The following is a 61,900-nucleotide window of genomic DNA, read 5'->3' on the forward strand; positions in this document are numbered from 1 at the left end:
GAAGTAACCTAGCTAGCTGAGGCTGGCTATCGAGGTCGGAATAGTCCTGTCTTACAAAAGTACTACGGAACAAGTTTTTAAAAACATCCAAGCTATATCAAATCCATGATAAAACCTTGGCACGGGTCGTAAATTTCCTGATATAAGAAGATTAAGTCGTCTTACCCGTAGAATAGATGGCCAGCAGTTGTTTTCCAGCGGTTCAGCTGCTTCACCGACACCAGTCGCTTCTGTCCAGTACAATGAATTGCTAACGAGTGCGCGCATAGGGCGGGCGGCAAAGGATAGGGGGAAGGGATGACGAGGACGAGTATGAGCCACGCCTGCGCGGGCACGCTTAAGAAAGGCTTATTTGGCGGTGCATGAATGAGTCATTATGAATAGCGGACCACCCAAACTAAAGATTAAAAGGTGGTTTTATTCTCAGAGTGTGCAGGTGTATCTGCGGTGTAACTCTGTATCGCAACGGGCTGACTACATTAACTGCATACTCACAGATTTGCTATTTAAGAGGGATACAATGCTTGAATTATTTAAATGTTAAAATAAATATTGTTAGCTTTCATTACATTTATTTACAACGACCACCATCACTGGGCCTTTTGCATAATTTTGGTTTTGTATTCAGAACATATATTTCACTGTGGAATAAAGCGACTCAGGGAGACAGCACTTCGTCGGCGTTTGACAGGATCGTTGCTCGATATGTAAGATTGGACGGGAAAATTGCCTCATCTATTGGTGAAAGAGGAGCATTACACTTCTGGTACCCAACAAGTGAGGACGGTTGCAAGATAATGACTTAACCATGAAAATAGTTATGTGCTGTCTGCAATTCAAGATTCTATACAGTTTTGTAAGGCTATCTATAATCACTGTCGTAATAACTGCAATTGTTTCATGAGATTTGTCTAACGTAAAGCATAAATTTGAATGTAAAAATGTTACTGTGTATTACAGACATTGTTGTTTAAGATCTGGTGCAGACGATATTATACTTCTGAATCCAGTAGGCGATTTGTAGGGGGATGCCATCCCCCTCGTAAGTAAAATGACCAAAATGCATTCCCCTTGTTAACCTGCCATCCCCCGGTCACACTCTATATAGTAGTGTGACCATTGTGCCATCCATCCCTTTAAAAAATAACAAATCACCCACTGTCTGAATCCGATACTCCGAGGGTCCTCGGAACCTTAATAAAAGAATCAGGTGCGTGTGTGTAAAACTGGAGCAAATATCTGTTCTTCACAGAGTAGATATCAATGGTAGAAAAGTGGTCGCTGGACCGTGGATTCAGTTTGGTATTACACTCAAAGACGGCTTGTACTTCAGAGAATTACTTAATATAACATGGGAACAAAGTGAAGTAAGTGCCTCACAAGTATCTCTATAATATTTTAGTATATATGCCCATACCTCAGTTATTTTATAGGCTGGTTTAAAATTCTAGCGTGTTTTAGTCAGTTTATGTACACAGAGCCTAGGTTACTAATGGGAGTTTGTCTCTCCAGCATCACCCTTCAGGTAATGGAACAACATGGCAGTGTTCAGTGTTCCTAGTGGATGAATATGCCTCCCCCCCCCTCCCTTCTGTACCTGTTTACTAACCTGATTTGTTGCAGTGCAAGTGTGTATTTTTCCATTGTACATCTGACTCTTTTCTATAAGGATATTGTCTACACAGTAAATAAAACAAGTTAGTGGTGAAATGGGAGTTGATGGGACGTCTGTGATAGACAGCAAGCTATGTATTTGAAAACATCACATTTGTGACTTTACAAAGAAACCAACTGAGATTCACTATTAAATGCTATTACAGTTGCAATCGGAAATATTCAACCCCCTCACCTCAAAAGACATTAGTGATGTGTATCAAAGTTAATGAAAATGTGATAAGAAAGCCTCATTAAACAAAAATGATGACTTATTCTGAGAACATAAATTGACTGAGTTCAAATGAAAAATGTAACTCTTTCCCTTTTCACAAATTTGCATGTGCGCTATTATTCAGCGCTCAGCTTCAGTACTTTGTGGAGCATCCTTTAGCCATTATAACTTCTAATAAGCATCTTTGGTATGTGCTGACAAGCCTCTTACATCTCTCTATTGGAATCTTTGGCCATTCTTCATGTGCAAAAGCCTCTAGCTCATTGATGTTTGACAGCTTCCGTGCTGCAACTGCCTTCTTTAAATCCCACCAAAGATTTTCAGTGGGATTTAAATCCTGGCCACTCCGGGATCTGTTTCTCAACCAAGCTTTGTTTGAGACTTGGAGGTGTGCTTGGGGTTGTTTTCTTGCTGGAGAGTCCAATGATCACCAAGGTTCAATTTCCCAACAGAAGGCATCATGTTCCTCTTTAAAATGACCTGGTACTTCTGGGAATCCATGATGCCAGTTACATGGTCAAGATTGCCAGTTCCTGCAGCAGTAGAACATTCCCACATCATCAATGACCCACCCTCATGCTTGACTGTGGGGATGGTATTCTCCTGATCATAAGCCTTGCCTTTCTCACGCTGAACATACCGCTGGACCATGTGCCCAAACAGTTCAAGTTTAGTGTCACCAGTCCATAGAACTGTCCCCCAAAACTCTGCAGTCCTTTCCAAATTCCTCCTGGCATATTCTAGTCGACCTTTGATGTTCCTGCTGGTCAAGAGTGGAGTGGTCTTGGAGTCTGGCCATGAAGTCCTTGTTTATTCAGTGCTCATCTTATAGTTGCCACGGTAGCACTTGTCCTGGCCTTTGTGGGGTCATCCTCTGGGTGTTTTGCAGTAATGGGAGTTTTTATTAGTTGCCCTGATTAAGCTGCTATGGGCTCTTTATGAAATTTGGGCTTTCTCCCACAGCCAGGCAGGTTTGCAGCTGTGCCATAACTTTAAAACTTCCTTATAATGCTCCCAATGGTGTCTCTTGGAATGTTTAATTTTTGGGAAATCTTCTAATACCCAATACCCTTCAGGTGCAATTTAATAATTTCCTTGCTCAGCTTTGTGAAAGCTCCTTAGTCTTACCCTTAATTGCAACTCACCTTGAACACCTTCATAGGTGGGGTTTATATATGCATCACAGCTGAAGCAAATTATTATAGAGTTCCCAAAGGCTAAATTATGTTTCAATTCCACTTTAGGTAACAAAAACTAGCAGAAGGTTTTAGAAACAGCAATATTATATGGGGGTTGAATAATTGTGATATGGCTATATTAACAAAATATCCTGTTACTCACAAATACTACATCATACATTTTCTTGGTTGATTTGATGTATCACTCAACTGATAAGTCATGCAAAGCAAAATCTAGCTCTTTGAAAAAACTTTCATTGGTAAATCATTACAATCTTTACGGGGATATATTTCCAATTGCAACTGTAACTATCCACTGAATTACCCTGAAAGATTCTGTTCATACTTACCAAATGTTTATTAGTTTGATTTTAGCCCAGATATCTAATTTCATCAAGTTTGGAGCAATAGGATATAGCAAGGCAACTGTAGTTCAGGATTTTCATAAATATTTTAGCCCATAGCGCTAGAACAGGAGCCAATTTAGCACTCATGAAAACTTCCCACGCTGAGCACTCACAGCTGTAATGAATAAGGAGAATAATAAGACAACCACCCTTGTACAGATCTTCATACTGTCTACTTAATGAACAGGCACGGAGCCGCCAGGATCAAGAGGAGTCGTCATTCGGTCTTTTATTTCATACAGAGAGACAGACAATTGAGGAGAAACTCAGGTGAGTAGGCTAAACCTGAGTCACATCATAAAGGTACATCAAACTGACTGTGAACCAGAGGGAAAAAAAAAAAATCACTGGCAAATTAAACCCCACACGAACAAAAGAAAAGCTATTAGAGAAATCCTGCCACCGACTAGGGGACTGAAGAACCTGCACAGACAAATAAGCAGTGTTCGTATGTGCATTTTGTCAAATACAAGCAGAGGTTTTGTCAAAAATCATTTTATAAAAGCTCATTTACACTCTCTCTCTCTCTCATATACATATACAAACACTCATCCCATCACCTAGATATAAAATATGTGAGTTCATGATTTTGAGTGTTTTACTCCCTATCTAAGCAAACACTCAGATGCAAAGAAATTCGATAGAGAGAAGGAGAGGAATGAGAGAGACATGTGTGGAAAAGGTGAAGAAAATGGATTGGATCTGTTGCTGTATTGCTGTCATCATGCCAAACCATTCTCAATGCAAAGCATTTAAAAATGTTCCCCATTCTACCCCTCTCACATATTTGTACACACGAAATGGGGGGGGGGGGGGGGTTATTTATTAGAAAAAAAAGGAGGGGGGGTTGAACACAAAGCCTCCTGGCAAAGTCTCCTCCATTATTTGACCAATCAGTGAGTTACACTGCTCTCACAGCCTCAGAGATGGTCCAAAATTTGCATAAACAATCCACAGCCTTTGGGAAACCAGTCTGTAGATTTTCAACTATCGTGTTCTTTGTGTCAGAGCAAAAATAAAATAAAAAAGAGAGAAACAGTCACAATCTAACTCGGCCTCAGCACAAAAAATATGACCTAGAAAAAACACGGAAACTAGGCTGTTTTCCTGTTAGAGGAAAGTGAAGAAAGTATGGGAGCTACCCATAAGTCTTTGAAAGAGTCTGTGGCCCAAGAAGTCTAAATAAAAGAGAGGTCCTATTGGCCATTTTAACTTTTATTATGAAAGAATATCCCAGCACCTCACACACAATCAGCTGGGATAACACAGAGGAAATAAGACATCTTTCTTTGTACGTTGCAAGATCACTTGATGCCACAACTGCAGAGTCTGGGTGGGTCCAAAACAATTTTTTGTACAACTTCAAAGCAGAGCATATCTGTGTATCAACACGCATCTTGGTGTGTTAAGCTGTATGGGTGATTATTGTGTTATGTACCGGGCCATGTATCAAGTCTGTGTGTGTTTATGTGGAAGTGTAGTACTATGAGGTCATTCTGTCTGTCTGTGTGTCTGGTTAAGTCCTATGATTGTGTCCACAAAGTGAATCTGTATATCAATGTTGAAATGTGTGTGTGTGTGTGTTAAGAGCGAGCTGGAGCGTCCTCAAAGCTTATGATGCTGGACTCCTGTCCCGTGAGATTCTGGGTGGGCTTAGCTGCTGGGGACGGGGCTTCCCGGGCTGGGAGTAATGGAGTGTCAGTTCGCACCTCGTCCTCCTCATCATCTTCCTCATCCTCCATGCTGGGCCAAGCAGACTGGTCTTCCACACGCTTCAGACGTTCGTTCAGGGCTTTTAACGCCAGTTGCCTGCAGACCAATCACACACCAGCATTATTTTAACCCATGTCTTATCATGTCTTTCAAATTCTGTCTTTTGATCTGTTTTAAATAAGGTCCAAACCAGACTTAATCAGAAATTAGTAGACAAAGGGTATACTGGACATTACAAAACATTCCTCAGCCTCCAATTTTCAAATGCCAGTTCCCTGACATATACATCTATTGGGGAGAAACACTCAGGAAGAACCAGCACTAGACCAATCACAATTCAGTTTTGATCAGAATCTATGAAAGAAGGCAGCAGCCAGCAAACCGAGGAGAAGAAATTGGCTGTGCTCCTTTGAGTGGGAATGTAAGGCAGGGCGATCTTCCCTGTAATTCAGCAGAGATCTCTCATATTAATGCACCTATGTAACTGCATTGTAGGAAAAAGTGGTCTCCTTCAATTAGTCAAAAAGTCAATGAAATAGCCACACATTTTAAGGGAAAAACACTTAAGCGGATGTGCTGGAAAGTGTGTGGAGTTATGGAAGTTGTGTTTCTTTTAATGTAGCTTGACAATACTAAACAATGCTCGGTGGAAAATATTTTCCACTCAGTCTGGAAAAAATCCTTCATGAGTCACTGAAAAATTTATGCATGAGCCTCACTATCCTTAGCTGACTTACAAAAATGTTGATATTTGGGCATTCCATTTTGAGAGGAAAAAAAAAATCAGAACCAGGTGGGCTAAATACTGGCTAGAGAAGTTAGCAAGATGGTGATTTCTAAGAAAAGGCACAGAAACCCTCATTACGGATGGTTTCTCTATAAAGTGATTTTCACTCTTCCGGACAGCAACAGGGTGCACTTTACAGCTTTTTTTTATAGTGAGCTATTACCTTGGATTTTGGCTGGCTCTTTGACACAGATAAACTGAGTCTTTCAGTGTGTCTACCTAATAAAATTTCCCTTCAAGTTCAGTTGAGCATGTCCCGTAGATCTTGTACCGGATGGGCATTTGACTCACCTCCTCCTCTCTGCGTCCTGGGGGTCCGTGCCGGGGAGGCTGATGGTGATGGAAGACGGCGCCCCGACGTCGTAACGTTTCACCATCTTCCGACACACCTTCATCTTTACCAGAATCGAGTGTATGAGCCCCGCTCCGAACCCCACAGCCGGCTGCAGTGCCTCCGGGAAGAACGAGGCAAAGGCAAAGTGGTCAGACATGTCCCCTCGCCCGCGGCTATGCCTCTGGTAGAACCGCAGGTAGACCCAACCAGCTAGGGCGCCGTAACCACACGCGGCCAAGGGAGCTGTGCTCTCCAGCAGCCCCGCCAGCCTTAGCACGGCCAGCGCCAAGAGCGCCAACGCGGGCGCTGCCTTCAGACGCACTTGCGGCACACGCAGCACTGTAGTGTCTCCGGTCGTCTGTTTCAGCGCCACCAACACACCTCCCAAAAAGGCAGGCGTGCCGTATATGCGCACGGCAAACAGGTAGTCCAGGTCAAAAGTAGCAGCATAAGTGAGAAGATAGGAGAGGCCAGCAAGGAGCCCCGCAGCCACGTTCACCACAGCGAAGAAAATTAGCAGTTCCAGTGCTCCCCACAGAGGCTCCAGCAGGCGGCCAGCGACCATTACGGTGCCAATGTTTGCAGCCATGCCCCATACGTGCTGCTCCACTACAGAATGAGTCACCAGGGTCCAAATCCAAAAGTTCGGAGGAAAGAGGAAGCCCGGCGTTACGCCGAGTGCGTACGATGTATCCACAGCCCATGAAAGCAGGTAGAGAACGAGCACAGTGGCACAGATGGATTTTACCACTACACTAGTGCTAGCAAGGGCGCTTAAGAAGTGCTGTCGTGCAACAGGTAAGTAACGGTTCATTTTTGTTGGTTTTGACCTTGTGTCAGTCACTTACACTGAAGGAGGACCTAAAAGATGTCCTCTGTGGTCAGCAACAGCACAGATGGTGTTAACAGGGCCAAGTTGAGCCAAAAATAACCACAGACCCAGACATCCAAACAGTGAAGCTTCATCAAAGAGAGAGTCTTATTAACTTTGATAACATCTGTACGAAGCTCATTTAAACTATACTTAACGGGTTAAACCATACACCCGGCAAATACACTGGTTTTAGTCAGCTGAAAGCGCGAGAGACCAGCGACCATGTGAACACTGACGTAAGCAAATAGCACCTAAAATACTTTAAAGTTACTTCTGTTACAACATGCAGCCTATGGCCTTGCTAATAATGACTGCCAAACTACAGATAACAAATAAATGCAAATTGGCCTCGCGAGATGAGCCGAGGACCCAAGGCTAGAGGCTAAGATAAACAGGAAGCAAATTCGTTAACTAAGTCCTTCTGTCCCCGCCGTAAGCAAAACAGTTTCTGAATTTGTGGTAGTAAAATACGTGAGAAGCTTACTTACTGACTAAATAAAACAACTCCTTCTACAGTTGGTCTGTGTCTCGATATTTGCTAATTGCTACATGAGGTAGCCCCAAACATTAGCTCAACACTACTAAAATTCACAGTTAGCGACTTACTTAACTCAAATACTCTGTCAGTTGTTTTCGATCATGCTCGAAAAAAAAATATTGATGCGCTCTCCACTGGTTGTTATTGGAAAGCTACGTAGGACTCTCCTTGCTGACAATCCCCTTGCTTGCGTTAGCTGTACTGCTATCCAAGTTTCTCAGCTAGCTTAGTTAGTTGTCGCGTTCCTTTAAAGATCCTCCACTCTGTCGGAGTATGAGACCTAGACGGAGTTAAGTAGCTTTGTTCAGCTACTCGCTCTCATTTTTAAGAGATGGATAAGCAAAATAAGGTCCAACAATAACAACTCGTTGTGTGGCATATCTTCCTTTTCGGCCTTGTCTCCACAGGATTTAGTGTCGCAACAGGCCTCCAAACAATGTTTTGCTGGACAAGAGATAGCGGAAATTAGATCAAATCCCCCCAAACACTACATTCATAAGCGAATCTAGGACGATGCCAATAATTCTGAATGTAGTTTATTTTCAGTGAACTGATGGTTAAGTGTTTGCTTGCCTGAACTCCGAGGCACTCCCAACAGCAAGGCACCACTTGGAACAAGTGTAAACGCCAGATTTGCAAACGTCACCAAGTACCTGTAAGAAGCGTCACTTCACGGCGCAGAGCGCAGGGATTTTTGGGAAACTGAGTTTGCAGCCGAGAGTGTCATACTTTTAGATGGTTAGCTTACAGATTATAACGTTATCATTGCTCTTGTTGACAAGCCGCATTTTAACTGTTGAATTCAGTCACCATGCTTTGTAATGCAAGTGAACTTAGCTGGGTCCGAAAACTGAGATGTTGCATTTTAATCGTAATTTTTTTTAATGTTATACCATCAAAACATAGCCCAAATGACACTTTTTACGTATGTTATGACAAGGCCATCTCTTAATGCAGCAGCTGATTAAAAATACAAACACGTACACAAAGAAACCTGAAATAAGGTATAGGCCTACTCAAAATCATCATTTTAGATTCAACCTACAAGGTAATGGAAGCGGTGAGTAGCCTACGTCACATTCGTCCAACGTCCCTTTTATGCACAAAAAAAAAAAAAAAAAGAGTACAAACTGGCGAAAAATCCTGATAAATACAGTATGTAAAGATAAAAACTGAAGCTGTTGTGTGGAAGTTGATATGCCTGCATCCCGGAACAAACCATTGGTAGGCCATTACTTTCCTCCGTTTCACGTTTGTCATAAGGTGCTGACGAGCAAGCAGGGTATACTGTTTGTTTTAGAACGATCACTTTGCAAATTCAGAAGCGACGCATAAAAAACTGCTTGAAATTAGCAGGTTGAACAAAGCAAATCTCTGCCGTCAGAGATGTACATGACTGGCAGTACATCGGTTCATTTAGTTGCAGGTTTACACTTCCTAAGAAAGTGTCTATACCTTTAAAGTTTTGTATTCCTTATGTGAATCTCACGATTGAATTTGGCTGTTTGTATTGGGAATGTTTACGAAGCCAGATTATCATGTGTCAAAAACCTTTTGTTGCGTGCAACGGCACAGAAAAAAAGTTATTTGATTTAGTACCCAACATGATGATAAAATCAGGCGCTGCTTTTATGCCTGGTGCAAAATTGCTTTAGTATCTGAATTTTTCAGAACATTTATGCATGCACGATGAAGTAAACTCTACTCAAGTAAATGCGTGGGGAAAGACATAGTTATGTATGTACTTTCATGTACACTAATAGTAAAACACATATGAATAAACACAAATTAATAAATGAGTTCATTTTATATATCTGAAAAAAAAACCCACAAATATAACAAATATATTACAACCAGATTCTCAAAATGTCATATACAAACATCAAAACAGGACAGAAAGCAAAGGACAATAGTCAGAATCAGCCTGAAGTTTAAAATAAGTGTGTTTGTGTTAAAGGTACTCTCATCTCCAAGGTAAGCTGACCTCATACAGGTCCAAAATGCCTTTAGCACAAATACTCACAGACCAAGCCTTATATCTCATGACTACGATACAACACAAACAAGCCAAACAACATTACGTCAGATATGCATTCAATCACTATAACATTCAAGTCATCAACATCATTTTATAAGGGCCACATAACAACAGGCGCGCACACAACACTCTGCAAATTTAGATAACACTGGAATGATTCATTTATGATTTAACACGTGAGGGTTCACCACATGATCATATTCCCTTTTTTTTTTTTTTTGTCAGACTCTTCTGTTTTTCCGTCAGTGATATAAAAAAACAAAAAAACAAACAAACAGTAGAGGCAGCACTGAGCACTGTAGAGCTGTGGGGTGCTGACTTGGCTCTATCGTCAGTGTCTCTCAACTCAGAGCTACATCACGGAGCAGCAGCAGGTTGCAGGGTAGTCGTCGGCATTCACTTGGAATTCATTCCCATACACGAAGAAAACGTGCGACTTCCCCTTCCACATATAGTCCACCTTGGTGATGGGAATCAGTTCTATGGTCTGACGCTGTAAAAAAGGAGAGACATTTCAGTAGACGTTCTGAAGACATTTCTAAGTCATTCCCATGGCAGAGTGATATGTAAAAAAACTAATCATACCCTTCAAAAGAAAGCTATAAGCTATACGCATAAATACGCATAAATATCAGGAAAGCCTGATGGCAGAGAACAAAATTCCTATTTGAAGCCTGTTCTAGGGTTGGGTTCAGGGTTGTGTGTATCCTACCTGTTGTAGGATACGGGAAGTGAGAGAGTATTTCCCTTGGTGCTCTCTGATCAGCTGCTCAGACGCTCGCGCCACGGCGGGATCAGGAAAGCCTGAGAGTGGATACACCTAAAGGAAAAACACACACACACACACACACACATACACGCTTGGTTTTTGAAGTTGAGTATCGAAATGATGATAACAGTGTGGCAGCTTTCACAGAATTTACCAGGTACTGGGCATCCCTGAAAAGCTCTTTCCCGGTCACTTTACTTAAGTTTTCCACCCGCAGACCACTTGATTGCTCCACCACATAACTGTCCTGATTATTAGTCCTACAGCAGGCCAAACAAAACCACACATCAACCACACTGAGCAACACCACACAACAACAACAACTTTACATTGAACCAAACAGGAGGACTGAATACTATTTTATATTAAACCAAATTAGAGGGCTCAGTATTATTTTGCATTAAACCAAACTAGAAGATTGTGTATCATGAGTAAATGAACAATAGGAGCCCATTACTGGATCTGCACTGGATACATGTAGGAGGTACAGTATGTGAATGGTGCAGAATATTGCTTTACGTTTGAAACTTTGCAACTTTCAATGTGTGATCTTATTGCTTAGTAGGACATTGGAGGATTGCTGTACAGATACGTTGTGTGCAAATCAGTGAAATGAAAATACATTGTGTTTTGTGCTTTTGCAATCCATTTGTATAGAAAATATTTCTCAGCATTTGATGATTAGGTAAAATCATTACCATGAATGGTAAACCATCAGAAAATGCATTTAGGGTCTTACCATTTGATCTTGAGGTTTATGAAGACAAGTAACTGTCTCTGCCCCCTACAAGTGTCACACAGCCGTGAGCCTTGGCCACTACAGCGACTGCAGCTGAAAGGTACCACACAGATTGTGCAAAATCAAACAAATATTTGTTACCTTGGTAACAATATAGATACTGACTCAAAAGCAACTAAACCAAGGAACAGAACTGCACTAGTGAATTTTGATTTTATGTGAGCTCTTGCATGATCAGTTCTATTTACAGCTGATTATTCGTGATGAACTAAATATACGGCAGTAGCTGAGCAAAAGCAAAAATATTGAGTTCACGGGTTTTTTTTACAAAGGGAGTAAGATCACTGTAATAGAGAATCTCACCGATGAGGAAAAGAAGTGTCTGCAATAGTGGGTTTGTGGGATGATCTTAACTAAAACTGAGGGCAAAGTTCATGGGACTTACTTCTCACGGCCCCTGCCGTTGCAGTGGCTACAGCGGTCGTCACTGTGGCGATAGCCAGAGCCGTTACACACCCAACAGACTTTCTGCAGGCACCAAAGCGTTCATTTAACAATTCGTGCTGTTAACTTTGTTCGTGTGCAAAGGTAGAAACATTCTTTGGATGTCTGACTTTAAAGCGTTCCTTGTCAAAACCCGACGCTTAAAACTGAGTCTTGTGGGATCTAGCAGAATGTGTTCTGTAGTATTAGGGTCAGAAGAGACAAACACATAACCTCACGCACAAACATATTCGCATAACCGCACGGACGACACGTAGGCATCCCCCTATGCGAATATCTACACATCCTCCCATTCACAGAACCAAACAGTTATTCACACAAAATTGACATGAACTGGGGGGTTAAGTAGAATGCACTTGCTCCAGTCCCAGGTGCGAGCCTGAGGTGCCTGTTATCTATGGCAGACAAGGTCAAAGGCCTTGTGGAGCATAGGTAGATCTTTGCACGAAAAAATTGTTTTTTTTTTTCTAGCCGCAGCTTTCAGTAACATTGTGTGCACAGTAACATCATTGCAGGAGTCCCTTCTCCTCTCCTCTCCTCTTCCTCTCCTGCCTAAATCAAGAAGCCTACAACCAAAATTCATCTCTGGGCCTTTTTATTATTTTACCGACAAACGCAAATGCCCAACAGTGTCAACAGTGCAGAGGATTACTGCCTGTGACATAGATAAGCATTTCATATAAATGCAAAAACAAAACAAAACAAAACAAAAAAAAACTGCTTAAAGGTTTCTTACATTTCCAGCTCCAGCACAGTCCTTACATGGCATCCTTCCCATCCCCAGACAAGCGTGACAGCCCTGGAAACGATGTCACACAATCTAAAATATGAGCACTGCAAGCTTTTACTGCGGGTTCATGTAGAGCAGGGATGGGCAAATCCAGTCCTGGAGGGCCAGTGTCCTGCCGGTTTTTGTTTTCACCTCTTAGCTATCTGTTGATTTTACACTTTGAAAACAGGTGTGCATGCTCTTCAGCCAATCAGAGACTGTATTTAGTTGGTCGACAAGAAAAACAGCAGGCCCATGGCCCTCCAGGACCGGATTTGCCCACCCCTGATGTAGAGAGAGAGAGATAGCTTTATCCTATCACTGTAATTCATGTTTAAATGCATGTGTCTGTGTATTGCCCCAGTAACTTTTTACCTTCACTGAGGAAGTGTAGGGTACTCGTATTTGCTGAGTGTGTTCACTGAAGAAGCTGGGAGGCTGGGCTGCGATGTCCCAAGGGCCGGGAGCCGGCTGTTGGTAAGCGTCAACGGGCTGCCCTGGAAGAAGAGTGCGGAAAGGAACGAGGAGGGACACGCATTAAGTTTCGCGCACTGTCGCCGTACTGCTGATGAACCGTCAACGTGATAACATTTCAATAATTTTATGAGGGTTGAGAAATAACAGTTACCTTTATAGGGCTCGTGGCTCCACTCGGTGGATCGGGACTCTGTGAAAGTCTCCAAACGATACTGTGAGGACAGAGCAACAGTACGATGTGACGATGTCAATCTGTCCGTATCAGTGACGATGACAATGTCTGTCAACACATGTGCTAGATAAAAATGGAATTTTATGTTGGTTTCTGACCCTGTAAGTGTTGTAGGCCGCCATGTTGGTAATGACTCCATTTCGAGCTGGACCAGTACTGTAACAGCACTTGTTTGAAGCAAACATGATAAAGGCCTCACGCGCCGTCTCTTCAGTTATGGATGGGATACTGTAGACACAACGGTGGCATTCGTTATAAGCACAGCACAAACTCTACCTTGCTTACAGTCCTCAAAAACAGCAGGAAAATTTTCCATGAGGTCATCATAGCCCTTCATTCAACAACAATGAATGACATTAATCAAGAGTGTGGATTTCCATGGGAATGAGAAGGAACTCTTACTGCCAGTCTGGGTGGGCAGGCCGGCTCTCTGGGGCTGGCATTGGCACAGTGGGCATAGGAGGAGGAAGGTAGCCATCTGCATCAAGGATAACAGTTATAGAAGGATAACATCTGCATCAAGGATAACACTTAAAGTCAACAGTTACAGAAAGTGAATAACAAAGAAGAAAGATTTTTGCGTTCAAAACACACAGGATTAAATAATAATTCAGTTAATAAGAAAAGCACCTCCTCCGCCGGACACGGTGCCCTCGTAGCCCGGTACAGTGTCGAACATATCAGATGGAGGCGCGGACGGACCGTGGGTGTGTGGAATGGGCGCAGCGGACATTGCTGAAAGAAACCAAACGAACTGGTTAGGGCGGACTTGCTCATAACCTAGCATAGCTGGATTGACAGAGGCACGTATTGCAGCCTACTTTGTTCGTGGTGCAGTTTTAACGCAAACTTGTGAACTTTTGTCTCAAATGTGTGTGTGTGTGTGGATAATGTTCTACTTACATACAAACACTTCAAATAACTGAGTGAATTGAAGTTGTCAAATGGTGGGGAAAAAAAGTAAACACAAAAGAGTTTCGATAACATCTAAGTGCACCACCGTGTTTGTTTTCACAAATTCATACTCAGATAATATGCAACACCTTGTAACAAACTGATATCAAGATTCTGAAAATAAAATGGAATGAACAGTTTCTGCATCACAGAAACATTAACGCCCTAACCAAATTTTCCGATAGACTGCCTTACAGAGATAAAAGATTAAGACAATCTTATTTCTCTTACCTTACTTATGGTGAAGAAAGACTGAAAACACATCAAGGGTAGGACTTGTTCGTGCTCATGTTTGGTCATGACTCTGACTGAATCGACTACCGGTTGTACATACCGCGCGTGTAGGTGGGGACAAGGCACGTCGTTGGGTGGTTGGTAGATTACAATTGATCTATTCATGTTTGCTGAGACAGTTCTTAAATGTGTTGTGGAACAAAGCGAGCTGTAAATACTAAACATAAGGGAGTTTAAACGTAGTCTACATAACTGTAAACGCACAGGAACAGGCGGATCATCTATGGTTCACTACTGGTCTATTGTCTGGCTAACCATATCCTTATAAAAGGCTTTACAAAACCCGTTTTCTCGGTTCCGAGACCTCAAAACCCAGGTGTAGCGCTTAACGAAAGAAATGCGTAAACATGTCTCTCTCTACTTTACCTGGGCCCGCCGCTGCCGTTGGTATGTATCCAGGATTGACCGTGCCATAGGAGGATCCACCGCTATTTAGATTTTAAAAAGTGTACCGTTAGTTAGAATCTTTACACATCAAAACAAGACACAGTCCTTAAATAACCTCTCAGACATAATGGATTCACCTCAGTATCGGTGTCCGCTCCATATCGATCAGAAGGAAGAGAAAATGCTAGATAACTGTGTCTGTGAAGTGCGAAAACTTATCGGTATCCCCCTAAATCATGTGACTAGCGCTACGTTTTAGAAATTATTAACTAGAGATTCTGTTTATCGATAGGACCGTGTGTCATCATGTCATACTAAAACTAAAGATATGAGAAGTTACGTACTTTGACTACAGTCTATGTTTCACGAGTTTATAAAGGAAGTACCCTATAACTTCCTTCATGTCTTGGCCGAAATCCACCATGACCCACAATCAGTGTAATGTTATTTGTTGGTTAGTTGTTAAAGTTTTCAGATTCAATTTTGTTTAAGTTTATAGTTTTCTGCCTATGTTTGCTACTGCGTAATTATCTCACGTGGTCTTATTTCCAAGTTAGAATTGGTTCAATAACGGAAATATTACCTATTAAAACTGAAGAGGCAAGATTCGACTTTTATGCTTATGTCAGGTTTATTTTCACTTCCTATTTTCATGATAATGTAAACAAGTCTAACCAACCCGAGGGGCTGACCTACACAAGATGTGATGACATGTTAGCGTCATTCTCCATTGTGCAGTCTTCGTACTGTAATGCTCTTGAACAGCGCCCTCCAGACTGCCTCAGGAAAACTTCTTCAGGGGTGTTACTCCAGTTTAGCAGTAGGCTACAGGTAATCAGATCCACAGCATTTGATCCATCACAGCAAAATACACCATAACCATCTGTTCTAAGAAAGAAAAAAAACCCAGTGTTCCTAATATACCTTCATTTCACATGGCAAGCTGCTACCTTTCTGCATTTACCATGATAACATAAATATTTTAAACATTTCTACAAGCATACTGTTGAGTTTAAGAGAAGCCGTGGTCAGAGGGAAGAACTGATCCTGTGATTTGAACAGCCTGCATCTCTGCAGTGTGCATATTCTCTCCATCTGCCTCCAGTAGCTTAGAGCCAGGAAAATAACACAACGTCTTTCTCACCCACACACGGCATCCCACCTCGCTGCTCCTTGTGCTCAAAGTCTCAAAGAACCACATTAACTGTGTGTGTGTGTATGTTGGGTAAGGAGCAGAGAGGTGGAGATACGTGACAATATGAACGTTGTTAAACCAGCTTTGTCTCCTGCGACGCTGTTCTGATGGGAAGGGCCACCCCATCCTTACGGGCACACCTGAGCGAAGCCAGAAGGTCCAGCTGAGAGAGAAGACAGGCGACGCCAAGCTGGGCAGAGACAAAACAAGTCAGAGCAGGAGCGTGGAGGGGAGAGAGAGAGAGAGAGAGAGAGAGAGAGAGAGAGAAGCATAGGTACAGCAGTGGAATCGCCAGAGTAGTGTTTTACTTTTGGAGTGGAAGCACGAGATGTTTGAGCGTTTGAGGACATGTGGCGACTGAGTTGCAGCGTGAATCCCAAGCGTCTCCCCGAGTTCCCTGTGGGCTCCAAAAAGAAGGGATTTGGAGGAGGAGTGAAGGGAAAGAGACGAATGTTCTCTTTCTCTATGCGCTGCCGTATGGGAATCATCAGAGGACATGTGAAAGGTAACCCACTGTCTGTATGTAGTGTGATGAGATTGTTTGTTTGGAGGAAAATAAACTCTAGAAGAATCATGATCTTTTGACCTTCTGTTGTCTGTGGAGGCGTCTGTAATGATGTCTTTCTTGCACGTGGGTGTATGTATGTGCTCCTAACTCGGTCAGCCTCGTCCAGATCAGGGAACTGACCAATGTAAAACATACATAAAACATCATTGCTTTTTGTGTGCATTTACAAACTCCACATATAAGCACCAAATTGTAAAAACAGCCAACTCCTGTATTTGTGTGTTACTCTCTCTTGCTGGGAAGTCTCACAGTTGGCCTGCTGTGAGAGCTATGCATCACTAGGGGGCAGTATCACCCCAGTCAAGTTGAATAAAGCCAGTGAACCTTGGCAGAGCTGCAGTTCACTGCAGTGTGCCAGAGAGAAGCTCTGTAAAATATGTACTCTTATTATGATGTTGCTGATGTATCTCAGTTCTTTAATTAGATCATGATTAGTCAGTCGTATTAATTCATAACTAAGCCACATGAGCACATTAACTTAGGCAAATGGTCCAACATATGCATTAATCTACCAAGAGTCCTGAGGCTTTTGTGGACATTCATAAAAAGCAGTTTGTAAGTAAATTAATGCTAGCATGGTTTCACTATGATTCCACAATCCTTAATAAAAAAAAAAGTGTCTTCTGTTTTCTCTAAGTCAATGGAATGGACCACTAAAGATCCCCAGAGATCTATGGTGGGAGCTGTGTCCTGAACAACGAAATATTTTAATATTATTCCATTCTATTCACTAATTATAGAGACGTTGAGTGGTGGCAGTCAAGCGGTATCCATTATCATAACATTAACACATTGTAGGTCATGCAAATTGGTCTAGATTATTGCGGGCACCAAGATGTATGAATTCACGCACGCATGCAGTGATTGTAATCCATATGTTAGGAAGCTCTCCTAAACTGTGCTACGGCCACCTCCGAATTGCATGTTTAAGACAGAAAGACATGTTCTCCGGGCATTTATCCAAACACTCAATCAACTGGAAGGACATACACTATGATTTTCTGCTCCACGGGACAGATTTCAACTGATCCATAGTCTAAGTTCAGTGAACCTTGGCCAAGGCAAATTGATGGTGTGTATGGTTTATTTTTGTTGTTATGAATGACTTATGATTTTTAGCTCTTCATATTTAAACGTGTTGTTTAAACATGGTGTCTGGTTAGAGATACAAACCTTCTGGTGGACTCAGTGTTCAGTCACAGTCAGAGTTCTGACAGCTACTCTAAAGGAAAACCAGATTAGAACCAGCCGTCTTCTTGAAGGTCATCGTATAAGGTTGGGAAAAAAACTGTGTAATGAGAGAGAGAGAGTGTGTTTTGGGTGTGTGTGTCTGAAAGAAAGCAAGAGATTGGGGCAGCTGGGTGTTCCAAAGGGTTTTTAGCGCTATGTGTGGTATGCATATGAGACAAATGGACAGACATGTGTGGGCATCAGTCTCTCTCTCTTTCTCTCTCTCACACACATACACACACTCACAGTATTGGGTGGTGAATCAGGCACCCTTATGTGTTTAAATGGTTTTCCTTCCAGACACTGAAACCTGAGAACTGCAGTATGTAGACAAACTCTTTGTGAAAGAACAGTGAAACTTTGTTTACCTAACAGCTCAGTGTCTTTGAATGTGGAAGTTGAAAGTTTTTTAGACAGCGGTTGAGCATGCAATGGTTTCAACCAAAATGACTTTTATTTTCTTCATTGTTAAATTAGATTAGTGTGTAAATTAGATGTATATAGTATTTTGTATTTCATGTAAAAAAAATTACATTCGTTTTGAGGTCCGATACATTTTTAAGTGATTCACAGCTGTAAATAATAATCTTCCAGAAAATGACTGTGTGGACTGTGCTAGTGTATCTTGATTCATTTTAGCTCTTTATCTCAGTGTAAATGTAGCAGTTGTTGCACACAGGACCATATGTGAACATAACATGACCAGTGATTCTCTTGAAGCAGTCTGCTGAATAGGGGTAGATATTACCACGTGAGCACCAAAAGAGAGAGAGAGAGAGAGAGAGAGAGAGTGCCTCTGTGTGTGTGTGTGTGTGTGTGTGTGTGTGTGTGTGTGTGTGTGTGTGTGTGTGTGTGTGTGTGAAAGGAGGAGTGACTCTTTGTGACTTTATATCACAGGCACGTGGTGGATGAATGTGTATTTGTGAGGTTGGGATTGTGTGTTTGAGAAGATAGAGGGTTGTGCATGTGTGTGTGTGTGTGTGTGTGTGAGAGAGAGAGAGAGAGAGACATTACAGAGAATTTTGTGTGACTCCATCAGCCCTCTGGCAGGGAAAAGCTCCCAGTCACAGAATGCAAGAATCTGTGTGTGTGTGTTAGAGAGAGAGAGAGCGAGAGAGAGAGAGAGTGAGAGAGAGAGAGAGCATAGATATGATTAATAGGGCAGTGTAGGAAAAGCAAGTGAGAATACCTCAGGAGCTGGGAAGAGGGAGGAGCTGGAGTACAGAGAGAAGGGAAAAACGGATATGCCACTTCGCTCGTCATCTGTCTGCACTCTCCAAGCGCCAAGAGCTTCAGTGCACTCTTCAGGACCAGTCTAACGACAGCCGGATAAACTTTTCATATAAACGCCACTTCCCGTGGCAAAGAAGACATGTGAGTGAAGAGCAGCGTGGTCTGGATTGTATTTTTTCAGCCTAAGTTTCGGACGGCAATCTAAACACATCGTGTGGATAATCAGAGAGTTTCATAAGCCAAAGGACAACATCCCATGGAGCTGAGAGGGGAAAAAGAAAAAAAAAATGACACTGCCACTGAACGGATATACAAAATGACAGCTGGGCAATTTTGAGTTTGGAAGAATTTGTAGTAAAATAGAAGCATTTAAGGTCACTGGACCTGCACGAGCTGCATGTGTGGAATTCATCGCTGAACTGGATGCTTTGAAATCTGTGTGAAAGCCATTCAGACAAAAATCACCGGTAATTTCTCGCTCTGTGAATAAAATCACAGATCAGTGCTTGAACAGTGCAGAACCACAGAATTCACAAAATAGGTGCACAGAGGGAATAAACAGCATAGTGACCAGACATATGGTTTGGTAAATAACTCAGTACTAAAGGGAGAGTAAGTGAGTAGATAAAGTAAAAAAAAAAACAGTTGTTGTACCGCCGTGCGTGATGCAGTGATGTTGGCGCCATGCTGTGTGGTTTAAGGCGAGAGGGAAGGAAAAGCAATGGTAAGTTGAACACATGCAAATCCAATATATCCGTTAACTAACCCTTCATCTGTTTGGATCTTCATTTGGAATGAAAACTCGTTCTCAATTTAATTACCACGAAGTGTGAGACAAATAAACAGTTACAAAACCCGTCACGTATTCTCATCTCACGTGGGAAAAAAAAAGTACTTTTTGGCCTCTTTTTTGACACGAAAGTTATGTTGTTCAGTCTATGTCTGACAGGTTCACAGTTGTTCTTACGAGGGGTTTTATGGAGGGGTTTTATGCCTAATTTTGAAAACTGAGAGGAGAATGATAACCAGACCCGGTGTGAGGGCTATAAATAAGAGAGTGTATGTCTTAAAATAGGTCTGAGCTAGCACCGGTATTGTTGGAACATCAGATGTTTAACCTACATCACGATTGGTGTCACCAGAACCAGGGCTAGAGCTCCAGCTTGCTCTAAATTAGTTTCAGACTTTAATTTACTTGTAAATTAATTGGATTAGCCCGTAATTGTACGTTTTTTTTTTTTTACTTTCACTTTGTGTTGCCTTTGTTGGTGCACTTTTATGTGCATGCATACCGCTCATGTTACAGTCGCAACTTTTTCCTTTGCATTTCAATACACTTAAAGAATTTTTGAGCTGGTATGGGGTCTGACCATAAGGAGTACGGTGTTGCGTTTTGATTGGGTGAAGTAACTTACAATATCTTTTAACATACTTGCACATAACGAGGCAGGTAGAGAGACTGAGTTGCTGTTTGTTTGGCCTTTTGACCCTGTGGACAGCTGGGTTTTGTACAGCTAGGAATGTTGGGTGTAATCTTACCACTTAGAATGTGCTTTAGTTTGTTAACCTCTAAAGCTAAGGAAACTCATACATAATGACTAATTATGTGTAAATAACATGATTTAGGAAGCAAACAAGTAAATGGTGGTTTGGGTGCTGGGGAAATTTGCTGAGTTTAGAAGTGTCTGTAAAGGAATGTTACATTCATGTTCATCCATTTAAGCAGTACACAGATGGGTCCTAAGTTTGTGTGCATAAACCAGTGAAAAGTACATTAAAACTTAATTGGTTTCCCCACAAAAAAAAAAAAGAAGAGCAAATGCCTAAAAAGTTTTTTTTATGCTCTCATAATTTTTAATTCAAATAATGATCACCCACATGGGAGCAGATTGTAATCTTTTTCTTCCTTTCTCCTTCTTCATTTTCCAGATGATGGCCCATATTCAAAAGGGAGTAGGGATTCTGCTGGGAGTGACAACAGTGTTGTCTCAAAGAGACGCAGTATCACAGGTACATTAATGAATATATGGTTTATTAGTACCATACCTTTGGTATATTAATACCAAAAGTCATCCTCTACAGGGTCACAATCAGACACACACACACCTTCAAGTTATTAATATTACAGAAAAGACAATATTTGGGGTATCGATTAAAAAAAAAGTATACATAATAATAATTGCCAGATATAATATGTTATGACAAAATACCATTTTGCATTAAGGGTAACGTATCAGTTACCTCGTAGTTTGTGTTACCTATAGTTACCCATATACTTTGTATTACTACTGAATATTAGCTTGTGTAAGCAAATGAGCTTTTTTTTTTTTTTAAAAAAAAAAACAAAACAAAAAAAACCCAAAGTAATACATCTAGGAAACACAAGGGAGTAGTCTGATTGCATTAAACACAAGCTCAAAGACAGAGATGATATATTGCCTACACTCACCTAATGATGAAAAGCACTTGACAGCACATCTCTGGGGAGCACAGTCAAGTTTTTTTTTTTTTTTTTTTGTATCTAACAAGTCACACAAACACACTGGCGTGGACAGGGTTCCAAACTGGGACGTGCCACATCAGATGAGAGCTCGTTTTGGATGGGAGCAGCGATGCTCGTCTGTGAGTTAGACCGGAGAAGGACCCGGAGCCAATGAGATTGCATTCCGTTCTTGGCCTCCTTGTGATTTCTTCTCATCCGCACGTCAACTTGATGCCATTACTCACCGCTCCGCTAAAACCGTCTCAAACTCCCGGCTCGCGCCAATCCGCTTCTCCGCCGAATCATGCAAGAGGAGATCGGCGTGTTTGCGCGTTTAAAGCCTCGGCTACTGCACGCCGACACGCGCCCACAAACGCAAATAATGTCACGCAAAAAAAAAAATCAGTGATGCCCTTTGTGCCGAAAGAAAGAGATTATTCATATCTTGTAGCCCTGATCGTTTATGCGCCCACTTTCAAGAACGGTCTACAAAAGGCTTACTTTGTCTGCTCGCCCACCAACTTGGCTTTGAGACCTTGAGAGATACTTGTTTGTTTGCTAACATCTATTGATTGACGAGAGCTCCACTCTATTGTATCTTGCTGAGATCTAGATTACGTCTCTAACTCTGATGACCTGTGTGTCAGTAGAGCAACTGCGGGGGGTGACCACGGTGGAGCTGCTGAAGAGGGAAGGCAGCAGTCTTGGACTCACCATTTCTGGCGGCTCGGATAAGGACGGCAAGCCGAGGGTGTCAAACTTAAGGCCGGGCGGGCTTGCGGCCAGGTGAGACTCACTGATACCTTCCCCAGTTCTGCAGCCAAAAACATTGCCCAATAAGTCTACGTCAACGATGTGTGAGTTATCGGAGTGTGGAAGATAACGTCAGTTAGCCCCTATGTGAGGCCATGTGTCCACTTGTGTGTTTGTATGTGTAAGTGAAGTGGGAAAGGCGCGTAGCACATATGTGTGAGTACGTATGCGCATGCGAGTGTGTGTCGTCGTGGTTACTCATGCAGTACATCTCCCTAACCTCAGGATCAGAGCTGTTGCATTGCATCAGGTCTTGAGTGTGTGACGGCAGCCTGACTCTCGGAGCTGACACAAGCTCAACGTGACTATGTCTACACACTCACACTCTCACACACACACACAAACACATACACACACATTTCATCAGTACATTCAAGACACACTCAAACTCTGGTAGAGAAAATTACTCTCACAAATGTCCTTAAGCTAGAACATTGTCCAAGTGAATATGCATGTGCACACACACCACACAAACACATAAGATTTTATCTATATACGAGTGGGACCTGAGATGGAGATGTTTGTTTGAAATGTGTGAGGGTGGAAATTATTTTGTGCGGTGGTTGTCTAAGGCCAGTTAGCTATAAGGAGGAGTGGAGGGCTATGCTGGGTCATAGCCGTCATGCTTGGCTCTTGATGGAGTCTTTGTGTCATCTGCTAACGGTGCTACCAGGCAAAAGCTCAGAGCTGGGCGAGAGCAGTCAGTGAGTGTTCCTTAAATTAGCATCCACATGAGCATACCATGAGTCAGCACTGGTCACATCACACACACACACACACACACGGCTCTCCCCCAGCTAACATCACCATGACACGCAGCTTTTTCACGTCTTTACCTACTGCTCATTCCTCAGAGCCCTTAAATTGCTCCTAAAAAATGCACATATGTCCACAATCAAATAAAAAAAAGACTTTGATAATTACAGCTATGCGCTCTGTGTCCTTTGTAGGAGCGACCAGTTGAACGTTGGAGACTACATTAAGTCTGTGAACGGGATCAACCTGACCAAACTGCGTCATGACGAGATCATCAGCATGCTTAAGAACATCGGAGAACGAGTGGTGCTGGAGGTGGAATATGACCTTCCCCCCTTCGGTACGGACGGAAAAAAAACCCTTTTATACTGCCTACATTTGATACTCTAACAGCAATAATGAAATACTCAGAACTAATAATAATAAAAACCACCGGCATAAAGCTTTAGCCTTGACTGAAACTCACTATATCAAGCGGACAGGTTTTACAGAAAGATGTTCGAGTGTTAGGCAACACATACGAGATCTTGGCTTGAACCTTTAGCATTATATGAAACTCATTAACTCAAGCAGACAGCCCTTAAAGACAAAAAATACTCAGTATTCTAACATTAGACTCTAATTTACATTAAATGTGCACACTCCAGTATACCCCATTCTGCTTTTGAACCGCTGAGCTTGCAAACAAATTTAAAAACTGATGACGGTGGCGGTAATGGAACCATTTGCAGTTAGATACACAAATGAGATAACCATATGTGCTTTCGATATGAATGAAAGACTGAAAACACAAAGGAAGAGGATAATATGAACATTCACTGTTGTGAGTGGCATACTCTCTGTTATGTTTTATTCAGCACCCAGCAGCCCCGGTGCCGTGATCTCTAAAACCATTGAGGTGTGTCTGGAGAAAGAGGGCAACAGCTTTGGCTTCGTTGTACGAGGTATTACGACTAGATTCCGTCATTATTCGGTTTCGCCTCATGCACGCCGACCTCAATCTAAACCCTAATCTGACAGATTGTCTTTTAACAAAAGTAACCATAGTAACTAAATTATTCAGTATTAAGTGAATTTTCCCGTAGTTCCAGGCCGAGAATCTTTTTCAGTAAACAACACTTGAAGTGCAGCCTGCTCGGACACGTAATGTCTGGCATTTAGGGTTATTCTTGGATACCAAAAAATGTGTATGATTGCTGTTCAGCATTTTTTTTGTGGCGTGTGTGTGTGTGTGTGTGTTTGTGCGTCCTTGAAATAACACATTCTTTTTAACATGACTTAATTACCGAGGGCATGTGGCAGGGGATGAGTGTGAGTCATGTGCGAATAACGTGTGATTTTTCAGGGGGATTTCATGAGGACTGGCACAAAGCTAGACCTCTAGTGGTGACCTATGTGAGACCAGGGGGACCTGCAGACAGGTGAAACAAAATCCGATGAGTCATAGGTGGTGTTTGTGTGTGTGTGTGTGTGTGTGTTTGCCTGTGTGCATGTGCAGGCATGAACGATATGTTTACATCTCAGTCCACAGACAGACACAGCTGGGTAGTCTCATCTTGCATCCTGTCTTTGCATCTCTTTGTAGCATCCTTTTTGAGACTGTATTTGAATGTGAACTTAAATGTTAATATCTCCTGTTTGGGTTTATGAGTGTGGTCGTGGCTTGAAGTGATACTGTGTATACGCGTCGGTAAACGCGCGCTCGTGAGAGGTGTGTCATAGCGAGCGTCAGACAGTGTTACGTTGAGAATGTTTGTGTTATGCAGTGTATGTGCTATGCTTTGTATGTTTGCACAACATTGTGAATACGTTTGTGAGCATCTTTGAGTGTATATTGTGAGCATCTTTGTGCGGTTCCTGTGTGTACGCATTGTGTCCTGGGTGTGTTTGTTCATGTTAAGGCCTTTGAGCAGGTTATGGAGGCACACATGTTAACTGAAGCGTGTGTTGATGACATTATAATGAGTGAGAAGGGCAGAACACAGCCCCCAGCTCCGGCTCTGTGTAACACAAAGACCGAATCACAGACGCATACACACACACACAAAACAGTGCAAGGCAAGCTTTGTTTAACACATACTGACACTATATTTTATCACCATGTCTACTTAAACACTCACGTGCATGGATACAAGTGTGTGCTCGGAACACACACACACACACACACACTCAGGGCTCACGAGGCTACTAGTCCCCAATGGCCAAAAGAAAAATCCTTTCCTAACATTCACATACTTTATACCCTGATATCTCATCACGGTATGTTGAGTGTATGAGGACAGTAAGAGGAGGTGTGGAGCTGATCATTACTTGCCTCTCTCTCCCTCTCTCAGGGAAGGTACCCTGCGAGCGGGCGATCGTCTCCTGAGTGTAAATGGTGTGGCCTTGAACAGACAGAAACACGCTGATGCCCTTACACTCATCATGCAGAGCAGCCAGGAGGCCTTCTTCCTCATCGAATATGACATTACAGTGATGGGTGAGCGGCCGCACACACACACACGCAATCACACACACAGTTCACACAGACACTCACTCTCTTTCTCTCTCTTTTTCAGACTCTGTTCAGCAGGCATCGGGACCATTGCAGGTTGAAATTGTGAGATCTGCAGGTTCTGTACTTGGTATTAGCCTCAGCACTGCCATCTACAGGAACAAACATGTCATTACGATCCAAAAAATCAAACCTGCAAGTGTGGCTGACAGGTGAGGGCACACAAAGTCAGACAGACACATGTGCACGTGCGCGCGTGCACACACTCACTCACACACACACACACACACACACACACGCCACCAGACATACCAGCTTGCAATGCCGACGGCTTAGCTTGACGGAAAAGGCTTCATGCATCATTAAACTGGCATGTTTAATCCCAAAGCTGTCAAAACAGTCTCTTTTTTTTTTATACAAATGTTTCTCTGCACATGGCTGTAAATATATGCTTGTCACACTACCGTTAATGCCACAAACACATCCCACGTTTCATATGCATCAGCAGTACCAAGTTATCAAAGCAAAATCTCTCACATTAAAGAGAATAACCATACAACATGGTGTAGCTCCCTCCCGCTCTATACAAGAATTTGACAGTAGCAAATGCAGCATCTTGTGTTAGTGTAATATGTACATTAACACACTTTATGTTTGTTCTGTTTCATAGTTGCGTGATTTTCCATAGACATAGGTTTGATAACGTTCTGTCATTCCTGCCTGTCAGGTGTGGAGCCCTGCATGTGGGTGATATCCTATTGGCCATTGATGGAATGAGCACAGAACACTGTTCTCTTATGGAAGCACAACAGCTACTGGCCAGCAGCTCTGAACTCACCAAGCTAGAGATCCTGCCTTCTCAACACAGCCTACAGGATACTGGTACACAGACACACACACTCTTACACTCCAACAGACTAACAACTCCAATCTCATTATACAGTCTATTCCCAAGAGCCTACAGGTTCCCGTATGCCTGTTTGTAAGTCAGTTTTCTGCTCATCTGCACCAGAATATTTGAACTGATTTCCATCTACACCTAGGGTGTATCTAACTTGTGTTCCTGTCCTACTGTATTAACTCAGTGAAGGCGTAAGCAGGCAACCAAGTTACTACCTCGGCAATAGGGATTTTGGTTTGTAAAGAAAAAAAAACCCCAAAACACACAATTACGGCTTAAATCTTGGACTGCGCATCCTTATGCGATTGTGTGCTTTCAGATAGCTGCATTGTTATGGGTGTGGGTGTGTGTGTGTGTGAGTTCTCTCGGTGATGTTCCTGTTGACCTTTGTATGTGTACAGCTTGGTTTGAAATGACTCCCAGTGAACGCTGCAGGGAACTCTCTTACATGTGTTATGAATCACGCATGATATGCAAAGCGCTGAAAGCAAGACTTTCCCTGCTCTAAACAAACACACACACGCGCACACACACACACACAAACAAAGAGAGAAAGAGAGACAGACAGAGAGAGAGAGAGCTTTACATCCTCAGATATTTTACAACAGTGCAACAATCTAGTTCCACAATCAGAGCAGGGGCAGAGAATGTCATACACAGTGTTGTTCTCAGCTCACTCACTCACCGCTGGATGCAGTCTGCAGTCTGCATCTCATCTGGCAAAAGCAACATCTCTTTAATGTGCAGCACAAAAGCTGTATCCACACGGATTACACATCGTGACCAGAGAGGGTTGGGTTCGCTTATGTTATTTTGCCATTTAATTTCCCTATTAATTTAATAAAGGATGATACACAGCAAATTAGCTCACTCTGGCGAGACATTATTCACTCAGTGTTTCCTGTAACCACAGCTGACATTTCTCCACAATATCAGTCCCTTCAGAGTTAAATGGATCTAAACTCAATATTAACAGTCACAAAGCTGAGCGTAGCAAAAAATTGCTCTCCCACTTCCCGGCACTACGTTTGGCACTTTAGGCTTTAAAAAATCTGAGAACATCTCATGCGGTCGCCATTCCCGTTGTTTCCCTGTGTCTTATCTCTAGCCTTGTATCCTTACTCTCCCTCCACTGACTGAAAAATCAATCATTCTTAATGAGAACAGCTTTTCCTGATGGGGCGGGGCTGGCTAATTTAGAGGTTAATTGGAGCATTGTGCTGTACTAGTCATGTGTAAGACAACTATGTCAGCCAGCAAAGTTGTTTCGTTTCTCTAAGCCTGTGGGGTTTGTTTTGTTCAGATCAACAGTATTGTTTTAAAATGGTTCCTCAGCTGCTTTCAGCTCTGTCCAAGCTGGCCAGCAAATGTAAGGAAGTGATTGTCGGGTCCAGCCAAGAAGCAATAGGAACATATTTCACTTAAACCAGAAGCCATTTCAGAGCAGAGTAGGGGAAATGTCAATGATCAATGAGGCTGCTGGGAAAAGCTCTTCTTCAGGCATCGTGTTAGCTAATCCAGACAGACAAATGCTCTGACATTGGTCTCAGTGTGTATGTGTGTGTGTGCGCGCGTGCGTGTGTGTGCGCGTGTGCTTATCTGTTTGTATTGAACTGCAGTGAGGGTCCAGAGGAGCAGTCAGCGTCAATGGGACCCGAGCGTGAATTACCTCTCTCCACAACCCTCACAGAGCAAAGCAGCCGCTGCATCATGGAGCCACACAAACCCTACACACACGCAACGCTGCAAAAGTGAGTCCACGTAGAGCTGGTGTATGTTTGGCAGGATTCGTGAAGGATATATGTGCGGTATGCCGTATGCGAATATTGTTTTAAATATAGCGGGCGTCCGAACGCGTTATGTGTCGGCTGTAATCCGAGCCCAGTATTTGATGATTAGTTTTGCTTAGTTAAATACTTCTGCGACAGGACACATGACCTAGATCACAAGTATTAAGACTGATTAAGATTCTCTGTTGGCTGTTGTGTGTCTGCACACGCACTCTCTCTCTCTCTCTCTCTCTCTCTCTCACCCTTTTTCTTACTCTAGTGTCTGGCAATGCTGCAAATACATCTGGATTCCATAGTTACAACTGTGGCACCCAGTCCCCTTATGCCAGCAGTGTCCCGCCTACGTATCCCAGCAACACTCTGCCACCATATCCTTCAAGTCCTCACAACATGGGCACCAAGAGGAGGCCGAGGAGGAAAGAGCACAAGAGCTCGTGTGAGTGGACCTCATTTTGTCAATATGTAACCGTTAGTTAACTCTTTTCTTCTCTCTCTCTTTCTCTGTTTTTCCCTCACTCTATAACATCACATACTTAACTTACTGTTGCTGTCTTTCCTTCTCTTGCCCTCACTCTCTCGCTCTTCACGTAGTGTCTCTGTCGTCGAGTACGGTGGGTGCGGGGGGGCAGGTGGTCCACGTCGAGACCAGCGAGGTGGTTCTGAGAGGCGACCCCCTGACCGGGTTCGGCCTGCAGCTGCAGGGCGGCGTGTTCGCTACAGAGACCCTGTCTGCTCCGGCCTGCGTCCGTTTCATAGAGCCTGACAGCCCGGCCGAGAGGTGAGGGACACGTTAGGAATGTTATGCCCCACCGACAAAACCGTTTCTGCTGATGTGCGCTTTCTCTCACTGTCACTGTGGAGCTTGTTAATGTCATCCACCAGGACTCACGGACTAACAAGGACATGTTACCGTTATCCACAACGCTAAAACACGACTTGGAGTTTGTTAATGAATTTCACAGCCATACACAGCTGCTTAAACACCGCTTAATTGTATGGTCCATTCATTAAAGTCAACTCTTACGCACAGTAAATGCTAGAGTATTGATTAGGTGGATATTAACATACAGTCTATTCAAAGAGCCGTCTCTGTTTGTATCCATTGAGATTAATGAGAGAATCACTGGAGGAGGGTAATCTCTAGGGATGGTGCTCATCAGAAAAAGAAGTCGAGGGGGGTGGGGAGTGGTTGTAAGGGAATGTTTACTGACAGTGACAAGTGTGCACGTATGCAGGCACACGGTTCTCCTGTGTGGCGCTTGGTGCCATTATGACTTCTGACGTCCTAGCCTTAATCCTCAACGACAGCGTTGTCTGTTGCGTCTTTGATTCTCATGGACACACTGACACATACATACACACTCTGCTCTGGTTGTCAGAGGGCAAAGAGGTTGATTAAGCCCTACTGCCAAGACTCCACCGCTAGCTCAAAGTCAATGACGATCAGCGCCTGGGGTCTTTTAATTAACATGAAATATGTTTGTTTGAATGCAAGCATCTAGGATGATGGCTGACTGCAAGGTTGACACAAGCACCCTTTGAAGTTTATTAGAAGACTTTTACGATCGAGTTTATTGTTAGCGGATGCAGACAGAGGAGGTTTCGCTTCTTATCTGCCTGGTGCGTGTCAAATGATACGTCTGATGTATTGATCTGGGTGTCTGTTCCAGGTGTGGGGTGCTCCAGGTTGGGGACAGACTCCTGTCCATCAATGGAATCCCTACAGAGGATGGAACACTGGAGGAAGCCAATCAGCTGCTCCGAGACGCAGCCCTGGCCAATAAAGTCACACTGGAAGTGGAGTTTGATGTAGCTGGTAAGATATTATTATTTTTTTTTTTTTGGTAAAATGTGTTTATTTTATATAGGACAGATTAATTGCGCAGCTAATTATGTGTTATACAATATCTAACATTGCTGTCCTTAAAAGGTGTAAACTAATTTACATTGACACTGAATAATATCATTGTAGTCTATAATGTCCTTGCCAGATGTTTTGTAGAAGAAATGAAATAAACTGAAATCATAAATGATCATTAGCAATGGCAGACAGTAACAGGGCTTGCTTTACTGTCACAAAAGGGCAGTATTAACTCATCTTGGAGGTGACCGACTAGTTAATGAGAAATAGTTAAAAAATGCAGAAAACTGTCCCGTTAATGGCAGTGACAGACATGAAAACATAGAGGCTTTCTTTTAAAACGCGGCTCAGGTAGATTCCCCTTGCTGGTGGACAGATGCTTACTTGTGCCATTCTATTCTACAAATGCCTAATGACCCAGAGAACTTACATACTCAATACACCCCTTTGTTCAATAAGGACATTATATCCCGTTAAAAGTTTACAAACCACCAATTCATTCACGGCTTGTTTTGACGAAATACTAACGGCTTACAGGAACCACAGTGAAGTGATTCCGAGATGACGTGTATAGTTGAGTGAAAGTGTTAAAATATAAAAAAAAAAACAACCCCACAGTAAATGTAATTAACTCTTTCTACTTTTACCCGCTTTAGAATCCGTGATCCCGAGCAGCGGGACGTTCCACGTGAAGCTGCCCAAAAGGCGCGGCGTGGAGCTGGGTATTACTATCAGCGGTGAGTGGACTCTATCAGGGAAAGGGGCTTCCAAGATCTCAAAGTCTGAACATCCACTTTCTAAAGCTCTGCTGGATTTTGGTTACAGAGAGGACTTAAAAAAAAAAAAAAAAAAAAGCGTATGCATATTCCAACCGGTAGATGTTCTTAAAAATGACAGACTCGACACTGAGTCAGCGATAAAAAGGCCCCAGTGTTTTGAAGAGGAAGCACTGAATCGAAGAAATCAATTACTCTGCATTGTAGACTTTTTCTGTGGGTGTGTTACTAGTATGAATGTAACCTTTTCCCAGAACTGATCTGAAGAAATGCACCTGTATGATGATAATATCTTTACAGCTCTGATTTATCTTGTATAACAAGTTGTTCTCTTCACCAATTAGAGCTGTGTTGTCAGTAACTGGGAAAACAACTGACCAGTGAAATCAGCAAATGCATCAATAAATTGAAATCTTTCTCAACAGCGAGCAAGAAACCCGGGAAACCTCTCATCATCTCGGACATCCGGAAAGGCAGCATCGCTCACAGGTACATCCGCAAAAAGACACGCGTGTTATTATACACGACGTCAAATGTGCGCTTTATGAACCGAACTTCGGTCTGGCCTGGCTGCTTCCACATGTCTGTCTTTCACGTAACGATTTGCCCGTTTGTTGTTTTCTTTCCATCGATTTTTGAAATATCGCTGATTTGATTCGGTGTATCCTCAAAAGCGTCTGTGTTTGTGTGTGTCTCTGTGGTTGTTGTGCGTGCGTTCACTCTCTGTTGTAGAGTAGGCACACTGGAGCCCGGCGATCGTCTGTTGGCGATTGATAACGTGAGATTGGATAACTGTGGAATGGAGGAGGCCATGAGCGTTCTCCAGCAAGCTGAGGACATGGTCAAACTCCGCATTCAAAAAGATGAAGACAACACTGGTGAGTGAACTGACTCTGTTTGTGTGTGAGTAATCTCTGATTTTGTGTGTGTGTGTGTGTGTGTGAGACATATGTCTGTGTGTTTCTATGCACTGTAGATGAGCTGGAGTCATCTGGCACTGTGATGTACACAGTGGAGCTGAAGAGACATGGAGGTCCTCTGGGCATAACCATCTCTGGCACCGAGGAACCTTTTAATCCCATCCTCATCTCTAGCCTCACACGCAACGGCCTTGCCCACAGGTGCACACACACACACACACACACACACACACACACACACACACACACACACAATCAACAGATACATACATGTCCCCATGTGTCCCCATGCAGTATCACTTGTGGAGACACTTAATCAGTGAGGGCTACAGTATACACAAAAATATAGTTATACATCTGTGATCTTGCCTAAATGGTTCTGTGGACAGGATCATGACACATGATGCATCGCTAAATACAAAGATTTTGTTCCTTGTATCTGATTTCATTTAGGAGAAATGTATAGTATGTGTATAAATGAATCATATGTTGATGAATATTAGCAACTGCTCTTATTTTTGTGTAGTTTGTAGATGCCAAAATAAACCTGACCATCTCAGTCTGTGCTCAAGCATCCTTATCCTGCTCACTCATGCCCCCTAGTGGCCAGTTTTATGAACTATATCTGCGTGCATATCAGTGTATATTGCTGTTAAACATTGCTGTGTCAAACTACAGTGCAGACAAAGGAGAACCTCTGTGTATGTCTGTGTGTCCTGATCTGTCCTAAAGGACCGGCGCTCTTCACGTGGGTGACCGCGTTTTGGCCATCAATAACGTGAGTCTGAAGGGCAAACCACTCAGTGAAGCCATTCATCTACTGCAAACTGCTGGGGACACAGTCACACTCAAGATCAAAAAACGGACAGAGTGTAAGCTTCATACACAGATTAGTGTCGGTGTTTCCGTGTCAGAATGGTATCGAGATGATATGAAAGCTTCTTGTTTGTTGTAGATGTGTTATCTTTTAGTTAAATCATTAGCAAAGAGCTCAGATCTTCACAAAACACTCTACTGTTCTCAACTTTCTCCTCTCATCTTCCTGCCCAGCTGCTATAGATTCAGACAGCCAGCTGAGAGCAGAGCCTTCATATCTGAGTGACACTGAAGATGACCAATCGGAGTCTTTCAGACCCAGTAAATTCTCTGAATTCCCCCCTCGAACCCCACCCAGCCTTGACTCTGCCATGGAGTCTTGGGATGGCTCTGCTTTGGATGCTGGTTACGGGAGCCAAGGTAAACTTTTAATATGTGGAACTGAGGATACTGAAGTTGATAATGGTAGAGTGGATGCATTAGACACCTTTGTTATATCATAGTTATCTGAGAATGTTAATTAGAGATTTAAATGATACTTAGCACAGTGACATTTTCATTACTGAAGAATATATTCTTTTTGTGACGCACTGTAAAAAATGTAAACACAGTGCTGTGATTCATCACTGTTTCTTTAAATTTTGACACTTTTGGCTGAACATCATGAGAATTTGACCTACTCCCAATTTTTTTTTTTCAGTATCACAAATACTTAATTATATTTGCTAAAACCGACAGTACTAGAACTTGCAGTTTAGACTTGAACCCAAGGAAATCAGAGGCTCCTCCCTCCATGTGTTTAGGTATATACCTCCATAGGTCATCTGATCTGACACTCCATCCTCCTGAATGGAGACGCACCAATCACAGGAGCCCAGTGGCTTCCAGAAGACAAGCCCACAATGCTACGCTATACGACGAGAGACGAAGAGGGGAGGAATGGAGCAAGTATACAGGGTGAGATCACTGATTCTACTTCTCAAGAGGAGAGAAGACCACAATGTTTACGCAAAATACATAAGCCTCCAACCATTTTATCTCTCGTTCTGATGTTCTACGATATCTAGCTTTCATTTCCGTTCATTTAAATGCCTTGTACCAAATGCTTTTCTTTTCTTTTTTCTTTTTTTTTTTACGTTGTCTGACGTTAATGTGCTCAGAGTGGGATTATTTGTGTTATAATGCAATGTTTTCATGGGGAGCTCCTGAAGGTTAATTCTTAAGGGCTGTGCTGGAACATTTTAGAGTGGGAACTGTTCAGTTACATTTACTAACCTTCATTTATGTAGCCATGTGATTTTTTTTTTTTTTTTTATAGAGTGGGTTGCCTTGTCCTCTTAGTTCATGTTTAGATACTCATTGAATATTGATGAAATCAATCTGGCAACATGCCCAGCTCTCACTCTAGACCATACATGGAGATAGGTGGGGAAAAATGAGGCCACATGTGTACAACAAAATAGAAAGAAAACTAGAGCAGACTGTTTAAATGAAATGTAATGTCTTTGCCCGTGGCATTGCAGACGGCCCTCTGGTTCAATCAGCGAAGAGCCAATGCATGGATGTTTGTGCACGTGTGTGTGTGTGTGTGTATATATCTGTAGAAAACTTAAGAGGGCTGATTCACACTTGACATAGGACAAGGGCCTTTCCCCCCCCCTAACACATGCCAGTTCATTGTGGTCACTGTGGTCATTGTCAATTCAGTGCTACACTATGAGGAATGGGCGGAATAAACATACATATTTATTTCACTGGCATTCCTTTTTTTTCTATTTGTGCTTTCTTTTCTCTCTCTCTCTCTCTTTCTTTTTTTCCCTCAGGTTCTCACTTTCTCATCTGCCTTACTAATCATACGTGGACCACCTGCGGTTGTTCATTCGTTCGACTTTTCTGTCGCTGCTTTTTTTCTTTAATTTTTTTTCTTCGACAAACAGTCAAACTGTTCTCATTGCCACTCAGCATATGGGCCAGGCTTTTTAGGTGTGTCTGTGGGTGTCTTTCTTTTTGGCTTTTCCTCTTTTTTTTTTCATGTCTTCCTAATGACTGAGGAAGGGTTTTTTTTTTTTCATACCAGCAACTCTCCTGCAGAGGGCACTGCAATGTATGCTTCAAGAGAACTGATATGTTTTAGGTTGTACAATTTTAGAGAAACAAAACAAAAAAAAAAACCTCATCTCCCATACTGCACTGTGGCCTTACATCACCAAGGCTGCTTTGCATTGACACAGATCTGTCAGTCCAGCGCGTTGCCGTGGTGATACTGAATCCCAAGAAAGCTATTGGTCACAAGCCCTGCAAGACCTGGAGACCTGTGGCCAATCAGAGATCCTCAGAGAGCTGGAGGTAATAAAAAAATTTAAAAAAAAAAAAAAATGTCTGTGCCCTTATACTTCACCTATTTTACCATCTCCGGAAATCGTCGCGCACAGTGGCTCAGGTCTGAGATGCACAACTGAATGAGGTCTTTTTAAAGTCCTGTTGTTTCTACATCCTGTAAAAAAAAAAAAAAAAAAAAAATTCTCTGTGTATATATTTGACAAGAGTGTCATTGCAGATTTACAGATATGCGTATGTTTATGGTTTTAAGGCCTCTATAATGTCAGGCAGTACCCTGAGTTTGGGAGCAGAGGAGACAGAGTCACATGACGTGAGTGAGACGAAACAGCTGTCCCCCGAGTCTAGCCAGTCCTGGGAGGGGACTGCAGTGAAGGAGGACCTGAAGGAGACCACCATACCCGCGATGCCCTTGGAGCTACATAAGGTAGTGCCAGATGCTTGTGTAACTGGCTAAATAAGAGGGCGGAACACATTCATATTAAACCCAATCCTCACATATCCCATTGTAATGTAATTCTTTCTAATCTCACTCATCCTTAAGCCAGGCCCAAATGGAACCAAGTTATTGTTATTTAAGAATGTTGGCGATGTAATTATTCACACAGCGCAACCAAAATTGGATTGGATGATTCTGCCTTTTAGATACAGTTTCATGGTGTTCCCTCTTCAAAATGACAATGAAAACAATTTCAGAGCTGTGGACTTATATGTATTCCTAAATCCTACCCCGCCCATAAAAACTAGGGATTTTGATTTGCATTAGACAACAGCTAGGTCATTTGTGCTTGCCAAAAAAAAAAAGTGTTGTGTGTTTTTTTTTTTTTTTTTTGAGGTTGGGAATTATTACCATCTTACACCTTTTAAAAAAAAAAAAACTGATTCAGACAAGTTGAAAATGAATTACTCCCGAGGCCAAAATTGCATTTTCTGACCTCTTTGATTAGATTTCTCATTCTCAACACCTCTTTTTTTTTTTTTTTTAATTTTTCTTCTTCTTTTTTTTTTCAGCTGTGTGTGAGAAGGGACGAGGACAGTAGGGATTTTGGGTTCAGCGTGTCCGACGGCCTGCTGGAGAAGGGCGTTTACGTGAACATGATCCGTCCGGACGGTCCCGCCGACCGGGCTGGCTTACGGCCATACGACCGAATCCTGCAGGTAGCCAGGAGGCCCCTGAATCCCTCCGTTTTAATCCTCTGCTGTATCTGCGGGATCATGTTTGAGTTCTAGGACTTTGTCAGTACATGTGATTTTAAAGGCGTACATAAAACACTGTAAAACATGTAGTATTTTCAATACTTTCTCTCTCCGTCTCTCCCTTTCAGGTGAACCACGCCCGCACACGGGACTTTGACTGTTGTCTGGTTGTGCCTCTCATAACGGAAGCGTCGGAGCAGCTCCAGCTGGTCATCAGCAGGAACCCGCTGGCTCAGGCCCGCATGTGGCCGGCCCAGGGTAGTGAGGGTCCCTCAGACACACTACCTGGCCTCCTCGCCCACAGCCCAAACAAAGCCGATCTCTGACACAATGCAAACGCTGTGTGTTAGCAGCAGCTGGAACGCTCTTCTCTCTCTCTCTCTCTCTAACTCTCTCTCTCCCGCCCTGTGGAGGTCTCACTCAGTTTTCACTCTTGGGCACATATCAGTTCTTTGTTCACTTTTTTTTTTTTTGAGAAACCACCACACCCCTACTGTACCTTTTTTTTTTTGTTGTTAACCACTGAATACACGCATTGAAAGATTCAAACACCAAAGTTCAGGACATAAATAAACTATTGTTCAGCTTGTCCAGACTTCTGCCCCCCCCCCCCCCCCCCCTCCACACACACACACACACACACACACACACAATATGTCAACATCAGCTAACTCTAATTCACATCTCTATGTTTTATTGTACACCAGATGGAGTTGTTTTATGTGTGTGTTCTTTTCCAGTATTGTGAAAAAACCATGTTAGTTGTTGATAATGGATTTTTTTTTTTTAATCATTCTCATTGTTTTGAAGATCAAGTTGTTGCCTTTTCAAAACGCGTAACGCGAGTTTAGGTTCAAATCCCTCACTAATTAACTTCACTGATATTCTCTTCCTTTCTCACAATCCCTCAGTAGTTCACGCTGGTTTTTACACTGTCCGCACTCCTTTTTGTGTGTGTGTGTGTTCTGAGGTGAAAACAGAGCGCTACTCTCCACAATCGTGCTCCATATCCGCTTGCTTCTGCTTTTGTTTTTCTCTCTTTAGCTAGTTAATTCCCTGGAATAGTAGATGCTTGAGAGTCCCACTGTTAGTGGAGCAAATTGAGCACATTATGCAGTAATTGTTCGCAGTAAAAGGCTGTAATTGTTTTTGAGGATCACTGAATGGCAGAACGAGCCGTGTCTCCGTGTGCCACACGTGTAAATCGTTCAGGGACACGCATGCATTTGCAATATTCATGCGGTCACAGGGGACTGTAAACATGACGCGTTCCTTTATATTATCTGTGGATTAACAGACCTAATTCATTTCAGTTATATTAGTGTTAGGTTCATGTGAACTGGGTCTGTGTTATTCAGGTGCTTGTGTACAGTATGAGGTTGCAATGATCTCTGCATCATTATGGGACAGAGAAATGTGACACGACTGATTATTTAAATGCATTCCTGTGAAAGATCACGGTATTTTAAATAACAAGGTTTTAAATGTGTGATGTTGATTCCGTTCTGTAAAACGCTCTCTCTCCCTCCTAACGTAGACAAAGCTTTTAGTCACTTGTTTGTTGTCGGACGGGACGTGCGTGAAATGAATGTTTTTATTCTTCTTTGACGAAACGTCATTGTTTCCTTTTTAAGAAAAATAAAGAACGAAAGGTGGCGTACGCGTGTGTTATTGGCTTCGGCGGTCATCATGATCACATGAGTGTAGAATAACAGGTGGGTCTTCATCATTTTGGCAGCGCCGAGCACGGAGCCCAGGGGTACTGACACTTCTGAAAGTCATTACTAAAGCTGTCGATATATAGAGTCACAAGCCCTCAAAGCTCCACCAGGAGAGAAATCCAGGTCAGTTTAATATAGCTCTTTATTTTAGGCTTAGAGTTCTTTTCCGATTCATTGTAAAATGATTCCTGACTCAGATGAGCTTACTTAAGGATTTAGGGGAAAGGTGGTCTGATTTCGTCCAAAAGAATGGGGGGGTGGGACCTAAAGAAACCCCTTCAGGTGTGTAAGATTGAAGCTGGTCCAATATCTGACAGGAGAGCAGCCGTCTCAGACTGCCATTCTGAGGTAAAGGAAGTGATGCGACTGCCCGCTACAATGCATTTTGGGCATTTAAAAAAAAAGTAGGTTCGTGTCACTTTAAGACCTTGTGCGAATGAAAAGAGAATGACACACATTTTTAAACACGTATTTTCTGCTTCCAATGATGAAATAAGCTACTAATAGTTTCAAATAACAACTCAAGAACAATTACCAAGAGAAAAAAAAAGTTTATTTTGATTCTAAATGATGCAATATGCATCTTGGAGGGACTGAAACTGTAACAAAACTACTTTGGTTTACACAAGATAATCTGATTGTTGAAATCATGTCTTTTTACTGTATGGGACTATAAGAATGAAACCATCTTTTTTTTTTAAATTTCATATGAAGGTTTGGTTAGCTCGTCTGATGTCTTATTTTATATTTCATTTCAAGGCTGAGAAAAATATGATGCTTATTAACAAATATTGCACTCTGCAAATTGTATTTAGGCTTATACTAATCAACATTTAGATCAAAATTTCTGAATACATTCAGAGAAAAACAAACAAACAAACAAAAAGACAGATTTTTACTGGCAGTTTACATCATGTCAAGTATAAAATGGCGAATACAAAAAGGCTAATTTAATTTCAGGTGAAATGAAAATGATAAAAATGCACAAATACTTTTGATTATGCGACCACAGTAAGCCCAGACATGAGAAGGATTAGTACGCTGTAAGTTGTTGAGTGCAGAAAGATTGGTTTAGAGTTTCTTTACGGCGTGGAATTACAGCGAAAACGTGGGACTTTCGGGTTTAAAGTTTCTCAACAGTTAAGGTTTTTTTTTTGACTGAAGGACCTTCAATAGGTTTTAAAACTCGGGGTAAAAAGTTCACCACGTGAACTGTGCGGGGAATTCCATTTCTAAGCGTTTAAAGTGCCGACACTGGATGTGTGATTTGTAACTGAAATTCGAAGAGATCTCTGGTAACAGAAAGACTGCTTAGCGCACTATGATTTGGACTTCAGACGTTTACAGTGTAGAAGAAACGAGGTGTGAAATTAGTTTTGTCCTAAAAGAAATAATCCATTTGGTCGGCTAGGAATACATCGGAAATGAAGAATGTGCGATAAGTAAATATGAATAATAATAATAATCTCCAGTGCTTCGTTGGGTAGATTTTATGGGCGAGAGCTGAGATGTACTTTGTGACTGTAGTAAGAGAGGACCAGAGATCTGGTCTGGTTTTAGCCTTAATGGAGGTCCAGTTTGGATTTTTAACTGTTAAGTACAGCAATACATTACTCTCCTTTGTATCTGGACACATCTGTCAACTGTGGTTATGACAGCCCTGCAGCAACAACTATCCTATAAATGGCTTGTGTGTGTATTGTCTGTGTGTTTAAAAGGCAGTGATCGCTACAGGGAAGGATTGAAAGAGAGACAGCAGAGAGCGAATACACTCACAGATGGGGACTTGTCCCTCTAATGAGACTATGTTTGTGCCTGTCCCGTCCTCTCTTGCGTTGTGTTGCGTTGCGTGTGCGTGTGTGTTTACGTGTGTGTGCGCACACAATGGCGCAGTACACAGCTTCCGCACATGGGCGGAGGTACATTCATTTTTTTTTGTTTTTTTTTATCAAGACAACGAACGATAAATAGGAAATAACTTCATCATACAACAAGGGTACTTCCACAATCACGTGAAGACGCCATAATGTAGCTACCTATAAACATGTCGCACGTTTAGTTCACTGTTTTTTTTTTTTGTCTTACCTTTTCATAAAATGAGCTTTTAAGCTAACTCTCTAAACATGATATATTTACCTCTCTTTCGCTCCTTCGTGCCGAAGAGAACAAGCTTTAGTGCCCCGAAAACGACTGGCTTAAACCCTGACTGCAAAGCTTCCTACAGTAATAACAATAGTTTTCATAACAATAATATTAATGATCACGATAACAATAATAAAAATGTTACACGTCGAGAGAAAAACAAAAAAGATACGATATATAAGATTTCCCATCTTTTGTAAAAACTGTTCGGGGAGCGAGGGGGGGGTCGGGGGGGGGGGTGTCAAACTGGTCCTAATTACTTTGGGAGACGGGAGAAGAGAGAGAGGCGGAGAAAAAGAGAAGAAGGAGAACGACAAAAAACGAGAAGAAGAAAGGAATAGCGATTACAGGAAAGGCAAGGCGAGGGGGAAAGGAAAGGAACCTCTCACAGAGAGTCTCACATAGTAGTTTCTACGATGGTGTGAGTAGGTTTGGTGTGAGCGATTGTGCCGTTAGGATCCAGGGGATGAAGCAGCTCACTGTTTTTCAGACTGTACTCTTTGGGCCGTGAGCTGGCCCCTCCCTTCACTGGCGCTGCCACCGCTTTGATCCGCTGCAAACAAAACCGTTTCATTTCAATTTGTTATGACGACGCACAGACGTGTCGTACAATCTACCGAACACACACACAGAGCACGTTCATATGTCAATGAGCAGTCTTTTTTTTTTTTTAGGAAAAATGTTATCATAAGCTGCTGTGAGCGACATTAAATTCAGTATTTTTGGATGAAAGTGCATGAGAATTTTGAATGAAAATTTGTTCTGTGGAAAGAGCGGGACAGTTTTTCTTTCACGATCACTGGACAATTAAGCACGTCTATAAAATGTGAAACACACGCTACTCACAGTATGCCTTAATTATGTGCTCTCAGGGTTGTGCGTAATTACTGAGTGTTTGGGTTGGAGTAGAAAAGACCTAAATTACATTTGGTTGACAACAGACTGCATTGTGTTACTGTGGAAGAATATACTATACTTAAGAGACTTTGTGGCTACACTAGTTCTCTGTGATCATACATTAGTAAGAAAGAGACTCGCTCATTGCCATTACGTTAAAGGTCAGTATTTGAAAAATGTCAGTACCAGGCAGCTCTGCGAGTTTTAGCGAGAAGTAACACTAAGAGATAATGATAAAAACGTTGTGTGAGGGTTGTGTGAGAGTTGCGTGAAGGTTTCTCACCTCGATGAGGGAGCCGTCGGACTGGATGATCTTGATGACGACTACCATTGGGATACAGATCATAGAGGCCAGAGCCAAACACCAACCCACCCCGATCGACCAATCAGGATACTCGTACACCTTATTATAGGTGAGCGGCTTGTACTTCACCAGAGAGAAGACAAAGCAACCCTGGAAACAAGAAGAAAAAAGAACAGAATAAGGGAGCAGCTACAACATTTGGAGAAAGAGGATAATGAGGTCAAACTCATTAACGCACGCGCACACACACACACACTTACCACACACACACACACTTACCACACACAAGACAGGTGTGATGAGAGTCCAGCTCCATTTCATCCAGACGTTTGGTCTGTAGCCAATCATATCCTCAATCGCATCGTAGAAATTATCAACGCCTGCAAAGCATCACAATAACACACTGTACCATATACATCTTCACTCATAACAGAGATTACAGCGGAATAAACACAGATTAAAAACAAAAGCACTATAACGACTATACTTTGTTCTGAAGTGACTGGCATTATAGCCCGACAAAAAAGAGTTCTGTGCTGAAGAACAGAAAAAGACGATGCAACACTCTCTTATTACACTGCATTATCAATTAGAATGTTAATTAGTTATAACTACGAATTACTATTCTATTTGATGTTCACCTAGCACGGGCTAAGAATGAGTGTGAGGAGTTAAGAGAGAGATGAAAAAGAAACATGGAAAAAGACCGGGCAGATAGGAGACCCACATCAGCTCATTATTATGGGATAAACAGGGAGCTGTTTCCAAAGCATGTCCTCTATCTGGTTAATGACGGTTATATTTCCAGGAACGGAATATTTGGACACCGTGTGTGTGTGTGTGTGTGTGTTATATCATGGTGAATGTCACATTCACACTGTGTATACAACATCAGTAACTTAACAAGACACCATGACATAGTGAGTGTGTGTGTGTGTGTGTGTGTGTGTGTGTGTGTGTGTGTGTGTCTGTGTCTGTGTGACTGTGTGTGTGGGTGGGTTATATCATGGTGAATGTGACTTTCACATTGTGTATGCAATATCAGTGATTTAACAAGACAACATGATATACTGTGTATCTGTGTATGTCTGCGTCTGTATCCATGTGTGCGTCTGTGTGTGTGTGTGTGTGTGTGTGTGTGTGTGTGCGCGCAAACACAAGTTTGGACAGTTCTGAGAAGGTTGTTAAGAAGATGGAACTGCTGGAACTGTGCTGACGCCCGTACAGACACTCAAGGAATCATAGTAAAAGACTGGTGTCAGCTGACAGTGAACGCAAACGTGAATGTGACTGTGACCTTCCGAGAGCACCACCATAAAATCACCCAAACGCTCACACACCCATCACAGGACCCTGCAGACTGGATGAGCTGGATCCAGTCTAATGCTGTGTATGAATATACTCACCATAAACCCAGGCAACTGCTACACATTCAAAGAATGCAACCCAGAGAAGGCACACACCGCTGGCTGCATAGTAATCAAACAACTGGAACACATACATGCCACCCTGAGAGAAAGAGAGAGAGAGCGAGAGAGAGAGAGAGAGAGAAAAGAGAGAGAAGCTTGGTAACAGAGCTTAAAAAAAAACGTGTCATGTTCTGACGTGGAGACGCACACACACAGAGACGTGCGAACGCGTCTTCGTCTTACTTTAGTGACCATAGTGAGTCCCAGTAGGTAGCTGATGACACATATGACAGCGATGAAGATTTCCCGTCGGTATCCCTTCCTTAGGAGGGATGGGTACAGATCCACCAGCGACGTAATCTGACCCTCCACTTCCACAAACTGTAGAGATGGAACATAGCGTACACACACGTTCACATTCGGTTGACTGTTTCAACACAGAATTATATATGTATTTATTTGTGTGTGTGTGTGTGTGTATGTGGGAGTGTGTTTTCCTCTAACTAGAAATCATATGAATGTCTATAAATAAAGGCATGAGTGGAAAAAAAAACAACAAAAAATACAAAAGTATTCGTGTTATTATGAAAACAAAAAGCTTCACAATGTTTCATGATAATGGTCAGAGTTAAAGGACAAAAGTGGGCAGTCCTCACTAATCTATAAATACACATATGTGCATAGACATGAGAGACAGAGAGAGAGAGAGAGAGAGAGAGAGAGAGAGAAAGGGAGAGAGAGAAAGAGAAAGAGAAAGAGAGAGAGAGAGAGAGCTGATTCATTTAGATCCTGCACAAGATCCCTATCCTATCTCCATGGCAACCTTAGGGTTTCTTTTAACAGTAGATATCCACTGATGACTGATGTGGTTAGAATGTCACTGACTAACCCAATCAGAACACTCACAGTCATTCCTCCTCTGTGTGTGTGTGTGTGTGTGTATATATGTGTGTGTATGCATGTGTGTGGATGGAAGATAGGTTAATCCTTGACAGGAACTAAGTACACAGTGTAAAATTACACAGCTATGGGGAAATCTGATCTCTTTGCAAACATCTGACTTTAAGACAGTTTGAATAACTTTACTGAGTCTCGGTGTATGGGGCAGTCCTATATATAACCTATAGATGACTGGGGCCTGGCCCAAACTGAAGCTGATATTTCACAACCGCATATTCCTACACATTCAGTTACACACTCCTGTTCTCATATGTCTCACAGGGATCGCTGTCATAAAACTGTCCACTGTGATACACAGTGTAACGGAAGTTACATTTCCACTGCATCGTCCAGATGACATGGACAGTCGAGTGTAATGTTTTGAGTGTCAGTGTGTGTGTGTGTGTGTGTGTTCGGAGGCTGACCTGACTGTCTAGGCCCAGCAGCAGAAGCATGATGAAGAAGAGAATTGCCCAGAACGTGGGCAACGGCATCATAGACACCGCTTTGGGATAAGCAATGAAAGCCAGACCAGGACCTGTGTGTGTGTGTGTGTGTGTGTGAGAGAGAGAGAGAGAGAAACAGATCAATACAAGTCAATACAATACAATACAAATCTATATCTTTTAACCAGAAGGAAAATGCCTTTTGTTTGTATTGGCGTATCTATGTGTTTGCACATGTTTTATATCAGACACGTGGCCCTTAAGCAAAGTTTTATTTTTATGATTTCCCATCATTTCCTCGTGACCTTTGAGCCCACGCGTACCTGACTCAGCCACGTCAGCGATGGCCACGCCCTGTTCCTGCGCCATGAAGCCCAGCACAGAGAAGATGGCAAAGCCTGATACAAAGCTGGTCCCACTGTTTAAACCCCCTAGCAGCAAGCAATCCCTAACACACACACACACACACACACAAAACACACAGCAAGTACATTAGCATTTATATACAGTCTGCCCATTCCCCCCCTGATATACATTCGCCCAAGCGTAGGAGCAGGCCCAGGACTGGGTTTTACCTGTAGCAGTTATATTTGTATTTGTTGTAGCTTCCTAAAGATGTCATTGCACCCAGACAAATAGCATAAGAGAAAAAAATCTGAGTCCCTGCATCAATCCAAACCTGCAAAGGAAAAAAAAAACAAAAAAAACAGAGAACAATTAAAAAAAAAATAGGGAGTGAAAGATCATACTGATTTTAATCGCTCGCGCACACACACGCGCGCGCACACACACACACACACACACACACACACACACAGCAGACCCTTCTCTCTTTCTCTCACCTCGGGGTCCTGCAGACGGCTCAGATCGGGGTAAAGGTAAAATTTGATTCCCTCTGCAGCACCAGGCAGTGTTACACCACGCACCAGCAGCACAATCAGCATTAGGAAAGGGAAGGTAGCCGTGAAATACACCACCTGAGCGAGAGAGAAAGAGACAGATATAACTAAAACACCACGGCCTGGGCAGAACGGGTATCTGTCACTGTGAGCATGTCTTTCCCTTTCAACTGACCCATATTCTCGACCTGTCTCTGTAGTGCAGTGCGTGTGTGTTTTTGTGTATGCAAATCTCAACGGCCAATACGCCAATGAGTAAAACAGCCATTTCGTGAGATAAGCAAAGTAACTTACGCAACTACCCACAGGCCTAAATGTTCCTATGAGACACACAAAAACACACGCACTCAATCACTCCGTACACCCGAATTGTTTGGTCTTACTTCCTCGTTCTTTTCTACTTCTTCTAGTGATCCCTCCATTTTAACCCCCTACTTCCCTGTCATTCCCTCCCTCCTTCTCACTTTGCCAGTAGACTTGACCCCTTTCCAGATGCAGAAGAAGCAGATAACCCAGACAGCCAGCAGACACAAGGCCAGATCCCACTTCAGTTCCCCAACCTCATCAATGCCTGAGGAGATACTGAGGACGTTCCGTCTGTCATGGAGAGGAGAGGAGAGGAGAGGAGAGGAGAGGAGAGGAGAGAGGAGAGGAGAGGAGAGATCAGAGGAGAGGAGAGGAGAGGAGAGGAGAGGAGAGGAGGAGAGGAGAGGAGAGAAGAGAAGAGAGGAGAGGAGAAGAGAGGAGAAGAGAGGAGAGGAGAGGAGAGGAGAGGAGAGGAGAGAGGAGAGGAGAAGAGAAGAGAAGAGAAGAGAAGAGAAGAGAAGAGAAGAGAAGAGAAGAGAAGAGAAGAGAAGAGAAGAGAAGAGAGGAGAGGAGAGGAGAGGAGAAGAGAGAGAGAAAGATCAGAGGAGAGAAGAGGAGAGGAGAGGAAAGTAAAGGGAACAAAAGCCAGGATAAAACAGATGAAGAGAGAAAACAAATCATTTCCGACCTTTTAGACCTCAAAGGAGCGTACTGGAACAAAATGGAAACTGAAATGGAAATCTAAAATTGGATCTAACCATCTACATCAACAGCTGAAGAAAAAAAGCTCACTTATCCAATGTAAAAGTGTACTTCAGAATCTCAAGAAAGAGAAAAGGAGACAACCGTGTAACATCTCCACATTTCTGCACCTCTGCATGTGCACTATGTGTTCGTGCGAGGATGGGAACTTGTATGGGTGCACACTTACTCCCAGAACTCGGTGACGGGTGAGGTGAAGTTGGTTGCGTTGGCGGAGAGCCAGAGAGTCTTGTTCTTGCGGATAGTGTCCTCCACACAGTTGGGTGTGTTCCAGCTGTGTCTGCAACGTGCCCATGGCAGTTCCCGCTGGAAACACTGCAGTAGGTAATACAGTCCCCAGGCAAGGATCACAATGTAGTAGACGTTAAGCAGTGACACGATCACTATGGATGCGTAGCCTATTCCTAAAGGACACAGAACAAAACAGAGGCAACCTTTTACGATCCCATCTCTGGTTTACTAAACATTAGGACAGAAACGAAAAGCTAGAATGACACCAGGAGTTGTGAGTCTCGGCCTGTAATCAGTGAAAAGTCAGTTGCGCTATCTTTGGTACCAAAATATGGCCTTGTTTACTGATATTAGCAAATGCTATTTCGTAGAATATGAGTTTTTAATGGCTAAATTATAGTCCGAAAATCCTCAAATGCATTAGGCCAATATGACAAGAGAAGCAGAAAGCGGTTAATCCACTGTGCCCTACTTGGCTGAAGTCCACTTAACAAATTATGTTTACAGAACTCAAGCATCGCTTGAGCCAGAGAAAGGAGCATTAAAAATGTTATGAAGAAACACTTTCGAGTGATTGTGGGTAAACCGTAAAAACTCTCAGGTCTACGCTGTTACCTCTAATGACTCTCACAGCTGCAACTTGTGTTTCCAAGAAAGGATTGGGGTGGGGGGGTGGGGGTGGGGTGGGGGATAAGGGGTTTTCACCTGTTGAGCACAATCCCTACCATTCTAATGACCTTACACGTTGTTTCAGAGTTATTTTTGGTTGGACGACCCACAGAGACGCCATTGACCTCCGCTTTTCTAGGCTATAATTAATCCAGCATCACAAACCTCAAACACCATAACAGCTGACTCTAGAATCCTCAGCAATGACAAATATGTGTGTGTGTGTGTGTGTGCGTGTGTGTCTAGGAAAGGGGGAGTATGAAGGTGTGGGTGGTAAGGGGGCGTGCATGTGTGTGTGTGTGTGTGTGTGTGTCTGTGTATGTAGAAGGTCACAGCTGCCTTAGGTCTGATATCAGATTTTCAAGGCAACAGTGGCACCAGTAACATTCAGTGATGAACAAGTCACCTTTGTTGTAACTTCAGTTCTCAAACCATCTAGGAAAAAAAAAACTGTTCTCCCATGTGTATAAGGATGTGTATATCAGTGTGCGTGTAAGTGTAGAGATATAATTCTTTTGATTTATGTCTCATTATCCACTCATAACATGCATTCTTGATCTTTTGGCTCCATTTTGAATGCTTCTACAATCTCCACACCATTCTGTATCTGTTCAGATGCATTTTAGTCTGTTCTCACTAATGTTGCCATGGCAATATGCATTGCGAAATGAGCCAGAACCTGGGCGCGTAAGCTGGAGTTTAAGAGTTTGTAAGAGTTGGAATGGAGAACCTTGCACTGTACTGTACCAAACCAAATCAATACTGGGCACCGACAAAACCTGGTATCACTATTTCATTGATAACAGACTGATAACTATTTCAGTGCTCACAGATGACTCAAATAATCAAAGCCTTAATAAGTTAACTAACAGAAACTTAATATGCCAGTGTGGGGCAGGACTGAAAGAGTACGAAGCTGGAGTAAGAAAATAGTTTACTAATCTCCTTATTACCACGGCCTGAATTTAATAACTATACACAAAAGGGCAAATTGAGCTCTCATTTATGCTGAGGAAATGTGTCATATATTTTTATACATCTAAGTGTTTATGCCTATCATATCACTCTTGCATCAGTGTGCACATAAACAACGAACAAGCAGCTAAGTTAGAACCAGAACAAGGAGGCACCATTAGAGAGAACACAGCGTCCCCGGGTGTAGCCTGGCAACCAGAGTCCCAACAACCCTGCACAGGTAGTTTCAAACAGGGGAAAAAAAACAAAAAAAAAACAGGTCAAAGTAAAGAGCTGAGTGGCAGAACGAGTGCTTAGACATAAGTGCAGCCCTAACGAAACAGGCCGGTCCCCGACCTCTTCAGGGTTTGTTTTATTTATTTATTTATTTTATACCCCCCCCCCCCCCCCAGCATCTCCGATCAGGCTATAGCAGCACCACAGTCTATCTCATAGGGCTCTGTGTAGAACAGTGGTCATATCTTGCTTTTTTTTTTTTTTTTTATCACGTCAACCCCGCTGGTCGTTGGGTTCTCGGTATTCTTAATCCTGGACTGTTAATTTTGCCAACACAGGGTTTAATGCATAATTCTGTCAAACACACACACACACACACACACACACACACACACTCTCCATCTCTCATATACACCTCCCCTACCCCATTCTCACTTCACAAACAATGTGCTCAGCATGGAATTGAGAGGTACTATGAGCAACAAATGGCATTGCTTTGAAAAGAGATTCATTAAGGTTTTGCTGATCAAAAGTCTCTTTGATCAGTGAGAATGAACGTTAACATATATAAGCCTATATCTGTGAGAACCCTTATGGTACACTCTTCTGTGTAAACAGCTTTTTTTTTTGTCTTCTCCCTTTGCGCACGGTGCTAAAGGTTCATATGTTAAGAGAGGTTTTGGTTGTACTTCATCATCCTTAATATGTTTCCTAGCAAACCTGTAGTCAAATTTTTATTCTGATGAAAATCATTTTGTCCCCATATGGAAATATAGATGCATCTTATCATGGTTCCAATCTCTCTCTCTCTCTCTCTCTCTCTCGCTCTTTCTCCCACTCTCACCAGTAAAGATGGGGCAAAGTTTCTCCCAGCAGGTGATCCCTCCCTCAGAGGTGAACTGCCCGAGAGCGACCTCGAGGAAAAACACTGGGAGACCTCCACCAAACAGGAAGATGAAATATGGGATGAGAAAAGCACCTGGAGAAAGACCATATGAGAGAGAGAGAGAGGGAGAGTGAGGGGAAAAAAAGAGAGAATAATAAGACAGTAGATACTAAAATATCAAATAAAAACAGCACAGAACGAACTATGCAGGTAACACAGTACTTTTCTGCTACATGTTTTCTTTCAATATATATCGTTTTACTGCCGGCAAGCCCTAGTTGATCTTTAATCTTATCATTATGATTCATACGTCATGTGAGAATGAACTTACTCAATCCAAATCTTTGTTAAATAATCAATTAAAGATTGCTAATATTTAACATCGCTGATACAAAAATATTACATCATTGTTACTGGACATGAAAATGTTTAACGGAGTTGGTAAAGAAATTTGACTACACTTGTCCTATCTTGTGCTGATAAAAAAAAAAAATCAGAATTTTACATAGTACATCAAGATTGTGACACTGCTACTGTTACTTCAGTTGAGTAATGGAAAACAGAGACTCACACAAAGTCACATACACACTAAAGCACATACACACACACACACACACACACACACACACACACACACACAAACTCACTCACCTCCGCCATTCTTGTAGCAGAGGTACGGGAAACGCCAAACGTTGCCTAAACCCACAAAACCTCCGGCCACGGAGAGCAGAAAGTCCAGCTTACTGGCCCACTTTTCTCGCTGGGGCGGTTTCCCCTCAGCCTCGTCTTCTGGGCGCGTGCCTGGACTCTTACCAGGTGACGGTTTCAGGGTGTCCTTATGGAAGTCCTTCAGGCACTGCAGCTTCTCTTTCTGGGCCATACTAACAGAGGAAAAAAAGGAAGAGGTCAGTATTACATGATAAACAATACAGGTTGAGTACATCTGTGTAACTACTATGTAACTGATTCACAATTCCAACCAGTTTCAAATAAGTATGTAGATCTGGACTGGGCCCAGATTAGGAATGAATATAAATAATTATGACTCAAATAGCAATTGTTAAAGATCACACATATTCACACACACACACACACACACACACTCATATATGACCCATATCCTACCACTGTTTATAATGTAAACAGGTGATACACAAAAAGCTTCTCAAATATCTCCTCATCCTCGCGCACACCTTACGGCCGTATTTATTCTGATTTTGAAATACTTTCTCAAGTAACCAACGTGACACCAACAGTTCAGACTAGGTTTAGAAAACATTCACATAATGGCTCATTTAGTTCTATGCCAGGTACAAACAACATTCAGATAACCTGCCTGAAAAAAAACAAAACAAAACATCTCTCTAAGGTTATCAAGACCTCACACAAGCCACAGATAATTCTGCTGTCTAATGGCATTCTCCTCATGACTCATGTCTGATGACCAAGGTTAGTATTTGGAACAGACGCTGTGTTTGGGAATGGATGGGTCCACGACCTTTGATTAAAGAACACGTCCTTTCCACTCTCAACAAACCTTTGCCTCGCATTAAACACATAACCTCAATCTACAATAGGGACAAAGAAAGAGAAGACAAGCAAGAGATACTGAGTTTTCTTCAACTCAAGCCTTCCCTCAGTTTCATAATTCCTTAATATTAAGACATGAGTATTTTCTGAGCGCTCGGCTGCTGGCATACCTCTGATCGTCTCCATGGCAGCAGCACTGAGCCGGAGAGACTTCCAGTGCTAACAAGATCTCCAACACCACATTAAAACAATATATAATATCAGAATGTGGAGTCTTACATTTGAGTTGAATCATAATCCTGCTGGAGCAAGAGGCACTCCAAGAGGAGGGCCCCGCACGTCCCTGCTGGATATCTCCACCTATACGCACACATTCACGGAGGTCGGACCACTGCAGCGAAGTATACTGATGTAAGGTTCTCACACCTTCATAAAGGTTTCAGATATACACTGGCTAGCACAAGTGAACATCGCACAGCGAATCAAATGTGTGGCTTGGAATTGAGAAACCCTTTTAGAAAGTGGAATAGTTTTGCTAAGAGACTGAAGAATAGTAAAAGAGAAAGAGGAAGAAAAACAGCTGAAGAGGAAGGAAAACCGTGCTTCAGATATACTTGTCCATTCAGTGAAATGCATATAAAACCTAATTACTTCACTTATAAGTCTTAAGGAATGGGTGAAGTTCCAGTCTTTTATAAAAAAAAAATGCTTTTGCCGTATCATGTATGTATAGTAAACTTGGTCACAGAAGGCTGCCAGCGCAATACTTTTTCATATCATCTGTTCATTTCACCACTATGTGATTACTGAGTTAGAGCAGATTAGAGTACAGCTACATGAGCAATGCAGCCCACAAGGTCAACAAGCGCTTCCTAAATCCAATCCTAAATCCAGGTGGGCCATACGATCCCCATGTTTTGTTCCAATAAAGCACCACCACATGTAACTCAATAATAATGAGTTGGCTGACACGGTGTTTTTGCGCAATACATATGAAGTAAAGCACTATGGGTCCACCACCTTGGAATGAATTAACCCAATGTTTCTAAGTGTTTCCATGAGGTCCTTCAGAAACAACTTTACATATTCCAATCATTTCAACCCATGGCCAGCAGGTAACAGGCAACAGTACAGAAATGCCACAGCTCAGAAGTACATGATGTCCTCTGCTAAAGATAAAACAGAATAACAGAGGCTAGATAAAGTAAACTAAATGAAATGAACTTCATGAAAGAAATTCGTGGGTAAGGGAAATTTTACACATGACGACACATCTTTATTTCCCTCATTTAGTCTTGGCTCTCCCTTTCATAATGGTACCCTTGTATCGAGTCATTCGGGGCGAAGGACATGTTCTTACTTTGCACGTTGCAATACGAATATGTCTCATTTCCTTCAAGGTCATGTTCGGCCCAACATCGTAAAACAACAAAGATTATAAGTGGAACAAGGTCGAAAATAAACGTCTCTGCATGGAAATCGAACGTTCATAGTCTGCCAGACGATAAGCCTATGCGCGTTCGTGGTCTGCCTGATGCTCGTTCACGATATGTCAAACAATCTGCTGGAGACAATCGTCCCGCCAGGTGGACGAAGCTCCTTGGTGTGTGTGGGTGTGGGGTATGTGGTGTGACACATTTCCAAAACGCCGGTCCTCGTGGCACAGTGTACTTATCAGATGGCTAACTGTCCTATCTGTCACGATTGTAACCATCCATTTTCTAACATCCCTGTTATAATCACACCGTGATGGGCACAGGAGGGCCGGAAAAGCCAGGTAGTGAAGAGTCGCCCACAAGGTTGGCCTACTAATGCCCCTGTAAACCACGACAATGTAGACACGCCTCAGTCGATAGCGTCTCACCTCACCCACCACAAACTCCATCGCGCAAAACAAAAGCATCAGCGATGTGTCAAGTGACAGACGCACAGATAAATATCTTTAACGACGCCGACGCTATCATATGTCTTTTACAGTTTCGCAAAAGCCTGAAGAATTTTCCGCCAAAATAACGGATATTACAAACGTCGCAATTATGAATAAGATAGAATACTGTGGTGAGGGCACGTTAAAATGTAGCCTCATGGCATTTCAAATCTTAAATCAACTATTTTTTCCTCGCGCCTACTTAACGGCCCCAAGAAGGATTGCCACAGTTTATTAACTACACACATCAGTCAAGAGACGAATTTCAGATTCAACTCATTAACCTACTTTTATTCGTCCATTACAACCCATCGCTTTGATGCGCTCCAATTGTTCTCGGAAGACTACCCGAACATTTTTAAGATTGTGTCTGGAACCTAGCGGTCCGATCTCTGCCAGTGATAACAAAACCGGTCCGACTGAAATTGATTGGTCTGTTTTTCGGTGAACATTTTGATGTATTATCCACTAAAAAAAAAGAGAGAGAGAGAGAGAGAGAGAGAGAGAGAGAGAGCGCGCGAGAGCAACGTGTGCGCACTGATCAAATCACACCGTTTTTTCCCCCAATAAATTTACTTCAAAGAACCATGAACTGTCGGCACATAAAAAGGATACTGACAAGAACTATGAGATATAACTATTGCATCTGCATAAAATTATTGCCAAATTTGACACGAATTATATCATTTCAATGAAAAGCCTTCAGAAAAGTCTAAGATGTCAAGGTGAACACAGAAAAAAACTGGTCTGTATCTCCAAAAAAAAAAACGGCCCAAGGAAACAGCATGTCAACAATTACAGCAATTTAAATATACTAAGATGCTTTGAAAGTGTCGACTCTGTTAGAACAGAGCAAACTGACCTAATGTGGCAAGGATGCTTCATATCTTACCTGTCAATTAGATTTATTGCTCGTCTTCTCTTGTTCTATTGTTATTTCTTGTGCGGTGAGTGTTACGCTTGTCAAAGGCAACAAAAATAGTCTTAACGCCCTCTCTCACCCGACTCCGTGTCTTATATGGGGAGCGCGTGGAATATCAGAGAGAGTGGAAAAACACCAGCCTCTCCATGCAACAGGAGTGTATTTCTTAAAGAGACACACACACACGTAGCTTCCCGCTAATTCACGCTGTATGCCACTCACCTCATTTCGCTTTCAGCCCGCCACCAAAGCGCATGCGCTCACTGAATCAGAGCCACAAGAAAAGGATGGAGAGAACGGGAGGGCAACGGCCCCTGACGTAAGAATGAAAGAGTGCATTTAAAGAAGGTCCTCTACCACATGACACCACATAACACGGGACAATCAGTGTATTCTTCTTTGATAAACTGAAATCTGGTTGTCTTATTTAGAAATAGTTTTATTAATGTTTGTGTGAAAAATTTTTTTTAAAGCTCAAAGTAGACAGAGTGAAATGGTCACATGAGAAACCTGCTGCCCTCATAAGAAGATAATCTGTTTCAGTCTAGGCTAGAATTTTTTTAACAACAGAGATAGACACATGGACAGACAGACAGACAGAGGGTGTAACATAAAATAACCCCAGTGTAACCCATAATTATCTCATCTTTTTTTCTCTCAGTATGTGAGTTTGACCCAAATTATCAAGTGAAACCCTTATGCGCTGAAGTAACTGCACATCTTCCTTATATTTAACCGCAGTCTTTTTTTACACCAAAACAGGAAGCTACTGGCAGATGTGATGTTAGTGACAGGCTCTTCATTGGACAGACTGTTTATCTGACTGAGATATCAGCCCATTTCGGTATCAAGGAAGTGCTTCCTTTAAATGTGTACACATTTGGCCTTTGAATGTTTGTGATTACATATTGCCAAGGCAGCAGTTTTATTGACAACGGCTAAAGTTTTCAGGAAGGATGGTCAGGGCCTGTAAACCTGCTTACATCATGATGAAAAGAAAACACATTCATGCATGTTCTTGTGTGATTGTAAGCATGTGTGTGGGAGATCTGTAAACAGATGGCAGGTCCATGTGTCTGTTCTGTGCATCTACAGGGGTCTTGTCAAAGACTCACCACAGCCTCAATACCAGCCAGTGGAAAGCAATCTTACACATGCATGGTCTTCTCTCTCTCTCTCTCTCTCTCTCTCTCTCTCCCTCACACACACACACACACACACACACACACAAAATTAACAAAAGATCCACAGTACCTTATCAAATCCAAGTCATAGGCATCTCCATTATGACTTGCATAAGTTGTAGTAGAGGGAAGTAAAACCCTTAATGCTGATAAATTACTGAATGCAGAAAATATTCTGTGAGTGTTCAAAAGATATTGCTGAAACATTCTGTCACAAAACAACACATGGACATATTCCGTTCAAAAACAGGGACCATTGTGTGTGACTCCAATCTAGATAACGCCCAGAGCATTGCTGGCATTTTCTGCATGGCCTGATAACCCTAAGCGGAAACCTTAACAGAACTTTAGGGGAATGATTTTGAATACTATAGGCACAGAACAATTTTGCCCCGCATCTTTCAGTAACATTCAGTAGTTAGGACAGTTCTAGTCACGTTCAGTTGTTTGAAGTCACCTTCAGACCAAACAGGAACTCCAACCAAGCTTTTCCATACATTTCAGTGCTGTTTTTGTGTCGGCCTGACTGGAAATGGGTCTTCTGCCTGGCTGTTGCTGTTGGGTGAGTCTCTTGGGCGGGCCATTCGTCTCTTATGTTGGACAGAGAGCAACAGATATCAGGGTTGCCTGCTGTTAACTACAACTAAAGCCACAACTTGCAAATCAGAACCCTGTTGTGCTACGCCGTGCAGTACTGAGCTGTAAAAGTACATTTAGTTCTCCGTCACGATGTTATGTCAGCACATAGTGTTGTTTTTGTGTTTTTGTTTTTTTTTTTTTCTTTTCGTCGTGTTTTGTCATTTAGTTCCCTTTCTGGCGCGCTGTGTCATGTTGTATGCGTGGTATGGAACTTTGTTTAACGCATGCATGATGCATTGTGCATTGTTGTAGTTGTGTAATGAGCCTGGGAAAAGAATTTCTCTGAGTTGCTTTTGTCCTGCCGTCTGCAGTATTCGCAGGAATCATGTGGTGTCGTAGTAATCCTCTTTCGGTCTCACATGCACATTTTGTATGTGTGTGTGTGTGTGTGTGCGTGTGTGTGTGTGTGTGTTTACGCCTGTGCATTCACTGGATAACCAGGATAGACAGACATACACACAGATACACACACACACACACAGCATAGCCATATCTCTACAGTAAAGACTGTAGTTGAGATGTCTCCATACAGAAATAAAAGAAACTTTGTGATTGATGAAAAACATTTTCAAATTATGTTTTGAGAGGAAAAAGTACCATAACAGTTGTGAAGTACTGGGTCGTGACCTGAGCTTGGAAACTCTACATCACTCAGGATTACAACACAGAAATGAAACGCAGCCTACAGATTTCCCAACACTATCTGGTTGGTAATAGCTTCTGTCAACCCAGGTTCATAACAGGATGTGGTTTTTAGGTAATGCATGAAAAAATTATGAGTTTTATACAAGGCCAAAACATCTGCGAGATTCTTCTCTAGCTGAATTGGCTTAGACTAACTTTATACCACTGACAGTGTAAATAAGTAAAACACTTCAGAGAGTTCTGCTCCACAAACCGCAGTGAATTAACCCCTGAAATATTTCTGTTTGAAACAACTTAAATTATAGCCGGGCCTAAACCAGACTACATTACCCATAGTTCTATCATTTTTGAGGTCAGTGGAGAATAAACATGAGACAAAGTTTGCTTTCTGAGACCTTCAGCCTGTTCACAGATATGATCTTTGTTTTTTGGGCACTTTATAGCTTTGTTTTTATCAATAAACTGCCGTTCTCTGACCTTCCTAAATAGCGTCTCCACAGCCAAAGTTCAGGAGTGCTTAGAAGCTGGTCACTTACACCTCCTCCAGTAAATCCACACAATAAAATTTAACTTCATTTTGCAACATCAAATTGGATTTGAGTGACCCCTCTCCTCCGTTGACCTACCTTTCTGTGCAGTTTCATTGCAGACAATAATGCTTTAGGCCTTCCAGCGGACACCCAAGACAAATATGCAAAATACATCACAAGTATTCTCATTTCACCTATTTATATTTGAGTGGAGGACCAAAGAAACCTGAACATTTTCAGTGTTTTCTGTTTGTTTTATTTTCATTTCTAAGAAAATGTTCCCACTGTTTCTGACAGTAGGGGAAAAACAAGAAGGGAGGGACATATCAGGTTTTTTTTTTTTTTTGGTTTTTTTTTCATGGCCTCCTTTTTGTAGGCCATCTCAAAATTACAGTTTACTCAGCTTGCTCTTGTTTACTCAAGGATTCATATCTTCAGTCGTGTGATGTAGGCTGCCAGTCATAAATTCACAAAGTAATACCTCGCAACCGCGACACTGTGAGTCACAGTTACGACATAATGTTGTGAATTATGATTCCATAGCTCAGAGTTTTGAATGAAACCGACAGGCAACGTAAAATCACGATTTTAAGGGGAAGTTCAGCACCCTTTTGACACACCGGTGTTAACAGAGTTTTCTCCCGGTTCTGTCGATATTCAGTAGGCTGCTCTCATTCGCCTAAGAGGTGGGTATTCCAAGTACGTAGTTTAGTGACTGACCTGGCTAAATTAACTCAGAGTAAGTAGTCATCCTCCTAACAGAGGAGCCCTGTGGCTTCATTCTCCTACCAAAACAAAGCCATAGGCTCAGCATACAAAGCCATAGGCTCAGCATACGCAGCACACTCTCCTGTTAGGAGGTTTACTACTTACTCTGAGCTATATTTGCTGGGTTAGTCACTAAACCACGTATGTGGGATACCCCCCTGGTAAATAGGCCTACCGTTTGTGCAAGCATCACACCATGTCTGTGTCAGACATTGTGCAAGGATACACTCACTCACTCATTATCTAAGTCGCTTATCCTAATTAGGGTCGCTGGGGATGCTGGAGCCTATCCCAGCATTCATTGGGCGAAGGGCAGGGAAACACCCTGGACAGGTCACCAGTCCATCGCAGAGCAGTGCAAGGATACATCGTTAGTTTATTTATTGGCGTTGAAAGTATAAAACGTTGGTAAATATTTACTTGCTGAAGTAACCTTCATAATCTCAAAATTACCTCTTTGCAATCTCAGAAATACAATTTAGTATCTCAAGAGTCGTGCCTTTATAGTTCCTCAAATGAATGAGGTAATTACTCGAAATTGTGAGTTGTCAACATTGTGCGGCGTTTGCGACCAAATGTCCAGTCGCTCTTGCAGGCTCATCTACTAGCCGACGACAACAATGAAACTGAAATGGGCATGCTGTAAAACTGAATTAAATATCTGTCCATGCACCATCCATATTTCTATATGTCTTTACACAGCTGAGGGCATTTCCCGTTCTCACGCGAGACGAAGACTCCCAGGACGCTCCAGCGTGTTGTGTGTGTGCACGGTTGATTTAAAACTGTGTTTCACATTTGTACTTCTGGTCCCCTTGGCCCGGTGCAAAGCATGAAAATGCTACACTGTTGCATTTTAGTTCGACTTCGCTTACAGTTCCATGGAACCAAACGCTGTGAACAAATGCACTGAAAACTAGAGAAAAAGAGAGTCGTACTCTGATTGAACAGATCTGATGACTCAACACGATAACTGCGACAAAACCAAAGAAAGAAAGAAAGAACCCCAGATGATAATGGAATCGTGGTGTGCGCTGACATACCTACGCTCGTGGTTTTTACTCAGGCTAAGCGGCGACTGCGAATGCGAATGCTACTTTGCGGTCCACGGTAGTGTTTGAGGCAAGATCTCACTAATTATAGGAAAATAGATTCCCTCTAAAACAGGAAACGGGAATGCACATGAATTGTTCACGCATATACAGGGCGATATATTAACAGGCCTGCGTTTCACAAAATACAAACATACAAGTCCATGATGAATATAGCGAATATAGATTAATAAAGACGACATAAATATAGTATATACATTTATTTATTTTAATCGTTTTATAAAATTTAGTATATGCATTTTTTCTTTAGAAAATTCATGTATGTCCTATCAATACATTTGTAACCCACTTCCTTAAAACTACGTTAGCAACGCCCACAATCTGGCTGCAAGCGACAGCTAGGCGACTGCAAAAGACGGCGACTTGGCGACATAAAGTTGCTGCCGGTGCGCGCGCAGGGTATCAGAAAACATAGGCTAATTAGCGAGTGATTAACGAGTGATTAGGTCTCGAGGAGATGAAAGAATATATGCATAACTCGAAATAGCGATCGAGATCGACCTTCTCACTCAAACAGTTGTGGTGCGGTCGGTTATCCGAAGTGACAGTGCTCACACTTGTTCAAAGCAAACGCATTAGGGGAGCAATCGCACCAGGACCAAACGTGTTGAATAGGACCAAACAGGCTAACTGTGAAAATGCCCTAAGAGGTGTGGTGAGCCTTGTCTAGAAAACGGGTTTAGTGAATACTCCGAGTTAGTTAACTCAGAGCAAGTAGTAAACCTCCTAATAGAAGAGCCCTACGGCTTTGTGTTGCTATTAGAACGAAGAAGGGCTCCTCTATTAGGAGGTTTACTATGAAGTCGGAGTTTTCACTAAACTACTGAGAAAGAGGAGGAAGAAAAACAATTAGGAGATGTTAGATCACACTGACAAACCAACAGAAAGCTGCATCCAGTGGTGGAAAAATATTTTAAAAGTAAACAATGGTCTCAAAAGGCACAATCCTTCATTTTTCCAACTAGACGATTTAAACCAAGAGATTACCACCAGAATATGATTTTCACTAGTTAATGTTTTGTATTGTTACAGCCTGAGAATCATCACCCCCTAAAAAAATTCCAGACAGTCCTCTATTCCTGTCTAACTTCAGTAGGTTATAATAACTAGTTAAGTGTATGAACAGAGAGAGAGTGTGAGGAGTATGCTAATTGTAAACTGCCAGTCTTTCTTTGCATGACCTCTGCATAAGTAACATTTTTAATTATGTGTCTTTTATGCACCTGGCCTATGTGGATAGTAAACAAACCAGTTCTATTGACTTGATTGTACTTCGAAGATTTGCATACGAGGCTTCAGTTTGCCGGTGTACAGTTTGTACACTCGGCACTGTTTGGAGCAAATCTGACTGCTGTTCTTCCGGACGTCGACACTGATGATGGGTATTGCAGGGAAAATCTAGAGTTTGACTGAGTTTGTGTTCGGCAGAAGCAGATAAGGGTGGGTGTTATTCCTGAGAGGTGCGGAGGAGGACTAATTTCCTCCTGAATAGTATACAGGAGCGACGTGTTTTATTCCCCTATCCCATAAGAAGTATGTTTACTATCTGTTTTTTACTTAAAGATTCATGCTAGCCTGAGTTCGACTGTGACTCACAGACCCCAGCCGGTCACCCACACATATACGCATACATACACACGCTTAGCGAAATCTGCTAATAGATGTCAGAGAGAAAGAACTGCTCAAACAACCCCTCACTCTCTTGCTCCTCCAGCCAGTTGCCATGGCGATTCTCTCCCTCCTGCAGACAAGAGGAACATGTGAAAACCCTCAGAGGACCCAGTCTACATTAAACTAGCATCCTTCTTTTTTTTTTTTTTTCGTAGAACTACAAAAAAAAAGTATATCTGTGCATGCACCATTGTTCTCAGGCTTTATTAAATATGGACAGGTGGCAGAATGAGAGGAGGGATGATGGGATATAAGAACAAGTAGGACTGAAACAGGTCAAGCATTCCTCTCGCCAAGAGTAAATGTGCCAGACGCGTACACACACACACACACACACACACACACACACACACACACAGAGAAGAACAATGGGTGTTATGTAACAAGATGATGAGATAGTATATCCCATGCATATATGCATTTTTCATCATGACTAAGGTTGAGTCATTAGTTTTTATCAGCAAGACAAAATGTCCCTGAAATATGCTTTCCTCACACACATACACTATTACACACTTTCTCTTCTGAAACAAACACTATTACACATTTTATTTTTGCACAAAAACATACATTTTGTGAACAAAGGTACTATTACACCTTTTTTTCTTCACACACACAAACATATGCAAGAACCCTTACCTCGTTTTAGCATCTTCTTTTCATAAATTGATGAACACCACAGAGCTGCGTTTTACCTTATTTCAAAATGTGAAATAACATTAACTGGACAAAACTGCCTGGGTAAACGAGTGTGTTAAGCAGCGCAAATGCAGAGAGCGCCCTCTGTCAGGTGACCATGTTATAACAGTCTGTGATGGCTGATGTACTGTAAAGCCAAAATTCTTCTGGATGTTTCCGCCTAATTTTGCTGAAGGGAGTTTTACCTTATACTGGTCATCCTCACAGGCTTACACAAGGATGTTCTATAAAGCTACGCTATAATAATGGCTTGAGAAATTAAACATAATTTTCCGACATATGGTCTGTTATCAGAATGTCTTTCTTTTGTTTACATGTACCACAGAATCCACTGTAATATACATGAGTTCTATTGAATTTTGTGCTCTGTCTGTGTTCCATATACACACACACTGAAAGTCTTTGATGTGATTAAATGAATAACACTCACACACAACCAAACATGTTTCAATATTTTTTGAATTTTTTTTAATGTTCTGCCCATGTCTGTTTTTATTGTTTGTTTGTTTGTTTGTTTTTTTTACATTTTTCACTTTAACACATTCATGCTAGCAACGTTAGAGAGTATATTTAATGCGTATGGATAACTTCTTTAATCAGACTGAGACAAGAAATATGTCCATATCACACAAACACAGATCAGTTTCTTGCACGTATGCACGTGTGCGCACACACACACACGCATGCATGCACGCACGCACGCACACACGCACGCACACACACACACACACACACACAGAGTGGGAAGTGACCAGAGGAGCTATGCATCAGTAAAATAGTCATTTTTCCTCTAGCATAACACAATAATTCCACCACCCTAAAATGAAATAAAAGAAGGTAAAACATAATAAAATAAAAGACCGAAAGCAAAATGAGTTTCATATAGCGAGACATCTGACTATAAATATTGCACTGAAACTGTATTCCAGGGTGTGTGTGTGTGTGCATGTTAATATGGTCAAAGTGTGTGAGTTCATATAATCAGCGCAAACATAGGAGAAGATAATTGGTCAAAATTCTATAATGCTCTGCTTCTATATGCACCGCTGTGAATAATAACCAAGCACCAAACTCAAGTCACAATCCAGCCTCCAGACACAAGAGTCAGTTGAGCGGAAAAAGAACACGGAGGCTCAGCAAACGCCTTCTTTGACTATTTTGAAATGTTGCTTCCAATTGCTCAGCTTTATATAAGCTCGCTGACCATCATTCCATAAATG

At 42.2% G+C, this 61,900-nt stretch overlaps 4 protein-coding genes across 4 annotated transcripts; 1 reads left to right on the forward strand and 3 right to left on the reverse strand.

Annotated features, from left to right (window-relative positions):
* Positions 1–4,331: 4,331 nt before the first annotated feature.
* On the reverse strand, positions 4,332–8,298 carry tmem115 (transmembrane protein 115). Its single transcript, XM_030785020.1, has 2 exons — positions 6,265–8,298; positions 4,332–5,282 (listed from the first exon to the last, which is right to left on the reverse strand). Exons 1-2 carry the CDS (start codon positions 7,119–7,121, stop codon positions 5,057–5,059), a joined length of 1,083 nt encoding a protein of 360 aa, XP_030640880.1. The 5' UTR covers positions 7,122–8,298; the 3' UTR covers positions 4,332–5,056.
* Positions 8,299–9,535: 1,237 nt separating this feature from the next.
* Positions 9,536–15,153, reverse strand: ssuh2rs1 (ssu-2 homolog, related sequence 1). Its single transcript, XM_030784202.1, has 13 exons — positions 15,020–15,153; positions 14,862–14,923; positions 13,878–13,982; positions 13,650–13,725; positions 13,346–13,475; positions 13,167–13,227; positions 12,914–13,035; positions 12,506–12,568; positions 11,711–11,793; positions 11,266–11,358; positions 10,681–10,786; positions 10,470–10,577; positions 9,536–10,250 (listed from the first exon to the last, which is right to left on the reverse strand). The coding sequence occupies exons 1-13, from the start codon at positions 15,040–15,042 to the stop codon at positions 10,110–10,112; spliced, it is 1,173 nt and encodes a 390-aa protein (XP_030640062.1). The 5' UTR covers positions 15,043–15,153; the 3' UTR covers positions 9,536–10,109.
* A 1,272-nt stretch (positions 15,154–16,425) lies between these two features.
* On the forward strand, positions 16,426–36,577 carry grip2a (glutamate receptor interacting protein 2a). The gene is made up of 24 exons (XM_030785173.1): positions 16,426–16,582; positions 21,038–21,118; positions 22,241–22,376; positions 23,354–23,499; positions 24,017–24,103; positions 24,505–24,580; positions 25,493–25,638; positions 25,718–25,865; positions 26,381–26,535; positions 28,174–28,305; positions 28,604–28,780; positions 28,936–29,122; positions 30,015–30,160; positions 30,862–30,942; positions 31,407–31,470; positions 31,714–31,859; positions 31,958–32,102; positions 32,634–32,773; positions 32,952–33,137; positions 33,521–33,674; positions 34,949–35,063; positions 35,308–35,481; positions 36,066–36,212; positions 36,380–36,577. The coding sequence occupies exons 1-24, from the start codon at positions 16,426–16,428 to the stop codon at positions 36,575–36,577; spliced, it is 3,324 nt and encodes a 1,107-aa protein (XP_030641033.1).
* Positions 36,578–40,511: 3,934 nt separating this feature from the next.
* Positions 40,512–49,933, reverse strand: slc6a6a (solute carrier family 6 member 6a). Its single transcript, XM_030784806.1, has 13 exons — positions 49,705–49,933; positions 49,012–49,146; positions 46,246–46,480; positions 45,473–45,605; positions 44,952–45,086; positions 44,685–44,788; positions 44,433–44,557; positions 44,089–44,201; positions 42,968–43,105; positions 42,722–42,824; positions 41,595–41,695; positions 41,295–41,465; positions 40,512–40,667 (listed from the first exon to the last, which is right to left on the reverse strand). The coding sequence occupies exons 1-13, from the start codon at positions 49,931–49,933 to the stop codon at positions 40,512–40,514; spliced, it is 1,878 nt and encodes a 625-aa protein (XP_030640666.1).
* Between the last annotated feature and the right edge of the window lie 11,967 nt (positions 49,934–61,900).

This window comes from Chanos chanos, chromosome 9 (genome assembly GCF_902362185.1).
Source record: "Chanos chanos chromosome 9, fChaCha1.1, whole genome shotgun sequence".
In the NCBI taxonomy this organism is placed as follows: domain Eukaryota; kingdom Metazoa; phylum Chordata; class Actinopteri; order Gonorynchiformes; family Chanidae; genus Chanos; species Chanos chanos.

Excerpts from the sequence above, each read along its gene's own strand:
- tmem115 (XM_030785020.1), bottom strand. The coding sequence starts at position 7,121 with ATGAACCGTTACTTACCTGTTGCACGACAGCACTTCTTAAGCGCCCTT. Across the intron at positions 5,283-6,264 it reads CAGGACGCAGAGAGGAGGAG|GCAACTGGCGTTAAAAGCCC; the intron begins GTGAGTCAAATG and ends ATTGGTCTGCAG.
- ssuh2rs1 (XM_030784202.1), bottom strand. The coding sequence starts at position 15,042 with ATGGAGCGGACACCGATACTGAG. Across the intron at positions 13,228-13,345 it reads CGGCCTACAACACTTACAGG|TATCGTTTGGAGACTTTCAC; the intron begins GTCAGAAACCAA and ends CTGTCCTCACAG. Across the intron at positions 11,794-12,505 it reads ACTGTGCTGGAGCTGGAAAT|AAAGTCTGTTGGGTGTGTAA; the intron begins GTAAGAAACCTT and ends TGGTGCCTGCAG.
- grip2a (XM_030785173.1), top strand. The coding sequence starts at position 16,426 with ATGTGGCGACTGAGTTGCAGCGTGAATCCCAAGCGTCTCCCCGAGTTC. Across the intron at positions 22,377-23,353 it reads CCGGGCGGGCTTGCGGCCAG|GAGCGACCAGTTGAACGTTG; the intron begins GTGAGACTCACT and ends TGTCCTTTGTAG. Across the intron at positions 31,471-31,713 it reads AAAGGCAGCATCGCTCACAG|AGTAGGCACACTGGAGCCCG; the intron begins GTACATCCGCAA and ends TCTCTGTTGTAG.
- slc6a6a (XM_030784806.1), bottom strand. The coding sequence starts at position 49,933 with ATGGCCCAGAAAGAGAAGCTGCAGTGCCTGAAGGACTTCCATAAGGAC. Across the intron at positions 46,481-49,011 it reads ACTTTGCCCCATCTTTACTG|GAATAGGCTACGCATCCATA; the intron begins GTGAGAGTGGGA and ends TGTGTCCTTTAG. Across the intron at positions 45,606-46,245 it reads CCCGTCACCGAGTTCTGGGA|ACGGAACGTCCTCAGTATCT; the intron begins GTAAGTGTGCAC and ends TCTCCATGACAG.